Source organism: Callorhinchus milii, unplaced genomic scaffold, assembly GCF_018977255.1.
Source record: "Callorhinchus milii isolate IMCB2004 unplaced genomic scaffold, IMCB_Cmil_1.0 Scaffold7, whole genome shotgun sequence".
Lineage (NCBI taxonomy): Eukaryota > Metazoa > Chordata > Chondrichthyes > Chimaeriformes > Callorhinchidae > Callorhinchus > Callorhinchus milii.
The window spans coordinates 4,194,127-4,266,215 of record NW_024704748.1 but is presented as its reverse complement, the minus strand read 5'-3'; the positions used below and the strand labels follow the sequence as shown (position 1 = coordinate 4,266,215).

Below are 72,089 nucleotides of genomic sequence, written 5' to 3'. Positions count from 1 at the left end.
ATCAGGAGCAGGAACTCTGGCAGCCTTCTCCCCTCCCTATACTCAACCCATAAGACCAGTTGTAGCACCCCCTTAGTGCAGTCATCTCCAATCAGTCAACTCAGAAAGACCAGGGATTGAACCTGGAATCTTCCCATCTATATGGCTCAGCTACTCACGGGACAAACCACGCTGAGCCAGCGAGGCGGGAGCTTTGCAAATGCATTTTTAACTGGAATTTATGTTTTCGGAATGATCGAAGGATGGTATTTTTTGTAAGCAGCAAAAAAAAAAGAAAGATTTAAATATTTCTCTATCATCTTGAAACATTTTCTCCACATCCATCCTTCACCGTTCAGTAGAGATTAGTGATCCCAAGTGATAGAGCTATGACTAATATTTTGTTCAGCTGGCAATTGAAGCTAATACCTGTGTTTTCATACTGAATTCCAAGATGTGTTTAAGTTTGTTCATGAGCTAAGTAAAGAGAAGCCACTACATGAATTTTCAAGAACAAGAATAAACCACTAGAATCGGGCATTGGGGTCCGTGATCAGAATCCCAATTAGCAATGTGAATGGTTGTTTGATTCTGAATACTGTACGTCGATAAATGGAATGAAGTAGTTGGGATCTAGAATTAGGGTACAGAAAAGCATCTCTGAAAGGAAGCAACACCACATCAAATCACTAGAAATAAACAGCTAGATCAACTTTAGTTTCATTTTTTTTTACACACACTCACTCACTCACACACCTTTTCTTTTAATTATAGAACTAGTTATCCAAGCTTTATACTTTTGATAACTTTGCAAAGGAAAGTACCTTTTCTCTGCAGAATTTATGCAGCCGACATGCATTGCTTTACAAATTTGAGTTAAACTTGTTGCACCTTGCTAACGGCGCTACATATAAGAGCAGCAACCTGTTGTCCTGTGGAATATATAAATGAAGCTTAATGAGTTGCTTTTAGATGTGTTGCTAATCGATGTAAAATCCACACAAATAAAACAGTATTTTATGATGTGGACGGTGTCCCTTTTTTTAGATATCTGTAATTTGTACCTTACGATGGACTGTTATTTTCCAATAACTTTGCTCTAAGTTCGAAGCCCTAATTATGTGATGTAATGTCCTTTTAAATTATATTCTAACAAAAGAAAATCTTCCATTACTTTTCTATATTTTTGAAATACCGTAAGGCACCTAAACTGCTGGAGCATTTGGAAATCTGGAAACTGCATATGGAAGAATGTAAAAGAAATGGCACTCTGTATAGCAGCTTACTTGCTCTATGAAAGATTAAATGCATATATAAACTCAAAAAAGTTTTTTGTATTTTATTTGCTTCATTTTACATTTGTGTGAAAGACCATTCTTTCCAGGCCTTTCAGTGGTCGACGAGTATTTACTGTTTGCTCGGGATGGGGATTAAAATGCACTGGACTATGGAATGGAGCCTTGACTCTTCACTTAGGCTTCTAAGTTATCCAAGCCTTAGCACAAAATGGCACAGGCAAGAAGTACTCAAGCCCTGACCATTATTCCTGAGAATTAATAATAGTAATTATTATAATAATAATCCTTGCATTTGATATAGCGTCTCATTCAAGTCATTGAGAAGTCTCATAAAGTGTTTCACGGAATACATTGCAAAGTGAATTGACTGTATTTTGTGGGCGAAACGTGGCAGCCAATTGCACAGAGGAGTGTCCCACTTACTGTCGTGGATCAAGTGATCCAATTTTAAATTTTTTTTAGGGATTATTACCCCTGGAAAGCGATCCGCTAATGGACTAAGCGCCGGATTCCTTCTTACTCCTAGGTAAACAGAGGCGCGTGTGTGTGTGTGTGTATGTGCGTGGAGCAAGGAAACTTACCTAAGGTTTCGCTCCGCCTGGGAATCGAACCTTGCGAAGCGAGTGCTCTAACGAGGCCATAACGGGCTGGAAGCATTGCTTTCCTGTGCTTCAGAACCTGATTGCAATGTTCCCTGGTTTTCTGACCTCTAGGTGGCACCACAGGAAATCATAGCAATTACAGCCGAGAAAGAGGCCATTCAGCCTATCAACCAGGATGCGTTTCCGTTGAGCTCAGTGAAGAGCCAACTCTAGAAGACGTGGCTGGCCCCCCCCACTGGCCCAACAAGGAACTGCTGATTTCAGATGGCTGTCAGCTGCCTTTCATGTAGCAATGAATTCTCCTTCGTAAAGCATGACTTGTTATCTTGGTGTACAGTGTTAACCACAGTGCCTTACAACATCCTCGCAAAGTGAAAAGCACTATATAAGTGCAATGTGTTGTTTTAAGTGCATAGTACTGTCTGGGGGAGTCATCCAACCATTGCCCTTCCAGTCAAGTACCACAATCTGATGTCTTTCAACTTGACTCGGTCGGTAGCACTCTTGCCTCTGGGTCAGGAGGTTGTGGGTTCGAAGCCCACACTGCAACTTGAGCTCACAATCCAGACTGACACTTCAGTGTTGTATTGAGTGTGCGTTACATTATCTGAGCCCTTCAGATACGGCTTCAGTCCCTCCCCCCACCCCCCACCCCCAGATTATGCCAGGGTGTCCCACGCCTGAACGCTCTATCCTGCGTGAGGGATGCTATATAAATGCAAATTGTTATCAATGTCTTCTGCAGTAAAGCGTGTGGGTGTTAGATGAAGACACAATATGGCTTGTATGTGATGCTTTCCACAGTGATACCATTTCTGATGGCTGAACAGTGCTGGAGCTGGAGGGTCAAACCGTAACACAGCAATGGTTCAACACCTCAAGTGAAAGGGAGGTAACTGGCCAAGAGAGAAAAGTGCACATCGGTTACACCACATTTTTATACTCTGACATTTAGTAGGAAAATGCAGCAGATATGTATGTTCCAACAGCAAATTTTACCAGTCTTTAGTGGATGTGGTTACAAGCTGTAATTAGATCTGACAGATAATTATTCTAAATGCCATCTAACATTGCAAGTTGTTAGACGATTGGCAGATCACTTTCTGGGGGTTAATATTCCCCATCAAAAATAATGCATAATTTGGTCACTCAATCCACGACTGTTTGTGGGACGCTGCTGTGTGCAATTGGCTGCCAAGTTGTGGCCACAAAATACGCAGTCAATTCATTTTAAAGTACATTCTGTGAAGTGCTTTGAGACGCCTCGAAGACGTGATAAGGCGCCATATCGAATGCAAGGATTATTATAAGTTAACCTGCAACAATTAGTGAACGGCTGTCCAAATCCTAACAACGGCGCTACAGCTACAAAAAAAACACGTTTCACCAAATACAGTGTAGGTTTTCACACTTTTGATCGTGCTCTATCTTGTGCTTATCACTTACAGTGTACAAGGTCCGATGTCTTTTTTAAACACACGCATCAATTGGGTGCGGTTGGCGATGTGGAGAAGAGGCAAATTGTACCGAGCCCTTAGCAACAGTGGAGCTGGGCCCAAAGTGATAGGGCACCGGTGAGCACTCTGACGTGAATATGGTCAGTATTATAGGCACGTGATGTTGCTTCTCTGCTGGAATCAGCGTATGCAAAAGCTGTGGACAATGCAGATGCTGTTTATTGAGCGTCTCGCACAGTGAAGCCATCAGCCAGCCCTCCAAACAGGTTTATCTGTTGCAGAGCAGATAAGCAAGAAATGCCCAAAAAATGTGTCAGAGGCTGGACAAACAAGGTGGACTATTTATGTTTTACATTGGCGGGGTGTGCGACGTGCAGTGCGTGATCCAGAACACAATTCCAGGCATTATATGTAAGGATAAAGAGCAGTGATCGAATGCAATTCGTCAGGTGTTCCAAAAGGAATGTCAGTCAAACTTCCTAATGGCCCAATGCCACAATGTGCAATCAGCTACCCACCAGCAATCGATGCTGAGACTCGGAGGTGACCTGCTTTGGAATGAGATATATACCTATATACTGGCAGTAACTTCTATAAAAATCTTGAGGGTCAGTGATACGCCTAGATATCTTATGGCCATTTACCCAAAATGCGGTGGCTGGCTCGATGAGGAAAGTTCTGTGATTCCTGGTGAAAAGGGAAAGTGGGCGAGCTGAGCAACACATCACAGCTCATCTTCCTATCCTTTTCAAGGCTTCCAGAGGATGGGCAGTGCCCCTCTGCTTCAGAACGGCCTGAGTGAAGTCCTGTAGTGCATTGGTTAGAGCGCTCGCCTTGCAAGAACAAGGACCCGGGTTCAATTCAAGCGGGGCGAAACCTTAGGCAAGTTTCCTCACTCTCCTCTGTTTACCTATTAGGAAGTCGGAACCCAGTTGTTAGTCGATTGGCCGATCGTAATAATCCCTTCAAAAATATGACAATTATTATAATTTTGTCACTCAACCCGCGACTGGGACATTGCTGTGTGCAATTGGATGCTGTAATTCGCCGATAGTCGATTCAATTTACAGTGTATTCTGTGACGAGCTTTGAGACGTCTTGACAACATGATCAGGCGCTAAATCAAATGCAAGGACTATTATAGAATTGATCCTGATGAATTCCTCCCTCCCTCCAGAAATTGTTCTTGTTCAGCCAGTCAGCCAGGTGCGTGATACACAGAAATGCTCCTGCAACACTGTATTGGAGTGTCAGTGCGGACTTTTAAGCTCAAAGTCCCGATGTGGGGCTTGAACCCAGAGCTTTCTGACTCAGAAACGAGAGTCCTACCACATCAGCCAGAAAACCATGTGAACAGGTTTCCTCAAACAGCTTCTACAGATGCTATCTTTTGAGGACTATGTAGCTGGACTGTATAACACCGAATCTATTCCCATAGTGTCATCTGTCATTCAGCAGCCTGTTGTATGTAGTGCTGCATATAATGAAGTGAAATACTTTTGTCAAAATTTGCCTCTGGGCCAATAACCTGAATGTTTCCATTCAGGGTGCAATGTTGCAGGTCTAGAAATGTACCCGCACACCACAACAACAACAACAACAAGATTCCATTTATAGAGCGCCTTTCACGTCAGGAGGACGTCCCAAGGCGCTGCACAGTTGGGTCATGACCCGAGCAGGGGGGAAATGGTCAGGGGGAGGGGAGGGAAGGGAGGGAGAGAGGAGGGGGGAAATGGTCAGGGTGAGGGGAGGGAAGGGAGGGAGCGAGGAGGAGGAAGAGAGTCGAGAGGGGAGCTGAAGGCACGGTCAAAGAGAAAACACAACTGAGTTACACCAAAAAGCACCCAGGGATAGACAGGGTGTCAGGTTTCACAGTCTCAAAAGAGGCCTTGGCTTTTGCAGGGATTTTCCATGGCTGTTAAGCTGCCTCTGCTCAAATGACCTTAAGTTAATCATCTATTCCAGGCCTGTGTAAGACAGTTAGCAAACACACAAGGAGAGCACCTTTAATGTGTGCGTAGGGGGGGGGAAAGAGTGTAAAGGACCAGATGGCACCATTCAATAGACTGTCTGGATGCCTGTGTGGTACGTCTACTTTGGCCTTGCTGCCGACTGCACACATTGTGCTCGAAGAGAAAGGCCTGTGTCAAAAGGGTGCTTGTGAGGTCCTGCTGACAGCCAAATGCAGGTGAGAGGGGATTCAGGCTCAGCAGAGCAGTCTGGGTCACACAAGTGGGTTACTGGATATCTCATTTAGTTTAAATCTACAAGACAGTAATTTTCACCAGTATTGCTCTCATGCTGTGTGTGTGTGTGTGTACGGCGGAGGTTGGGGCTTCAGCAATGTATATGATCTGCATTACATTTCATCTCCACGTCTGCACTTCCCCACCATCTGCAGTCATTGTTTCTTTCCCAGCCAACCCAAGCATGCTTGGCTGAACCGCTCGGCTTCCACGCAGTGTAATAATGCCCCTCCAAAGAGCCTGTGCTTCTCTTGCCAAGTGTTTCAAATGTACCAAATCAATAATACTAAGCCTTGCATTTGATATAGCGCCTTATCAAGTCATTGAGACATCTCAAAGGGCTTCACAATGCACCAGTCAGTTTCAAATTATCCCCCGCTCCAGTACTTGGCACTCTGTATCCAGCCAATTAACCAGTGATTTATTTTCGTGTGATCTAATTTGGAAAGAGTAAAGCCAGGATGCACCAACTCCCAAATCCTTATAATAATACTTGTTTCTGACGCAGTGCCTTAACACTTCATCACACCCTCTCAAAGTGACTCACAGGATTTGCTGTGAAGTGTAGAGACTGTATTTTTATGGGTAATTGTGGCAGCTAATTTGCACACAGCAATGTCCTACAAACAGCCATGGAATGAGTGACCAATTTTATTTGGGCGGGTTGTTGCTCAAGACACCAGGAGAGAGAAACTCCCTCCTCTTTTCATGTGTCGCAGGATCTTTAATGTCTACTTGAACAAGCAGACGGGACTTCGGTTTAACGTCTCATCCGAAAGATGAGAACTCAGACAATGCCGAGCTCCCCCCGTGTCAGACAGACTATGAGCTCAAAGTCCCAATTTGTGGTTTAGCGTCAGCGGCGAGAGTGCTACCAACTGCGCCAGTCTAAGAGAACAAGGCTTGCGTTAGCTCAGTTGCTAAAGGCCAGTGCAGCAATGCACCAGACAAACTCACAAGTCCCAAATTTAATCCCTTATCTGGGCTAGTGTCAACCAGGGAGGAGTTGAGGTAATGTAGTTGTCCTCATCGCCACGGCCTGGTATTGCAAACATGGATTGTTTCTTTATCTCGATTACAATCGATTGACCTCTACTGGAAAATGTGCATATGTGTTGGGCAAGGTACGTACCTGCACCTTTATTTCATCCAGACAGTAAAGGCTCCTCTGACTGTTTTTCAATATCAATTTATAACCCTGATTTCTTACAATTGCAAGAACTATATTTTTCTGTGCTGGGTGGGGCGACGTTACTGCATATTATCCACAATGTTCTATCAATCAGACATGCTTAACCTATGTTTCAGTTGCCCATAATATATTTTTGCTTTGCATTGTACGCAAAAATATCTTGTGACTAACGCTGTGGGCAATTTGTGCAAATGGAAAGTTTCAGGAAGTTCATTCACTGCCCCCCCCCCCAACCCCCCCACCACCACAAACACGCACACACAAAAACACACACACATCCACGCACAGGGCTTCTGTGATTTCAAATAGCAAATATTAACTTCTAAAATGAAACGAGATATAAATACGAATATTGTGCGACAATGTATCTTCCCACAGTGCCCTTCACAAAGCGCTTTACAAATGGAGGCGAATTAATAATGAGGTGAATGTTGTTATGAAAGAAACGTTTAGTCTACAAAATACACAGTCACTTCACTTTACAAGTGAAGCGCATTGAGGCATCTCAACGACATGATAAGGCACTGTATCAAATGCAAGGAATATTATTTTTGACTAATGCCGTGAGCGAATTGTGCAAATCACTTGAAAGTTTCAGGAACTTCATTCACTGCCCCCACTTCCCCAACACACACACACACACACACAAATGCACACGCGCACAAACATCCACACATAGGAAAGTGCTAAAATCCAAGGAAGTACAGGGCTGCCTGACCTGCTGAGGGTTCCCAGCGACTTCTGTTTTTGTTGCAAGGATTATTATTAGCACTTGCGTCGGTCACATCCTGCAAAAGGCAATGAGATGAGTAGACGATTAATTTGAATATTTGTAATGGTGATCTACGATTATTTCCCCCCCCCCCCCCCCCCCCGCCCCTCCCGCCCCACCTTTGGTTTTTCTCTCCCCTTCTCAGAGCAGACTCGCCCTGTGGTCCAGCGTTTCCTCCAGAGGGAGAGACTGCACGTTCAGTTCCAAAACATGAGAATTTGCAAGTGTGGGTGAGTGGCCATTCGGCCCATCGTGTCTGTGCCAGCTCTTTGAAATCAATCACATTCCCGCCCACGCTCTCCTCATAGCCCTGCACCCTTTCCTCCCCAAGGGAAACTTGTCCTTATCACCAAGTTGAGACGTCTCAAAACGCTTCACAGAATATATTGTAAAGTGTATTGACTGTGTACTTTGCGGGCGGACCTTGATGGAAATTCTGTGTGTGTGTCAGCTGACCCCCAAAAAGCTGTTCGACTCCCTCCCAACATCTCACCCAACAACAATTAAGTTTATTTATCGCCTTTCAGTTGGGAGTTACTTCCCAAAGCGCCGGACATCAGGTTTGTGTTCTTCACGTGTGAAGCTCGACATTGACTGCTGCCAGGGGTAGAGCTGAGGTTAACCACATTGTTCTTTTGATCAGATGATCTTAAACTTTCAAACGCCTGCAGTGCGTAACGTACTTTCGTTTTACTGCGTATGCAAAAAAAAACTTGCAACTACAACACTGCGAGCGATTTGTGCAAAGCACTTCAGGGGATTAATCCTCTCTCCACACGCAAACACGTCAATATCCACACTCCATTCATGTCAGCTTCACAAGATGTAAACTACTTTCCCTATAGTAAGTGAGACCCTGGAGTCACTGTTACTGATAGAGATGAATGGAGGTCTAGTCGGGGGGCAGCTCAGATGCTGCTATTGATCCAGTTGTTACTTGTCACGTAGCCCTCAATGTGACGAGACGTGATCTCAACGCTGATTTAAGGTTCAAAGGAGCATTCGATAACCTAGAAATACAGTCACTGCACACACCGGGGATCACTTGCGTTAAGCCATTAGTCAACACATATTTATTGATTATTTTTTTCCTCTTCCCCACCTCATTAGGTCTCCCTCACGCCACAAGTCGTTTCCCAAGACCAGTCTTTAGCAGTTAGATTGGTCTCAGGCGTTGCGTCCCTTTGCGACAGACTGCATATTGTAGGTGAACGCAACAGACAATTTGCATATAGCAATGTCCCACAAACAGCCATGGGCCAAAGTTTATCTGAGGGAATGTTGGCCGGGACACAAGGAGAAACTCAATTTTCTTTTTGAATCGTGTCATCTTTAAAGTCCACCTAAACTTGGACTCCTCCAGCAATGTAATGTCTTCCTGTGTCCTGAGCAACAATCCCCAGACAAAACTGGTCATTCACTTCCTGGCTTTATAATAATAATTGCATTTGATACAACGCCTTATCTGGAATGTATTGCCTGAAAGGGTGGTGGAAGCCGATTCGATAACAACTTTTAAAAGAGAAGTAGATAATTATTTGGGGAGGACAAGTTTGCAGAGCTATGAGGGAGAGCGCGGAGGAGTGGGATTGAATTGGATAGCTCTTTTCAAAGAGCCGGCACCTACACGATGGCTTCCTTCTGTGCTGTATAATTCTATGATCTTATTGCGTCGTTGAGACGTCTAAAGACGCTTCACAGAATATACTGTTTCTCCCACAAAATATACAGTCAATTCACTTTACAGTATATTCTGTGAAGCGCTTTGAGACTGGTTGAAGACATGAGAAGGCGCCGTACCAAATGCCAGGATTATTACACTGTAAAGTGGATTGACTGTATATTTTGATTGTTCTTAGCAGGTTGGGTTTTGGGCAAAGAAACAAGACAGTCACATGTTAAGGCCCAGGGCTCTTTAATCTTTGAAATCTGTTGAAACGTGATGGCCAGGCTCCTGCGTTATTGCACTGATATTAATTCCTCTCTCAACAGAGAGAATGTAGGTTTGGGTTACCTTACAGCACACACAGCAACAAATCCAATTGTGAAACATGATCTATGTTTCTGTAGTTCTGGGGATTACTCCCGCATTTCAGGGTGTGTTTTTTCAGGTCCGCTGGACAGTTTAGCCTTGCCACGATTCCTAAGTATGTGTTGACGGGTCATTTTTCAGACCCACAACCCCATAAAATACTGATTTGACACATGCTCTAAAATGCAATAGGCAAGTGATATATAGTTAGGCAAACATGTATTGCATTGTACTGTGCACCAAATGTGTATTATATTTCTCTCTCTCCCTTCCCCCTGTACTGTACCCATAAACACTCATTTTATCTGCACTTTTTTTAAAAAGCAAATCAAATTAGAGGCTTATTTTTCTGCTTTTGTTTTGTGTTTGTCTCGTACAAGACGTCACGCTTGCATTAAAAGAATGTCACGGTGACAGGGACAAACAATAACCTTTGTGCATTTACCACTGCTTTAAAGATCATGCCCTGGTCTGTTTAATAAGCAAACGCAATGCCTTCATAATCATCATTTGATTAGCTTGCGACTGCTATTTATCACAATGCTTTCTGTTCCTGTCACACAGTATGTTTGGTTCCAGATACATATTTAATAATAATGATCCGTGCATTTAATATTGCGCCTTTCCCATCGGGAGGACATTTCAAATACACAGTCACTGCACTTCACAATAAAACCCTGTGAAGCGCTTTGGGATGTCCTCCCGACATGAAAGGCGCTGTACCAAATGTAAAGATTATAAACGTACTAAATCACTGCAGCCTTATTTAAAAATAAGCACATACGCACTGATTTTGTTGCTAATTTGTCATAGTAATTGCTCAATGCTACCTACCATCTTTTTAATGTATTAAATGGATATAACTTCTTGGCTACATACTTTATGGTTAATAAACACCATTACATACTGAAAGAATTTGGTGTTTAGATCTCGGCTAATATTTAATTGAGAATGAAGGTCATTGCATATTTTTAGCACTGCCCTTTTTCTGGGATGTGTTGTTCCCCTTCCCTCCTAACAAACCTGAATTCCACTCCTCTTTCATGCCAGCCATTAAGTACCCTCCAGATTGCTTGCTGTGGAGCTGGAGTTGCATGGTGTGCAGGCTCCAATGTGCAGGGCCAGACAAGGAGGTTCTCTCGCTGCTTAGCAGCTCAGATGAGGACCAAATAAAACCCTCGATGTGGCCGGTGTTTAAATACAGGAGCATAAGGCGCCAGGAGAACTTAACTCTGATCCCCGTAAGAGGGTGTGTGTGTGAAGAGGTTGCAGATTATAAATCTATGGCCTCCTGCAGCTGGGGAGATCGCGTGCCAATCAATCAATAGAGCGTTAGTAGGTGTATCCTTGTCGTGGGATAAAGAGTAGGATTTGGCTTCAAGCCACTCCAGAGAGTGAGTTCTTCACACTTTTCATTGCCACTGGGAGACAGCTTGGACAGCATCTTTGTGCTATCATTCACCGGGAAGGAGAGGGATGATTGCGATGGATTTCTCCAGCCTATACTTAAACACCTGTTTGATGTTCAAATGAGAGGGTGATGGGGTGGGTTTGCTAGATATAATCAAATGGATCAAAGGACTTCTATCACCCACAACTTCACATGTGATCTTAATGATTTGTGTAAAGAGGAGTTCAATAATAATTCAATAATAATAATTATTCACAGAGTACGTGGCAAAATGGATTGACTGTGTAGCTTGTGCACGAAATGCGGCAGCCAATTTCGCACAGCAGTGTCTCACAAACAGTATTGGATTGAGTCACCAAATTATTTTTTGAAGGGATTATTTACTCCTGGAAAGTGATCCGCCAATTGTCTAACAACCGGGATCCAACTTACTGCTGGTAAACAGAGGCATGTAAATGCAAGTCGGTTGTTGCTGACACTTTTCAGGCTTATGAATTAGTCGCCTCTGAGCTCACGAGTGAGATGGTTATGTTGCAGCGTAGTCATTTGCAATACAGTAACAAATCACGATCAGCAATGAACTGAAATAAAATGAAGCAAGCGATAGGACTTGGGTTTGATTCCCGAGCAGCGCAAAAGGTTGGGTAAGTTTCCTTATTCTACACACAAAAAACTACAACAAATTACATTTCTATAGTGCCTTTCGAGTCAGGCAGACATCCCAAAGCGCTGATTACCTAGTAGTAAGTAGAAACCTGGTTGTTAGTCGATAGGCGGATCGCTTTTCCAGGGTTAATAATCCCTTCAGGACAAAATGAAATTGGGCAAAATATGAAAAATTAAGTTTAAACCCAATAAACTGGCTGTGTAGTTTCGAATTTTGATTTGTTGCTAATGGAATTTCGAAGAAGGCAGATAAAATATTCAGGTGCAACGTGAAAGTTGCTTCACATTATGATATGGGAGGAATCAAAGAATTTGGTGTTTAGATCAGTCAGACTATGATGAAATTGATACAGTGACGCATGTTTAAATAAGTTGCTTGTCGATCTTTGAATGTGGGGTTCAGCGCCTCTCTCAAACAGGCTCTTTTTAGCATTTAGTCAGTTGGTGCTCTCGTTGGATGTACTCTGTGAATTATAATAATAATAATAATAATAATAATAATCCTTGCATTTGATATCGCGCATTTCACGTCTTTGAGACGTCTCAAAGCGCTTCGCAGAATAGACCGTAAAGTGAATCAACTGTAATATTTTGCGGGCAAGACGGAGGGAAGGTGACGGAGGGAGGAATCTTAACAGATATCCAGCCGCAAGTAGGAACCCAGTTTGCCGATCGGCAGATAGCCTTCCGGGGGGTTACTAAACCCCTGTGGAGTCCTGTAGCTCAGTGGTTAGAGCACTCGCTTTGCAAGCGAGAGACCTGAGTTCAATTCCAGGCAGAGGGCGAAACCTTGGGCAAGTTTCCTTACTCCACACAGAGCCTAATAATAATCCCTCCAAAACCAAAAACAATAATAAATTGGTCATTTTCAATCTACGACTGTTTGTGGGACATTGCTGTGCGCAATTGGCTGCCGCGTTCGCCCACAAATACACAGTCAATTCACTTTACAGTGTGTTCTGTGAAGCGCTTTGGGACGTCCTCCCGACGTGAAAAGCGCTATATCAAATGCAAGGATTATTATTATTATTATTATTATAAACCCCTCCAATTAAAACAAAATAACAATGTGGTCGCTTCAATCCCACGACGGTTTGCGGGCCGCTGCGGCGTGCAATTCGGCTGCACAAAATATACGGTCAATTCCCTTGACAGCCTATTTCTGCGAAGCGCTCTGAGACGTCCAGAAGACCTGATCAGGTGTTGTTGGATGAAATGGGAGGATTTATTGTTTCCAGTCTGTCATTAATGTTACATGTCACGTACAGTGCGTGGTTACGTTCGTACGTGCCCCCTCCGGACAACTCAGCCCCGCCCCCCCCCCCGCTCCTCCACGTGCTTTTCACATGGCATTAAAAAAAAAGCCAGCCCCCGCCCCCTCCTCATCCGATTGGACAGCGGGTTCGACTCCGCCTCCCCCTCGCTCCCCCCCCCCTCCGCCAACCAAACACAAGCCACCTGGCTCCGCTGACGTCACGTGTTGCTGGGGTTTCGGGGGGTGCGGGCGGTGGGGGAACGGGAAGAAAGAGCATCATGGACGTTGTCGTCGGATTGAACGTCACCTGACTCCACGCTCCAGACCCGAACCTCACCGCCTCGCCCACCTCCCCCACAAACGAACTACATCTCCCACCGTGCTCTGCGGCTGGTGGGCGTGTCCGCACTGGCCGCCTGGGCGCCGTCCCCTCGATATATCTCGAGGTAAACAAACTGAGGAGGGAGGGAAAGGGGGGGGGAAAAAAAAAGCGAACGAGAAGAGGAGAGGGTGAGGACAGTTAGGTCGGGACTGGACTGCACTTGGACGCTCGGCACCAGCAACCGCTCCTCTCGCTTCATATATTTTTATATATATGTGTGTGTGTATATATAAAAAAAAACCAAAATATATTTTTTAAAAAAACCGTTTTTTTAAAAAAAAAATCGTTATTCCTCTTTAACGTTCAAAAAAAAAGCCATCCGCATATAAACAAACAGCACGGCCTAACAACAACAACAACAACCGCCGCCGCCGCCGCCGCCCGAAATCATCATCGTCGTCATCATAATATTAATAATAATCATGAACGGAGTACAATTAATCAACATCCAGACGCTGCTGGAAGCGGCCGAGTACCTGGAACGGAGAGAGCGAGGTAAACCGCCAGCCACGGCGAGAACGGCGCCCGGGGGGCGGGGGGGGGGATTCAAACCGGGGCCGGGGTTCGAAACGGTCCCAACTGCCACTCCGAACCGCCGCGAGCCCGGCGGCCGTTTTGAAGTGGCAGTCGGTCAGGCGTTGTGTGAGTGAGTGAGTTGAGTGAGTGAGTTGAGTGATTTGAGGTGAAAACTGCGACCGACCGACCGACCGTCCGTCCGGACTGACTTGACTTGACTTGACTGACTGCCACCGCCGGCAAAAAAAAACAAAACAAAAACAAACCCAACAGCCTCAGAAGTCCTGATAGCAGTAGTGGTAGTAATAATAATAATAATACCTCTCCTAATAATATTAATAATAATAAAGAGGAATATCGTCACGCGCCCGAGAAGAAGGGGGAGAATTTCAACAACAACAACGACGACGACGACGACGACAAAAAAAAAAGGCGCCTCTTGTGTTTTGTTGTTGTTCCCCTTTGCAGAAGCCGAGCACGGCTATGCCTCGGCGCTGCCCTGCGACGTGGAGGCGGTGAGGAAGAAGATGAAAACGAAGAAGAATTCGAGCAATAGGTGAAGTAAAACGGGTTAACATCGGGAGGGAGTGAGGGGCGGGGGAGGGGGGGGTGGGGAGGCTTAAATAATAATAATATTATTAATATTAATAATGATCAATAATAAGCCCATGTTGAGGTCGCTGACTGACTGACTGACTGACTAACTGTACCCGCCATTTTTTTTAATCTACTGTAATTGTTCAAAAGCCGACGCTTTTCGGTCCGTTTCCCCCCTCTCTCTCTCTCTCTCTCTCCCTCTCTGTTTCAGAAATAAGGGCAAATAAAATGCTTCTTTTTTTTGTAGCCGTCAGGTTTTTCTCCCCGAGGCTGAGTACCGCCCCTCCCCCTCGCCCCTGCCTTGTTGTTGTTGTTGTTGTTGGAGGGAAAACAGCGAGAGAGAGCGGGGGTGGGGGGTGGTGTGGGAGGTTATTTGGTTGTTATTTAGTGGGAAAGGCTTTCTAGCGCCCTCTGCGATCAGCTGATTGTCAGATTTACCTTCTCTCTTTACGTATGTATTTATTTTTTTATTATTTTTTTTTAAAAAAAAACACGTGAAACTTAAGACTCGGGAGGAGACTTGACCGGATTTCGTCCACAAAACCCTGTCCGTTCCCTCGTTGTACATGCTCTTTGCAGTATATTCTGTGAAGCGCTTTGAGACGTGTATATTGTAACGCCTCAAAGACGTCTCAAAGCCGTGAAAAGTCGCTACATCAAATGTAAGGAATATTATCGTTATATAAAATCTCCCATCTGTGTCTATACAAGTCAGATGTCAGCACCCACTCGCTTGACTCGTTTACCTGCAGTTCTTCTTTGCACGCTTTTATTTTAGACCAACGATTTCTTTGAAAGCAAAATGTATTTCTAAAAAATCCTCTTTTGCAAGCGTGTTGGGACTGATAAGTGTGAAGGGATCATGTGCGAATACTGTACCAAGCAATTGTTGTAATGCTATAAAGGGCTTTGTTGTATTTAATTTTTTTAAGTTCAGCTTGGGGTGATGTTATCTTCTGGTCTGTTAAGATCTTTGCAAATTCCTTGTTTTATAATGAACTTTAATTTTAAACCCAAACATTAAAACAATTGGAAGCCTGTGGTTAATGATTAGCCTATGGTATGTAGAATTTGGAAATGTTTTGACTGCATACTCAAGATGAAATGTACGGTTCAGAATAAAAATAATCTAGACTTGTTAATGAAAGGTTTTAGTGTCTAATTATATCATAAAATTGTTGCTTTCGAATGCATGTCAAGGTATGCATCTCAGAACAGGTTTTGGCATGTTGGACTCGCTCTCTCTGCACCCTCCCCGCCCCCCTCCAGGACTAGTAAAATTTACCAGTTTTGCTTTCAAGAAAGTGGCCCCTGATTATGCAAATACATTTTTTTCAAACTAAGTCTTAGTGTCACTAGTTAAAGAGTCAGTGACACTCAGATAAATAACTTTGCAGTCAGCTGCTAAAGTTTGGGTACTTTGCCAGCCAATGAGCGACACTACTAAGGCCTGATTATAGCAAGGCAGTAAAGTGGAGCCAGGATTTCTGTTATTACCGATAGAGCATATACCTCTTCATGTTGGTTAATGTAATTAATGCTTGTAAAACTTCAAGATCTATACACTTAATCTAACATATTCCTGTCATGATGTCTAGGAAGCGTTTTAAACTTGCTCTAGCACTTCTGCATCACATTTTAAATAAGAATCCTTGCGGTTGTTATTTTTCCAGACAATACATTTGTTTGTTGTCAGGCAATGCACATAATTGCTGTCAAGATGATAGATTCGAGAATAAAAATAAGATGTAGTGATTTTGTTATTACACATCAGTCTTCTGTAGAGCAGGCACAGCTTTGTACATTTCAAAACTAGAATATTACCAGCAAGAAGATGCTAAGTCCAGTTGCTTCATTTTCTGTGTGTTGTGGGCTGGCTCAGTACCATGTGGCTGAGCGGTACAGGCCATGAAGGTGTCTATGCTGAGTTTGCTCATCTCAGCTCGGGATTGTGGCAGAGCATTCTAATTGGTCTCCTCATCCCTAGGCTAAGGATGTGAAAAATGAGCCATGGTTACTATCTATTGACTCCTTCTGGAAAAATGTGTGGGGATGTTGATGTCTGGTGATAGAGCAGCTCAACTGAAACAGGACACCCCTTGCTGCAATCAAAACGTTTCTAACACTCACTGCCTAGACTTGTATATGGAAAATGTCCACCTGTGTAAGGTGCAGAATGTTGCCAGTGTTTGAAGTACCAGTCACTGTTATCATAAGCAGAGCAGAAAATGTGTTTTTAAAAAAAATATATCCACCGGTTCTATTAAATTCACTCACGTATCCAAATTCAGTAGTTTTTTAAAACTTTTTTAATTTACAGCAAAAGACACTATACAGATTGCATGATGAGTACATGTGCATCATACGTTCACATTGGGTAGAATATTTGTATGAGTTTGTAACTGTAGGAAAGAAGCCGTTCACTAAATAACTGATTTTTTTAAAAAATCCCCAATTATTTAAATTCAATTCAGAGAATTTGTAGTTCTTATGGAAGAGGTAGATTTTCAAGACACCATGCAAAGTAACTCATCAATTTCTGTTTTATAGGTCTACACACAATGAATTAGAAAAGAACCGGTAAGTAGCTTATAGGATTGCCAACTCACTTATGATAAATATAGCTGGGTATATTGCTGAAGATTTTATTTATAAAATGTGGAATGACATGTAACTATTTTATCATGATAAAAGCAAAATATCTTCAGAACATAGTGGCCAAGTTCTTATTTATGGATTCAGCTTGAAAAAGATTTTTTTAACGACAGAGTTACTCAAAATGAAAGTAGAAGTTTGACCTACTTTCCAGATAATCTGTATGCAGAGAACTAGTTGCCTTTTTTTCCACCAACATGCTGAACTCTGATTGGGTTCACATGATGGTGTTGTTGCTAATGTATCAGGTTACTGAAGCACTGTTGGTGAGTTCTTATGAAGAGGGTAAAACAAATTGAATGGCCTCATCATTCCAGAAGCAGAACTGTTTACTCTTCAGAAACAATCCATCACACGTAATGGCCTGCCTTTTCAATGGACTGGTCTAAGTAGAAAGGTACAGAACATTATAGCATTTTGTGGGCCTTACATGACTCACTGAGTCATGTTTTCTTCAGAGCAATTTTGNAAAAAATATTGAAATCAGCATAGTCCAAAATAAATGTTTCTTTTTTTCACAAACTTTTATGTTTATTGCACCCAAAGTGTCAGTTGTGGAAAAAATGTCAAATGCAATGTCATTACAGAATACTCCAGGTCAGGTATAGAACAGCTCGATGCAAACTAAAGTTCCATCACTTTGTAACAGTGTTTCTTAATGCCAACCTCAGGGCTCCCTTACCTGCACTAGTATAACATTTCCATTGCTTATGCCTTATACGGGCTTTTGAAGTTTTAGGAATTATTTTAGTTGATGCCAAATGCACATTTGATTGGGTTGAGACTATGAGACTACACAAAGGAACTTTCAGGTAACAGAGAGAAGACTTTGACCTATCAGTTTTGCTGTATTTGAACCCAGATCATAAATGTGGAACAGTACTGTCTTACTGTCACACAATGCTCCAGGTTGGATGATTTAATGAGAAATCCCTCACTGTTCAAATTATATTCTAATTATCATATAGACCGTAATCACCATTGCAAGTGACACTTTTCATATTCTTTACGATTGTCTTAGTTGTTTACACTCCATTTTGCTGCAGTGAAGATACGATAAGGACTGATGGCGGGGGAGAAAACCGGTTGGATAAATTGCAAGACACGCTGGGAAGCAGGGACTGCAGAACATAAACCATTGAATTACACAGGCCGCAGATCAGGGCTGTCAGCTCAGTTGTAAGCGGTTTATGTCCTATAATTCATAGCTGAACTGGTATATGTTTTTGTCTATTGTGTGTCATTAAAATTGGTTATTATTTTTGTGAAGGTGTTTGTTGTGCAGAGGAGGAGTAGGTTGGTGGTTTGACACAGTTGGCATTAAAGTCTTATAAATGTCCCATGTTGATACTGTAGTTCTGTGTGTATTTAATCCCATTTTTCACCTAGTTCAGTCTAACCCATATATTCTGAGTGTGAATATTCTCCTTTAAGGTTAGTATTTGGGATCAGAGATGGAACATCTAGTATCATTTCTACAATTTTGCCTCCTGAAATAAGTTAACTTATTAAGGAGGCAATAAGTTGTTATTTCAGCTAATGATGTTACAATTTGGGAGGCTATATTTCATGGCGTTTGTAAATGATGTGCCTCTGTTAGAACTCTAATCCAATTTGTTGTGGAAGGGAACAGTTGCCTTTACAATCTGCAGTAGGAGCGCACCACGGTATTTAGAGTAGCTTTGAATACAATGTTAAAACCATGGTATCCTATCTGCCTGTTCAGGTGGATGTTAAAAGTGCATTTGACTATATTCTTCCTTCATCCAAATTCATTCCCCATTTAACTGGTCAATCATTTCAATGCTGTTTGTGGGATGTTGCTGGTGTAAATCAGTTGCCACATTTGCTTACATGTTAACACTCATGGCATTTCAAAGTAATTCACTGATATTTTGAAATGTTTTCAGAATCAGAGGCTATATCAAATGCAAAGGTTATTTTTCAATTCGATTACTAAATCATAAATCATCTGAATTGGTAGTATGGGTCATATAGTTACATTTTGCCAAGTGTAAAGCCTGAGAGAGTAGGATAACAACAACAAATTACATTTGTACGCTTTTCACATCAGGAGGACGTCCCAAAATGCTGGACAGTCAGGGATCCACACCCGACTTGGTGGTTGGGATCAGGAGGGGTGGAAGGCAGAGAGGAAGGGGTGGGAGGATGACCAAAGGCACACGGTCAAAGAACAGGATCTTGAGACAGGTCTTGAAGGAGGCAAGAGAGGGGGTAAGGTGGAGGGACTGTGGGATAGAGTTTCAGAGGGTGGGGGCAGAGAGGCTGAAGGCCCGCTCGCCAATGGTGGGGTGGGCAAGTCGGGGACGTGAAGCAGGCCGGAGCCCGCTAAGTGGAGGGAGCAGACAAGTTGGTAGGGGGTTAGGAGGTCACAGAGGTAGGGAGGAGAAACGCTGTGGAGGGCATTGAGAGTGAGGACCTGAATCTTGAACTGTATCCTCTGAGTGATGAGGAGCTAGTGGAGCTGGGCGAGGATAGGGTGAGAGAGGACATGGGCTGAAGCGTTCTGGATGATCTCCAGCCCGTGGAGGGAGAAGTTGGGGAGGTCGACAAGGGAGTTTGCGTAGTCGAGCCTGGATGTAATGAATGCATAGATGAGGGTCTCGGCGGTCTTTGGTGAGAGACTGGCGGAGGCGGACAATGTTGTGGAGGTGGGAAAGGAGGAGCGGGTCATGGCATGGATGTGGGAGGTGAAGGACAGTTGAGTCGAACAGGACACCAAGGTTCTCTATTGGCATCCATGAAGGGAGATGCTGTCAGCACCCAAGGTATGGAGGCGCTGACGGGAGGCAAACAGGAAGGCTTTGGTCCTGTTGACATTCAAATGAAGAAAGTTTGCTCTCATCTAGGATTTGATGTCTAACAGACAGTCCGTGAGGACAGCAGTGGTCCTGGAGTCGAGGGTGGAGGTGGAGATGTAGAGTTGGGTGTCATCCGCATACATGTGGAAGTTGACCCTATGTCTACAAATGATATCACCAAGAGGGAGCATGTAAATGTTGAAAATGAGGGGACCAAGGACAGAGCCCTGAGGGACGCCACACGTGCCGGGTGCAGGGACTGGCGGAGAAGCCGTTAGTGGAGACAAAGTGGAGACGGTGGGAGAGGTAGGATTGGAACCAGGTATGGGCATGTCCGTGAAGGTTGAGCTGAGTGGAGAGGAGGTGGAGAAGGATAGAATGGTTGACAGTGTCGAAAGCAGCAGAGGGGTCGAGGAGGACAAGGAGGCAGAGCAGATGGTCAGAATGTCGTTAGTGACTTTGACCAGGGCTGTTTCTATGCTGTGGCAGCACGGAAACCCGATTGGAAGCGTTCATAGAGGAAATGGGGGGAGGAAAGAGTGAAGATGGGAAGCAACAACTTGGTCCAGGGCCTTGGAGAGGAAAGTGAGGTTGGAGATGGGGCGATAGTTGGAGAGTAGTGATGGGTCCAGGGAAGTTTTTTTAAGGAAGTGAGTGATGTCAGATAGGGGGGTGGGAACAATGCCAGTGGAGGTTAATGATGTTGATTAAAAGAGGGGCCAGAAGGTGGAGCTGCGAGTTAAGAAGAGGGGAGGGAATGGGGTCGAGGAAGCAGATGGTGGGTATCATTTTTGAAATGATGGAAGCAAGAGAAGAGGGGGAGATAGAGCCGAAGGTGTGCAGGGAGGAGGTGGGGAGGGTGTAACGGTAGATGGGGGGAAAGCTAGTAGAGCGAATGATTTTGGACTCAGGAAGTCCAACATCTCGCATAATAGTGCCTTCGTTGCCTTGTCCTACCCCACCTCTGACCTTCTGCAATCACTCTCCCTTTACTCTGCTAATTCAGCTATTTTGCACCCTGCTCTCAGTAACACTTGCCAAATCCCTCTGAGAAACTGCTTTTAGTCACCATCCTCCTTCCCCCCCCACCACTTCCATTCCATGTCTGTAAAATGCTTTTAAACTTCATGCTACATTAAAGGTGCAAACTAAGTGCATGTTGTTGTAACTGCTCAGCGTGTCACTTATGAAGCCTGCTTGTTAGGATTGAGGATATGCCCAATGCACTACTATCTGTGTATGCCAGGCTTCTCTTTTCTCACCAGCTTCCAGACCCAGGGAGAACCAACTCACCTTCCTCACAGGGAAGAGATGTTTAGATCTGATTCATTACCTCCATGGCCCATATTAATTATATACTAATAATCCTTGCATTTGATATAGTGCCTTATCACGTTGTCGAGATGTCTCAGAGCGCTTCACAGACTATATTATAAAGTGGATTGACTATTTTGTGGGCGAAATGCAACAGCCAGTTGCGCACAGCAGTGTCCCACAAACAGTCGTGGATTGAGTGACTACATTAGTTTGTTTTGTTCAGGAAGCCTCTGCGACAATTGTAAAATCATAGATTCCCAGTTTACGAGGCAAACAGCATCAGTTAAATATCTTAATTGCTGCTGATTGTTATACCACTTGTAGAAAGAAAATTACAACTCCTGCATTAAAGAGATGAAATATTCATACCACTGAAATTCCAATTATCCTCTTTAAAAATAGTTGCATTGAATGCAATGCTGTTCATGATGGTAGGAAAATTGGCCCAAACATTTTATTTAGAATGGCCATTTTTTATGCAATATTTTCTGCTACTTAATGCAGCATCAAATTAATCTTTCCCTCACCTTGTGCTAAATTTCCTGTAAATGAAAGTTTCTCTAAATCTAAAATGGAAGTGTAGAATCGGAAGTGAAGTTGATTGGAATAAATTGATGCATTCAGCTAGACTGACACGGCCAGTCAGCTTTAAAATCATGATCTTGGGAAAACCTTGTTTGGAACTGAATGCAGTGTTTTAAAAGTTATCATTTTTAAAATGTAAATTTAAAATCATGTGTTTTTATTTTTTTAAAAAAATCAGGTACTGTTAAGATGTTAAAGTTCTGATGATTCTAGTTAATTAGCTAATTTTAGGTGGACATTCACTGGCTGCTTTATTGTCTGAGGCTTCTGGAGTCCGTCGTGTTGAGGGTTTAGTTGGCACTGCACATGGTGTTCTCAGGGCACAGAGACTTCTTTGTATTTGATCACTGCTGATCACAGTGGGGCTGAGTGCTGAGGGGCTCAGTGACTTCTGTACAATGTGACCTACCTGGTATTCTGCACAGTGGGTATTCTGACTTAGCTTAGCTTGAATGTTATAGTGGAACAATTGAAGGGTAATTGTACCAGTGGGGTGGTTTAATGTACCTTCCAGCGAGTTGTTTGTTACAGAGTGCTACGAGCAGAGAGACCTGGAATTTCACAGACCCTAAATTCCTTTTGCTGTTAAGTGTAGCAACTTTGATAGTACAATCTGACAATAGGAAAACACCGCTGTGGGCACACTTCATTGAAGTCACTGCATGTTGTGGCAAGAGGATTTTCTCACGCAGTGTGGCAAGCGAGCATTGAAAGCGAAAGCAGGAGTGAACTTAACATGGGGTGAATATTTGTGAAGCACTATTAGTTCAGCAAGCTAGGCTGTTGTGTAAGACCATTTTTGCTGTCCCAAAACAGTATTTTGGATTGTATCCAACATTATGATGCAAAATTGTTTCTGTTAAATATGTACAGCGTCAAATTGGAGATTCACTGTACTGGCAGAAGTCAACCATAATAGTTTATTGGAATGTTATATCATTATTTGGAAGAGTAGGAATTACATTGTTACTTTGTTTTATACTTTATAGTTCACTGGATAATTTGCTTCTTGACCTGTTAAGCAAAATTGACTTATTGTCAGCCCATTTATCAGTTAATGTATTTATACCATATACTATTCTAGAATAAGTTTATTACCAACATCCTTTTAAGGGAAGAATGTTTGCCCATGCTGTAGCACTTAAAAATTAAATGCTTAGTCTGATTGTTCAAGCTTGAGGTTTAACTGATATGGCCTAGAGAGCCATTGGTTCTCTTAACACAATCTTTTCAATCAACTACTTTCACTAATGGCAATTTAAAATGCATTTGCCCTAAACAGAATAGGTTAGTCTGATCAACAGCGTAATAGAATTAATGTACTTGGGATGCCTGTAACATTCCTATCAAATTTCTTAGTTCAATCCTATATGATACGACAATAATATTAGACATTGTTCAGTGATGCAGCCTGTTCTACTAATAGATATTCCAAAGGGATACACGTCACCTGTGATATCTATATGTTTACATGGTTCTGTTTTGTCCATTGAAATATAAATCAGACTGGTGGATAATAAAGAGTGGGTGAGAGTGATATTTTTTCCTGGGATGACCTTAAAGTTCTAAAAATAGTACTATGAGTCTGCAAACATGTATTTGCCTCTTACATTGACCTGACGCCGATTTATTAAAAGGAATAGTGACCTATTTTCAGAATTCTTGAATGAATGACTGCAAACAACTTCTACACGTCTCAGGTCGAGGTAGAATTCTGCTGTGTCAGCTTATATTTTCCATTATTGTGGTTCCTCCTCCCCACCCCAACCCCAGATCTTCGGTTTTGCTTTGTTTGTTCCCCGGTGAGCAAGCTGTGTTGTCACTTCCCTTGATTTATTTTTTTAAAAAGACTTAACAATATTCAAGAAAGCCAATTAAAATAATTTGCTGCCATGTCCTTCTCCCTAATGATAGCATGTATGTTCTGCAAAGAATACAGGTGATTTGAAAGTAGGTTTGACTATTTTGTAATTTTCTTTTCTATGAAGTATTCCGGTTCCTCCATTCACATTTTATCTCCTTCCCATAGACCATTCTCATGCAAGAAGACAAGCAAGTGAATGCTAAAGGCTGAGTTGAAACTATGGTATCTTGTTTAAGATTATGTGTAAAACAGTGCCTTAGAGTGACGTACCAGGTGTCTGCTTCTACCTGGCTGAGATCAAGAACTCGTGTATGTGGAGGATATCAGAGAGATAAACACACTTCTCATCACCACGTGGCACAGAATTCTGATGTTAACAGCATATTACTAGAGTGGACCACCCCAGCAACATAATTTTAAAACTTAATTTTAACAAGAATGTGGAGTCAAAAGATAACAGCACTTGTAACCTGTTATACTGCCTAGATCTTTATTTTGAGACTCTTGGATACTGTTGTGCAATATTACGTCTCAACAATGTGATAATTATCCAGAAGATAGTATTCAAAATCCTTGTTCTCGCCTTCAAGGCCCTCCACATCCTTGTCCCTACCTCTGGGACCTGCTAACCCCATATCAACCTGTCCTCTCCATCCGCTCAGCAGCAGGGCCTGCTCTACGTCCCCTACCCAGCCCACCTCACCGTCGGCGGTCAGGCCTTCAGCCTCTCTGCCCCCACCCTTTGAAACTCCATTCCCACATTCCCTTCGCCTCGCTCCCTCCCTGGCTTCATTCAAGGCATGTCTCAACACCCTCCTCTTCGACCGCGCCTTCGGCCACCCTCTCGGCCCTCCACCCTCCCTGATCCCAATTCCCCCGACATAGGTCTAAATCCCTGACTCTCCAGCACATTGGGATGTTCTCCCAATGTGACTGACGCTATACAAATGTAATTTTGTATTGTATAACGCGCCATATCAAATGCAATGATTAGATTATTATCATCATCCAGAACGCTGTACTCTTAAATGTAGTAAGGTATTGAATTTGCACAGTCCTGTAATGAAGAATGGCATTTGTGCCTAAATATGCAGTAGGATAGACATTTTCATTTATATAAATAATGGGATTCCACCGTGGAATATGTTAATACAGTTAGCACATGTCCCTCCTGGAGCCCCACATGTTACAGCTTTGTCAAACTGTTTTCTCCTTACCTGACAAGCTTGTGCAATTGCTGTGCCACATCAGCGTCAGGTCAGGCAGAAGAGTATGGATGTGTTTTGCAAATTACATTATTTTCAAAATGAAGTTGGCCTGGAGACTATCCTGAACTGGTTTGAGGCTTCATTCGTACAATAATTATTAAGAGTAATTAATTTCAAAGAACTCGATGTGTAGAAATTAGCAGGACTTCTTAGTTACTGTTAAATGATTAGTTTATTATTAAGTAGATTTAGCTCTATAATAGCAGGTTTACCTTATTCTAAAATATCTAAATTTGACTTAAACATAGTTAAGTAATGCTTATTAAGGGTGGGCTTTCCAGTTTAAACTTGCTATTTTTAATCCAGCTTTTCTGACTATAAACCAAATAGCTTGTGAGGAAATGTTTGGAACTGAGCACAAGCAAAGTCTTCTTGTATTGTGTTTGTGTTGTACTGGGGATTTACTCTAGGGTTATAAGATGTGAATTTGCACAAATGGATTCATTGGCTCTGCCTTGTTAGTGCTGGTGTCATTGATTCAGCTCTACCTGTGAAATGTCCTCCTCAGTATGCGCACTGTATAGGGGAGAGTTTGTGCTCATGTGCAACTGCATTTTGTTTGTTCCTTATGTGACGGGGAATGCTAAGCAACTTTGGTAGGCAGTACAGGTGTTGTGAGAGAGCAAAAATCAGGCAAGCATTTTGACTGAATGCTTTGAATTAGTCCCAGCATGAAACTGCATAACATCTATTCCAGAAATGGGTTTACTTAAAGCCTCAACAAATTTGATACTTGCTATTTTCTAGGATTTTGGAATTGGGTCTAAAAGTGTCACAATGAATGTTGGATTCTATGAATCTTAAAATGTTATTGTACATTAATTTTTTGGGGGGTGAAGGGGTCAGATATAAAGATCTTTATGAGTGCCTGACTATTTTCCAAATCTGAATTTGTTCTGGATCAAATTAGAATGAATTGAAGTAACTGAAGATACAGTTTAGTTGACGTGCTTTGATATGTCAAACACAAGGACAACTAGAGCTCATAGTCACTGAGGGGGAATTTATAAGAAAGGGAGAGAAATTTTGTTTAGATAAAAAACCACAGTGAAAACAATTAACTTCTTTCCTGCACGTCAATCATCTTAGAAGTGTATTTGCTATGGACAATTTAATGTTAAAGATGGGATGATAATGCTAGGATTTTTATTAATAATAATTATCACACAGAAAGAAGCCTTGAGTTTCCATAGGAATAATAATTATTATTATTGCTATGGAAATTCAAGGCTTCTTTATGTGGTTTCATGAACAACAGTGCATGCGCTTAGAAGTGTTGTGTAATCTATTTATACAGTTGCACAATAGAGGCAGACAGTTCCCCTGATACTATAAAGGTGTAACTGGATGTGGTGTGTTTTTTAACTTTGTAGTGTGTGTTTATATGTAAAATGCTGGCAGTGAATGCACTGTAACATCCTATTTGATCTTGTATCCTGCTGAAGGCATGGAATGTCGCTCACTGCATCACTGTTAACACAGTAACCTTGTGTAGAAAGACTTGTGTTTGCGTGACAATGTAGTTATTACTGCTGTTGAGTCCGTTCCCAGTAAACAATTCTGTTAGATGTAATCACCAAAGAACAGTATTTCCTGTGCAAAACCACCTCATTGGCAACAGGTTTTTTTTTCTCTCCCAGTTTTCTCACTCACCCTCTTCTGTATGGATTTCAAACCTGAAACCTTTGTATGAAACCCAGAGAGATACCATATTTTTATAAATAATCATATTTTGATTACATATATACTCATTACATTCTCTTGCTTTAGTTATTCTTTCCCCCCTTCCCTCAAATATCCATACTGGCCTTGGTTACCAGCATTGATTGACGTGGCCTATCTATAGCTACAATATTTCACCCACAAAATATACAGTCAATTCACTCTGTGAAGTGCTTCGAGACATCTTGAAGACGTGATAAGGCGCTATGTCAAATGCAAGGATTATTATTACTATCGGTACTAATTGCATTCCTGGATCAGCTCATGACTTGACTCAATTGAAAAGATGTCTTTATATTTAGCCTACTCATTATCATACAGGACACTGAGTAGATAGATGGGGATTGTTTTTTCCAGTAAACTCAATTGGGTGCATTCCTTGATTTGCCCAATGGTAATCATGATTTGAACAGAGGAACATTGGATCTTTTCCTCGCAAGAAGTTCTTGTTGTGTACCTCTTGATTGATTAGCCTCCCTGACAGTTTCCAGTAACGCGTATGCTCTGAAATGATTGGCAATACTAGAAGTGGAACTCACACACTTTTGCTTTGCAATTGAACACTCAGTGGAGAATGTTCAGTACCTTATAATTAGACTTCGCGGGGGCCTTGCAGCTGAGAAGAAATAAGATGAGATTGAAACAAATGATTAGCTTTTTGTTAAAGAGTCCTTTTTTTTGAATGAAAATGAATTGGTAAAAAAATAACTTATTTATTAAAAATATCCTGACAAGAAAGGCAAGCCCAGAAGCGCATGATTAATTCAAACCATTTCTCCTAATTCAACAGTAAGTAATTATTACCTGATATTGATTCTCGCTGCACTGAGTAACGTTACACCTTTGAAATTACAAATTTCAGCTGCAATTGGCTTCAGCATCCTGGTATGGGAGATGATTATCGGTGAGGTCTTTCTATCCTGGAATTATTTTTTGTAGGTTGCCCACAAAAGAAACAGACCAGCTGTGATGGCTGCCCAGGCTCGAATGTGAAGGATTGCCACGTAGGCAAGAGGGTTGAAACTATAGTTCGATATAAACCATCAGCTTCAGAAGAGAGAGGTCATGGGAAGAAAGTCAAGAGTAAAAATGGCACTAAATTGCTTTTATACAGAGGTTTACATTTGTATTTGATGTTGATCTTCCCACTCATGTAGCGTTAGCTATGCCAGTTACTGAGAAAATTTAGCTCAGCACCTCAGAAGTGTTCTGTCATTTCCAGGATGTGGTTCTTGTGGTGAAAAATACAAGAAATCGAACCTATATCGCTTCCTTTTTTAACTCTTAAAGTGGGTATTTCAGTAGATCAGAAGAAAATGGGGTGAAAAATATGCTATCAACAATACGCACATTTGTCTCCCAGAGGCCCTTAAAACCAGTAAAATGAATTCTCTGTGACGGTGTCTCTTGCCACTCATGCAGTGTGATGTATTTGATTTAATAGTAAGGTTGCGATGTACAAATAGTTTCTCTATTTCCTTACAAAATGATTCTTTCACAAGAAGACGTATTTGTAGATGAAACCAAGACACGCTCAACATTAAATTATGCTATGATAGATATTCTGCAGTGTTGTTTCTTGGGTTCCTAAGTAAACATGCTTTGTCTTGACTGTATTTTGGTTGTTAAATATGGACTGTTTTTAATCCATGATTTAAGAACAAAAGTCTTTCCAAACCATAAACTTGCTCTTTGAAATTTCTATCATTTAACATAATGTCTTATTTCAAAACACCATAAAGCACTTAACAGTGAGTTACTTTGAAGTGCAATGACTGTTGTTATTAGAGCGAGATGTAGCAGCAAAGCCCCACCAAATGTAATGAGATGAATTACTAACTTAACCTTTTTTGAGAATTTTGATGTGGTACTTGTGGTGGAAAACATAAAAGAAACCGAAGCTATATCATTTCGACTGAACTTTTAAAGTGGATATTTCAATAGACCGGAACAACTTGAGATGAAAAATGTGCTATCAACACATGGAATAATAGTATCATAATAATCCTTGCATTTGATGTAGCATTTTTCACATCAGGAGGATGTCTCAAAGCTATTCGCAGGATGTACTGTAAAGTGTATTGAATGTATTTTGTATGCAAGTTGTTTTCTCCAAGGCCCTTAAGATCAGCAAAATGAGCTGTGGGTGATGCCACGCCTCAGTAAGTGGTTAGTGGGTCACCTTGAAGATCCTCGTGTTGATCTTCATATCCTGTCATGATCTTGCTCATCCTTGCCTTTGCATCTTCTGGAGTTTATGTACTCTTCCAATTTGCCACAGTGTGAAACTGCAATCCACAATGTTCTGATACAGAGGTAATGGGACTTATAATAACAATCCTTGCATTTGATATAGCGTTTTTCACGTCTTCTGGACGTCTCAAAGCGTTTCACAGACTGTAAAGTGAATTGACTATATTGGTGGGCAAAATGCGGCAGCCAATTGCGCACAGCAGTGTCCCACAAACAGTTGTGGATTGAAGTGACTAATTTATTATTGTGNTTTTTTTCTTGAGGCATTATTATCAGGCATGTTGAGTAAGGAAACTTGCCCGAGGTTTCGCTCTGCCGGGAATCAAACTCAGGCTCTCGCTTGCAAAGCGAGTACTCTAACCACTGAGCTACAGGACCCACGCCTTTTAAGCATTAGTTTGGCCTACTTGCAGTTTGTGAACTGATGGGGAAAAGGGAGAAAATAAGATACCCCCTAAATAAGCATTATATTTACAACTCTTGTTTTCTAAGACATGCATTGATAGCTTACTTTCCTTTAAAATAGTTGTTTTTGCAACCTTTTGTTTCCCGTTGACCTTGTACAGTCTCCTTCCTCTTTGCTTACAGAGGACAGACACCCTCAAGTGGATGCGTTGCATTTCAGCTAACCGTGCAAATTCATTAACTGTTGAAAAAATACTGAGTAGTAGGTTTGCAATGTTTTGAAGTTCTTTTGAAAATCTGCAAGACCAGAAACTCTTGTGCTCCTCCAAGTGGCCAGCCTTATTAGAGCCAGGGACCAGTTTATTTGACAGTTTTTTTTTGGTTGAGTATAATGCATAATGTGGGGAGACCCAAGGAAGAGAAGGGTACTTAGTAGGGTGTGTTGTTATTCTAAAGAATGATGAAAGTCATTCAGAACATTTAGTTTAGTCTACAACTGAACACTCTTAAAAAACAATTATTGTAAAATTTAAAAGCTTTACGTAAATAAGTGTTGATTAGCGCATTTAGAGTAGGTTCTAATTCAGAATTGATCTATGTTGTGATAGATTTCTGTAGGATTGGCTGTGGTATGCCTGCGTGTGTGTAAAATTATCATCTTCACATTCACATCAGGACAGTTGACCAAACTAAATTGTCTAGTTCTTGTGTTGCTAATAACCTCAACCACCATTTTGTGACCGACATTTTTATTTTAGATCTTTTGTTGGACATTCTAAGCCTTTCCCAGCCAAGAAACGGTGCTCAAGCAAAACCCAACTGAAAGTTGTCGTTTTGCTTTTGGGACTGTCCTTGACAGACAAAGGTTCCAAATTTAGTTTGCAAAATGTAAATCACAATTAGGACCGGAAACCAGGTTTTCAAAGGCTGCCTTTTAAACCTATTGAGTGATTCTTTCTATTTTCCTAATATTAGCCACATAATATTGTACATTCCAAGTTCACAAAATAATCGTAGTTCTCTGCTGAATTGTGTATTCTGAAAGTTTCTGAGAAATTGTAATCAAATGGTTAATTGCAAATGTAATACTTGTAAGAGGAGGTGGGGGTCATTAGTACAACATGATCCCGTGGCCTGCAAGCTACCCTCGTCTTGACTTTAAAAGCAGATTATAGTCTGATCCTTGCTCGTAAAAACATGTTGGAACACATGTTTCTGAATCCAATCACCCTGCTGTGTATTAAACAGGCATCACTGAGTGGATGATAGGGAAGTAGTAACATGTTGCCAGGTTTCCTGTTTTGTGACCCTGAGAATGATCTTATATTTTTGATTCTGTATTTCTGTATTAAGTGGATTTGGCAGTGAGGTAGGATATGACTAAAGTAATTTAAATCGTGAAAAGAAAGGAGGCAGATTTGGCATTGAGTTCTCTGTGTCAGACCTAAATAATGGCTAATCTGGGTGGATTATATAATTTTGTTCTTGTTTTTCTAATAATCAAATGGAAGAACTGTATTACCAATAAAGCCTAAATATGAAAAGTTTAATGGAAAAATTTCCCAGCACAATCCTAATTGATGTTTACCTTGAAGCTTTGCTTTGTTGGAACAACAACACTGAAATTGTGGTTGGTTGAAGAAGATATAGGTTGGATGTAAGACAAAAGACCATATTTTAGCTGCAGGCCCCATTGTAACAAATGTAGCCTCAAGGCCAAGAGGCTTTATTACTGGCCCAAACTGTAGTGTTAACACAAAACTTCCAAGAAATTTAATTGGAAGTAATTAATGATTAATAATTTAATTTGTATTGCAGTTGTACTTTAAGCACATTGTCACGAAATGACCTTTTTAAACTCAGCACAAGTTACGAATGAGCCCCAGAAGAATTGATCAATACATATAGTCACAATGCTTCAGCAGAACACTTTTTCAAGTCGATCTGCAGTACCCATTGCACAAGGGAACTAAAGTCTTAACTTTTTTTGAATTTAGGTTAGTTTTGATTAAAATATAGTAAAAGTACAAGTTTTGCATCATATATTTACAAGGATGCTGCTGAGTGCAGATTTAAGATGGGTGTACAGCTGACATTACTGCACAAACTCGTAGGTATTGGTATATGGTTGTGGTGGAATTCAATCTGGTTTTAATGAAGGCCAGCTTTGATGCCTTTCTTCAGTACGCCTTATGCAGTTTCTTTCAATGATCAGCGTAATATTTTAAAAGTGAGACCTCATTTAACACTATTCCTGTGTCCCCTTTTTCTTCATCTGATCCGTATTTAACATCTCAGCGGCATGTGAATTATTATGGACAGAAACGCAAGTCTAGTGTACAAGTTCTATTCTGCTTTATTCTAACTTCACTAAATTGGAAACAACAACAACCTGCATTTATACAGGGCGCTTCTTGCGGGGCTGCATCTCAGAGCACTTCAGTACAGGGAAGATGTAAGAAGATTTAAATAGAAACCACAAATACAAAATGACATCTGCCTTTCACATCGGGAGGATGTCCCAATTCGCTGTGTGCTCAGCAATATGCTGAGCTGGCTGATCTTGACCTAGTCATCAGGTATAGTACTGCAATCACACTGGTTTCTTCAGTCAAACAAAGTTTGATGTCTTGTAAAGTTATTAGGCTCCCTAAATGCACACCACCTAAGTTCATGATTTTATTACTTTTCACCCACGTTTGAAGCACGGCACTTCATAGATGTTCTGAGTGTATTAAACTTTAATAACGTGTATTCCACGAAAGACGGGTCTTTTGAATTGTATTTCTGATTTGCTTCAAAGTTATTTATAATTATTAGATAGCTTTTTTAACGTACGTTTAAGACAACAACTTGCATTCATATAGCTCCTTTCACAATCAGCAGCATCGCAAAGTGCTGAAAAGCTGTTTAGAAGACATTTTAATTCTTTGGACTTAAAATTTCAATTAGTACAAGGCCAAAAAAAATAGCTAGTGGGCCATACATGTTTGAGAGTAAATCCCAAGGCTGACTTAATCAACAAGTTGTGATGGTATCACAAACCACGAAAGTGAAGTTAAGAACATAAGAATTTCCTAGGTGAAAGAAGACCAAGATCCATCTAGTTCGCTTTCCACCTTCCTGGCAGTCGCTTGACATGTCATGTTCCAAACTGCACAGTTATTTTTATGTGGGTTAGGCTTTTATTCAGTATTTAGTCTGTTTTTCTCATTGTAATGATTGCTATTAAGCATAACAAAGTACTCCATAGTTATCATGTTTGGTGATGTGCCCACAGGGATTGAGAGTTTGTGAAATCATCACTAGGTTCATTGAGAAAGTTCTTATTGTGAAATACTCTGCTGTCAATTTCATGATGTTTAGTATTCCATAAAATCATTCAATTATTCACAAAATATTCAAATCACATTGGACAGCCACTATATTTTTTGTATGTATGTTTATTTCAGGTCTAATGTTTTTTGGCTAGAATAGGGAATATGATCTCTTTCTGTGTTTTGTGTTCTAGACGAGCACACCTTCGTCTCTGCTTGGAACGATTGAAAGAACTTATACCACTGGAATCAGAGAGTACCAGGCATACTACACTTGGTTTACTCAACAAGGCCAAAGCACATATTAAGGTAAGTCAATAAGTACATTGTATTTCCCCATGACAGGTACTGATACATTTTGAGAACTTACAAATTTTAATGTTGCAATGGTACGTTAATTCCCTAGAAGAGCAAGTAATTGAGGTAAAATCACTGGGGATCATTATTTGAATAATAAATCATTATTCAACGTGGCAGCCAATTGTGCACAGCAGTGTCCCACAAGTAGTCATAGATTGAGTGACCAAATTATTATTAGTGTTTTTTTGAAGGGATTATTATCCCCGGAAAAGCGATCAACAACAACGGGATTCCTACTTACTGCTAGGCAAACAGAGGTGTGTGGAGTAACGAAACTTGCCCTTCGTTTTGCCCTGCCTGTGAGGGCAAAATACTTGCAAGGCGAGTATTCTATCCACTAAGCTACAGGATTCCACCCATCAAAATTCAGCACCCTGTGACATTAACTGTGGGGTCCTGGAACTTGGTGGTTATATTTGCCTTATAATGCTGCTGGTAGGAACAGCTCTGCTCTCAACTTCAGCACCACAAGATAAACTGGAGATCCTGGAGGCCTCAAGAATCTCCATGTCTACACTGGCATCAGTTGTTGTGTGTTGTACTGAACCAGTTTGTTGAAAGACCAGCACACATAAACAGAGCAGCACTGTGCTATTTGCATTTCTTCACCACACTCCGGGGTCAGTGGCTAAATAACGGCCAAATGAAAAGACAATAACCAGGCTTTCCGATATGGCCAGCACATCAATGGGTTTGTTGATGTTTTCCTCCCATTTCAGAAACTTGAAGAGCTGGACAGAAAGTCACTCTACCAGATAGACCATCTGAAGCGCGAACATCGCTTTCTAAAAAGAAGGCTGGAACAGCTAGAGGATTCACCAGAGAATGAACGAATACGAACAGACAGCGTAGACTCCACTGTCTTCTCGGATCGTTCTGATTCAGAACGAGGTAAGATCTCATTATCTAACTTCCACCAGCAATATTTGCGGAATTGAGGTGATGTGGTACATTGACAGTTTTCATGATAAACCCATGATAATCCTGCCTCATCATCATGATCAGCATAATCTATGGTGTGATGAGATTAATATAAAGGAGATAAAGATCATAAATGTTTTAGTAGGTCTAGGAAGGATACATTCCCTGAAACAATGCCAGGATTATCGGTACATTTGCTCCTCCCTACCCCTGCGACCTACTAAACCCTTCCCAACCTTCTGCTCTACTATCGGCAGTCGGGCCTTCAGCCTTTCTGCCCCACCCTTGAAACTCCAACCTGGAGCCAGGCTGCCTTGCCCGCTCCCTTGCCTCCTTCAAGGCCCATCTCAAGACTTTCCTCTTCAACCATGCCTTTGGTTATCTTCCCAACCCCCTTGCCCTCTATCCTCTTGATTCTAACCCCCAGCCCAGGTGCAAAGCCTTCACTGTCCAGCGCCTTGGGACATCCTTCCCAACATGAAAGGTGCTACATAAATGCAATTTGTTGCTGCTATTATTGTTGTTGCATTTGATTGTCAGGCACATAACTGCACCCAATAATCACTGTAGAAAGGAATTAATCATGAGTCTGAAAAAATTCTTATTTCACCTATAATCATTAATTATTTGCTCTTAGCAACCATTCTTTCCTCTTCCCCCTCCCTTCCCCCCGCCCCACCAAAAAACCCATATGGTTTTAGTGATGTAACCTGGTGATGCAAACATATCAGACCAGAAACAAAGAGCTAAAAGGATTGTCAGTTATCTGGGTATAAATAAAGATATCAGTGCCAGTGTGCCTTTTGTTTTCTGGTGAGGTACTAACAATTCTTGCATTTGCTTGTTTTCAGAAGAGATTGAGGTGGATGTTGAGAGCACTGAGTTCTCCCATGGAGACGTGGACAATATTAGCACTGCCAGCATCAGTGACCTTGATGACCACAGCAGCCTCCAAAGTGTTGGCAGTGATGAAGGTTACTCTAGCTCCAGTGTAAAGCTGTCCTCATCAATATAGATCAGGGCAATCCAGAAGCTATCTACAGATCAGATATGTCTGAGGGATCACATTATGACAAGCTACTTTAGCTTTGGACTCTTGAGAAAAGAAATAGGTTAAGGACATGTGCTTGTACTACAAATCTCATGCACAAGGCACCAATCCCATACTGAGATAAATCAGCTTTACTTTGAGGAACACAGCACAAAGTACATAATATTGTGGGTACACATTGTGACCAATATTCGGTTGGTCTTTATGTATCTGCAGATAATCCCTCAGTGTCAATTCAATTGTAAAATACAAGCCTTTTTATTTTTTAAAAAAACTTTTTTTTTGCACTTTTTAAGCTGGAGAATGGATTGCACCTTGTTGTGTAGCCCAGAGATCTGATGTGATTAAGCAATGCCTGTCGGAAGCTCACAACTACTCTTTCTAATCTTGCACTTGGAGGTCTTGCTTGTTTTCTTGTATAAAACCGCAGAGATTTTCCCTTTGTGGAGATCTCACCAACAAGATTGTCTAAAAGTCTGTTTACTTTCATAATTTAACTAGCCCAAATCGAGATTGAAGAACATTTTAGTAAATCAGTAACTTATGGCCAATTGTTATTTGCTGTGCAAGAATCAAAAAGTCTCTCAGTCCCTTTGATTCTCCACATGTTATGAAGCTAAATCTCAGGGACGGTCTCTTTTCTCCTTTTGAGTTGTTAAAAAAAATTGTTGTTTGTTTTAATGTTGTGCCTTCTAAGTTGTGCATTGTGTTGTTGTGAAATTAAGTTTCTGTTATCGGTGCCCCTGTCTGTATTCAGTGCAAGTTAAATAGTTTGATCGTTAACTTTGATTTTCTTTTCCTTCCACACCATGGTTCTGTATTAAACTAGCCTGATTATTAGCAAGGGTGATCCCAAAGCCCACTCCTCACCAGCATTGTCTTGAAGCCCTGAACCAGGGAAGCTATTGATTTAGTTTGTCAGGGCCAGAAACTTAAAGGGTAATACCTAGATAATTATTTGGGGACGACAAGTTTGCAGAGCTATGAGGAGAGAGCGAAGGAGTGGAATTGATGCGGATAACTCTTTCAAAAGAGCCAGCACAGACACGATGGGCCAAATGGCCTCCTTCTGTGCTGTGTAATTCTATGATACTTGTTTCAACTGTGCATATTGCAGCTTTAGAGAAAGTTTGAGACCAAGGAAAAGTATTAATGATGATGTGGTCATACCCACAACTACAGCAACATTAACAAACGGTGGATATAGTATATATATATATATATATATATATTTTAAACTGAAGCTTAAGAGGCCACTAGAGACCATTGGGAGACGTCTGTCCTTGTTTGAACTGTACCTTTTCTCCAGCTTAGCTATAGTTTTACCCAGATATATCCAGCTTTTGCTATTTTCAAGGAAAGTTTTTAGTACACTTTTATTAAAGCACTCAAAGCTCTTTAGCTCTTTTATTTCCAATGTGCGATGACCTGACCCTGAGGTTAGTGAATTTCTTGATGAGAATATTCATTTTAAAACTTACTGCTTTACCCGAAAGCCCAGTCCGAGTCTAAAACCTTTGGGAATTGATATTTGTTCCACAAAATAAAGGTTTTATATTTCATTTGTAACAAACTCTTTTAAGCCTTTGATTTCTATTTTAATCAAACAACTACGATCGAGGCTCTTCGATTTCATATCTTAATTGTTGACTTCCAATTAATTGGGCTTGGAACCCATTTCTTCTCTTGGGAGTCACATCGAAAATAGGAAGTGTATCTCTCACCTGTTTGGGATGCATTCTAAAATCATCTCCAAGTCTAAATTGGAACAGCTTGGATTTTTCAGGATTTGTCTTCTGTGGATCATTTCAGAGATCTGATGAATTCAGATATAAATTTGAACTTTGAACCAATATGGATGCTCATCTCGAATACATCTCTTTGCCATGTTAAGGAAAGATTATTATGAAATTATGACAGTGCAGTTTTCACTGTACCTGTATACATTTTTATAAACGCTGTGTTGCTGAAATACATTTGTTGATTTGCACTAAAGGCAAGACATTTACCTACTGTGTGTGTGTGTTTTCCATGGATTTCTCAACTGAAGCCATGAAAAAAAGCCAAAAAAGCTGAACATTTTAATGATCCTCTGACAGATAATAATTTGTTCTCTTTTCAGTTAAGTGAAAACATTTAATTTTAAGACAGACAATAACTGAATTCTGGTGCTATGTAGTTAGTTAATTGGAAACACTATAATTGCAAAATTTGGGACAGGCTGTTTAAATTGTGTCCTCGTTGTTTTTACCAGCCCTTCTTTGGTCTAATTACCTGTTAATGAGCTCATGTGGCCAATACACAGAGCTGGTAGCTTTGTAACACACTGTAACACGCTCACATTTTTAAAATTCTTTCCGTCTTTGCTACTTTTCTAAGTGAGCGATACCTGAATGTAAAACAAAAGGCAGCTTTTCAAGAACTCAGCTACAGAACCCTGTGACTGTCTGATGGGTACATTCTGATAGACCAAGACATTTCTTGTGTATTCCCTTTCAGGTCACACTTTGTCACCTTTATTCTGCAGATATGAGGAGAATCTGATCACAATGATGACCAAAATCCCATTTCTTAATAGGTTCCATGGTTCTTACTTTCTCTTTGCCAAGGTCATTGAAATCAACCGCATTAGCAACAGTTCCCTGGGCAAGCCGGTTATCATCCAAGCTTTTTACAATGAGGTTGAATGATAATCCTCTTAACGTATCGGATGTTTGCCAGGGCTGGCAGATCCAGGGTCTTGCTAATGAGGTTTGACGACAGTATTTTTCCAGTTAGTAATGTGACTGAACAGGTTTGAAAGTGGAACATTCAATTATGGTAGAGTGGATCCTTATACTTTATCCAACTGCAGCAGCTACCTGTTTTGACAATATGCAAACTCAGTATCTGGATAGAGTGGTTTACCTGCTGTAGGTAGGCACTATGTATCTTCAGTTTAGGTGCGACAATGAATCATGGGCGACATTTAACTCTTTTAAGTGTTGGAATTTGGAACATGTTGCGGAAGAAAAGGGAATATAAAGGTCTTGGACAGTCGTAGATTAACACAAAGGCTCAAAACAACTATTTTCACAACGGTACCCAATGGCAAAACATTTCTTTAAATTGGAACAAGATCACTGTGATTATTGCAGAGAATAAATAAATACTCAGGCTATAACAGTATAAATTGCAGTATGCGGGAAAGTGATTTACCTACACAAAATTTACCAGCAGTAACAGCAAGTAATTGATTAGAAATTAGGAATATTATTACTTGTGAGCCTCAGTTGTGGTTTCAGTTGAAGTATATCTGTACAATTACTTCAATTGATCAGCCTGTGGGAGCAAAAAAGGCAGAGTGGTAAACTATCGTTTGTCAGCAGTACTAACCTGTGAATTTGATGCCCATGTGATATGCGAACTTGGGTTATACCAATTGGATCATATTAATCATATGCTTTGCGAATCTTAATTCTATATTTTTTCTGCTTGAGTGAGTGCTTTCGGGGAAGATTGTTTTTTCTAGTTGAACAGATGGCCCTGCCCACAGTCTGTGCAGTTTAATACTGTACAAGTTTTCTACCAGAATTCTCCTAACCACAGGCCTGGACACAACTTGCGCAATTATGCAATGAAGTTGTTCTGTAGTCAGTGAGCCCTCAAACGTTCTGATTTATTCGTTGAGAATAAATTTGTCTTTGCCATCTGTAATTGATGCTATATTTATATCTCTACTCAATTAACCCACCATGAATAGTTTTGAGTTTGACCATGCAGAAATTATATTATATTAACCGCACTCTTTGGTAAAGTTTCTTTCTCTCGCTCTCATCACAAGTTGCAGCTTCAAATTTTGTTATTATATAAACTGATGCGAGCAGGAATGTATTGACCACAGAAAGCCCTGCTCTGTTGCTGACAGCATCGTATTAACATCAGTATATTGCTTCAGGTATTTTTCCTGTTTACCAAGCAGGAACTCGGTTGTTAGTTGATTGACAGATCGCTTTCCGGGGTTAAAAGAAAAATAAGAATCAATTTGGTCATTCACTCCACGACTGTTTGTGGGACACTGCTATGCGCAAATGGCTGCTGTGTTTCGCCCACAAAATACAGTCAATTCACTTTACTTTATATCCTGTGAAGCGCTTTGAGACATGTCGAAGATGTCATAAGGTGCTGTATCAAATGCAAGGATTATTTTTTATTATGTCTGATGTACAATGATCTATCTTCAGCTTGAATTTCCTGGTTTATAGTTGCCCCTGATTCAATGTGTCTTGTAACTAGAACCAGCAAATAATACTTAGTATTTCTTCATTGTGCTGTTTAGCACACTTAACTTGCCAGTGCTGCCATCTAGAGTATGTATTCTGCCAACAATCCTTACAATCTATTAAATAGAAATACAGGCGTGACTTAAATTTATTTTCAATGTTAGGAATTCATGTAGTTAAGAGTATGAAACTACGAATAATGGTTAATGTGCACCCTTGTAATTTTTTAATAGTTTGTAAGCCTGATGAATATTGTGGGAGTTATTTTGCAACAGTTTTCTTTCAAACATACTAAAACCAATTGACATTTGACTTTGGATTTGATTAATTTGGGTATTCCAGCTCTTGACTGAATAGTGCATTGCCTCTTGTTCCAATCAACTAAAACTTTAGAGCTTTTCCCCTTCCAGATTATAAAAAATAGGACTTGTTCATCTTGGTAAAGTGGCCTAAACCTCCATCTATGCATAAAATGCACAGCAAATTAAATGGGTTTTAAATACTATAAATGTGAATTCCACCTCGGGAGGAAAAAAAATGATTTATCAACATCGTACATGTACACAATGAAATTGCTTTTACCTTTTTTTAAATTCTCATATTCCTTCTGATTGTACCTCTCAGGTTAATGGTATTATCCTAGCTAAATTACTGTGCCTAACTACCCTGACCTGCCAATTTACTACTATACTTCTATAAAAACAATTCTTGCTTTTGTTTAACATCTTTTTTAATGGCATTTATGATTAAGATGGCTAACAGACTACACATGGCTTTTATCTCTGTAATGAGGGTATTTGAATGTTGTAGTTTATATACACCATGGCAATTGAGCTAAAACTTTAACCTATTACTTATTCAAATAGTAGTATCTACATTTTTGAAGCTTTCCCCTTTTCACATTTAATAAATTGGCCATAAGACGTAGGAGCAGGAGTAGGCCATTCGGTCCCTTGAGCCTGCCTCGCCATTTAATAAGATCATGGCTGATCTTTTAACCTAATTCCATTTATCCGCCCTATCCCCATATCCCTTAATCCCTCTATCCTTTAGAAATCTCAACTTCAGTCTTGAATTTGTTCAAGGACTGAGCATCCACAGCCTTCTGGGGTAGAGAATTCCACAAATTCACTACCCTCTGAGTGAAGAAATGTTTCCTCAACTCAGTTCGAAAAGGCTGACCCTTAATCTTGAGACTATGACCCCTAGTTATAGATTCTCTAACCAGGGGAAACAGTTTCACGGCATCGACTCTGTCACGACCCTTAAGAATCTTATTGGTTTCTATAAGATCACCTCTAATTCTTCTATATTCTAGAGAATATAGGCCTAGTTTACTCAACCTATCCTCATAGGTCAGTCCCCTCATCCCAGGAACCAACCTAATGAATCTACGCTGCATCCCCTCTAAGGCGAGTATATCCTTTTTTAAATAAGGAGACCAAAACTGCACACAACATTCTAGGTGCGGTCTCACCACCAAGGCCTTATACAACTGCAGCAAGACTTCCCTACTCTTGTACTCTAACCCTTTTGCAAGGGCCATGTCACGTGTAACAGCCTAGCAATATTTGGCCATAAACTGGTGCTGATCAAGTCCCTTCCAGGCTGTCAGAAAATGGAAAGGGATGGTGCTTGAGTTTACCCATTAACATGAACGGCTGTGTTCACATAGGCATCTACAGCATCTTAAACATCACTTGAAATGAACAGCATCATTTACTACATTGTTCACTGTGATAGTACAAACTGAATGGCACTGTTCCTGCAGTGCAGGTGCTATTTATAATTTACATATTGGATTATTTAATTTGATCACTCAGCCTAAATCACACAGTACATGTTATAAAAATAAGACTTGTAGCAAGTCTAGGTAAAATGCAGTACAAGGGAATGCAGTGTGGGGGAGAGAAAAAAAAACTTTATAAAGGGGATAGGCTCGTCTGTTCAGTGTGAATACCTAATGTGTTTGTGTGTAAAGATTGAGATGGTGCTGGTTCAAACAAGTAACACATTTGTTCCCTATGCTACTCCCATATTTTTCAAAGTTGCTTTATCTTTGTGTTTGTAGATAATCTCTTATTTTACCTCTTGTATAAAACAAAATAAAATATCATTTTGTGAAATTCTGAGTTTCATAATGTGCCCTTTACTTCGTTACTCCCCCAAATCTATATCATTTGGCTATCATAAAGGTTGCTGCATTCATTATACTAGAAAATAAGAAATTATTTCCACTCAATATTGGAGAAAATTGTAGTCATCTTTAAAATGAGAATTTGTAAACCTGTCAAACCAGTTGTAGGGTTTTAACACGTACTTAAATGGGTACCAAACTCAAATTTGGATATTATGTGCATTTGAAATTCAAGAAAAGGGAATTTTAGACTGATCTATGGAAATTGGGGCAGTGGAAGTATAAGTTCACACCACATTCAGTCAAAGCTGAAGAGAATTTCACATATGAATGCCATTTTCCGAAGCAGTAAAAAGCTTCATTTCTCCGTTACTTACAGCAATGGAACCAAAGGAAATTGGAGAGGGAAAATATCAGCTCTCTGGTTTCTACCAATGTTGCTCTAAAGCCAGTGAGAGCCAGAATTCTTCAGGATACACTTCATTACCTCTTAGTTCAGAAAACAAAACACACATCCCGCATTCCATGGAATTCATTGTATTCCACCAATTATTTCCTACACTATATTCTGTGAAGCGCGTTGAGACATCTCAATGCCTTAAGGCGCTATATCAAATACAAGGATTATTATTATTTTTAAACAAAACAGCTAGACAAATGATTTCATTTTATTTTTAATTTGTTAAAACTGCCCAATTATACATACAAAAACAGAAGAAAAAAAACACCACGTTCATTTTGTAAAAATTACACTTTTCCTCAAATAGGAAGCTCATGTTATCAAATCCTCCTTCACCTTTCCTCAGTAATGGGACACTAACTATACACATTAATTACCTCTCTCGCTTATGAATATCACCCACACAGACACACACATACACACAGATACAGCTGACTTCCATTGTGCTAATGCACCAAGTGAATCTGCCCAAAACTGCACTAATGACAACAAAAGAAAATGACAAAGGAAATGCAAGTCGTGGAAATACATTATACAGATGTTAGTTACTGGGGCATAAGGTGCCTGACGTTGTATTTGGATGTGTCTTGGTACTGAGTCATTGGTCTGTCTGCTATTCCACACGTGCCAACTCCAACCTTGCCAGTCACACTCTCCGGTGAAGCAAAAATGCTCTTCTTTACCTTGAAGAGAAAAATGAAATAAGACCAGAAATCAGACTCCAAATAGGATGATAAATCCATTAGCAATATTAACACATTGTGTGGGTCACTTTCATTGTGCATTCTGTACCTCGTCTTCGCTGCTGCAGCCAAGAACTTAATTAGAACTGCTGATACTCGGATGGAAACAGGACAAAGGCAACAAAGGTACTGAATGCCAGAACAGGGCATCATCACTCTGATCCTCTACTAAATTTCCATTCAGTCCGAGCTCCACTCCAGCTTCCAGTGCTCATCAAGCAACGTTATTGTCTGCCAGGTGAGAAAGTCACTTGTTCTGTCTAAATTCACAGCAGCAGCTGACAGACACAGCAGCAAGAGATCATTCTTGTTCCGACACCATTCTGTCAGCAAGAAGCGACTTGAAATACTAACATATTGTAAACACAGATGAACGACAGAAAAACCACAGATCAACTGCAAAGTCAAAGGAAAGTATGGGGAGGAAAGAAAGAACGTCCCCAAAACCACCAGTGCAGGCCCGGCCTGGCAAAAATGGTCAAAGGCATTTCTTTTAGCAAAAGGGAATCTTCAAAACTACAACAGGCCAACCCGCAGCTGGATAAACTCATTTCAGTGCATTATACAGACCTGTCCTTTTTTGTTCTTGGAATAGGCTCTGTTGTTAAACTGCTGCCATTTGACTTTCTGTTCCTCTCGCTCCTGTTCAAGCTCCTTCATTCTCTGAGCCTTTTTTAGCGCTTTCTTCTTCTTGTACTCTCTCTGCTGGGCAACCATTTCCTTTCTGCCAAGAGGCACAGGTAAGTAAAGAGCCGTAAGTAAACTGTGACTTGGTACATTTGGTAGATGATAATAATGGCCCATTTTGTACAGCTGACATAGAGGAACAAAGGGTATATCAGGAGTGAACATGAAAGTGGGATTAGATTAGTTGCTCACATGGGGAAGGGGGAATAGTGCAAACCGATGGGCCAAATAACCTTGTGCTGTCACCAACCCATAATCATAGGACTAGAATTTTGTTTCATATTCATCAAGTTTTTTAAAAAAAAGCATTAGTAGAAAGTTATCGCACTCACTTTGATTTGGGTTTGTCGCTACCCAGCTCCTCAGAATCATTTCCATCTTCCACAGGTTTCAGGTTGACCAAAGGGACAACGTCTGCGTTCCCGTATCCAGCAAAGGTGATGGCTCCAGTACCGTTCTCCTGGTCAATCTCTTCGATCTCCGCTTCGTACAATCTGCAAGGTAGTTAGGGCTGTAAGCATGTGAGTAGAGGTTTGACACTCAGTCCCTAATAATAGTAGTAATAATAATAATCATCCTTGCATTTGGTATAGCGTCTTATCACGTCAAAGCGTATCACAGGATATACTGTAAAGTGGATTGACTGTGCATCTTGTGGGCGAAACACAGCAGCCAATTGGGCAGAGCAGTGTCCCACTAACAACCGTGGAGTGAGTGGCCAATTTTATTTGGGGGGAATTGTTGGCCAGGACACCGGGAGAAACGGCTTTCTCTTTTCGCATAGTGCTGTGGGATCTTTAACGTCCACCTGAACAGGCAGACGCGACCTCGTTTTCACTTCTCATCCGATGGACGGCACCCCTGACCATGCACTGTATTGGTGCATCAGCTTAGACTGTGTGATTCCAAGTCCTGATGTGAGGCTGGAACCCACAACCTTCTGACTCAAGAGGTGAGAGCGCTACCACTGAGTCAGGTTAACACCTCATATTAACTTCTACAGCATAAATGGAAAATAAAACCAATTTCATCCACAAGTTGTACAAATAATGGGTGGGGGGAGGGGATAGTGTCATCACCAAACTTCATAAGATTGTTTTAATTTAGTCTGCAATTATAAAATAATGCTCATATCATCGTTCCGGTTTCTAAACTGTTATTTACTATGAACTAATCTTCCATCCACTAGCTCAATAAAATTTATTGTACTTGCAGACAGGTGGGAGTGGAGGTAAGATTTGCCTGACAGAACCATAAATAGAATGAATATAGACACAACATTAGTTACTATGATCTAGAAGGACTGTTGTTCTGTAGTCAAGGTGAAGTCCGTTTAACTTGCACTTGTGAAATTGAAATGGCAAAATGAAAGGTTTAGCTGGATTTTCTGGATCCATAGAGAAACTAGTTACTGGTCATAAGTTCTTCACTAGTACAAACTGATCTGTGTACAACCCACTTCCAAATCAGTGTACAGGATTTATTAATAACAATCCTTGCATTTGATATAGCGCCTTATCACGTTGTTGAGACGTCTCAAAGCGCTTCACAGAATATTCTGTAAAGTGAATTGACTATATTTGGAGGGCGAAACGCGACAGCCAAATTACACACAGCAGAGTAATCAGGGAAGAGTATTGTGACTCGAGTAATTCTAAAAGAATGGACGATAAAAAGCAAACCCTCACATTTAACAGCACCCACCACAGGCAGTTTGTGAAAACACCTGCAGAAGCAGCTTTAGTCACATCTGAGTTAACATCCTTGGGTTACTAGTAAGTGTATTGGTCTTGTCTTAGATTGAGCGCAACAAATCCCAAGATAAATATCAAGGGTCAAACATGTGAATGACATTTGCTGTAATCTACGTGACTAGCACCTGCAGTATGCAGTAAGCTTGGATTTCAGTGACCCTCTCCTGGTGAAAAGACAATGGTTTTGAACCTTTGACTCCAGTCCTACTAAGTTAAAACAGTGGAAAATCTCAGTAATGAATCTTAAAGGATTTCTTACCATTTGTTACTGTCTTATGTGATGTATTGTTAGAATGGTTCTACACTTACTGTCCATCCTCACTCCAAATGGCCATGCACTTGTCTCCGATCTTCCATGTATGGCTGGGCAGGGAGTTTGACGATCTGTCTGCATTGGCTGTAGCAACAGAGGGCTGGTTAGACAGCAAGTCCTTAGTCAATTCGATCACCTCCTGCAAGGGAAGCAATTAAAGAGGGTGCTTAGTTTTACCAGGAAATTTTACAACGACTTGTATTTATATAATAATAATCCTTGCATTTGATATAGCGCCTTATCACGTCTTCGAGACGTCTCAAAGCGCTTCACAGAATATACTGTAAAGTGAATTGACTGTACATTGTGTGGGCGAAATGCGAGGCAGTGTCTCGGAGCACTTTCAGGTATTATACCATCACATCTCACTCGTTTGTGACTGAAACCAAAAGCTATTTTTGCCAATATTTGATTCAAATTAAAAGGCATCGTCTTTGAAATCCGGAAAGGAATAAAGTTGTAAGATTCACCAATTGCAATCCCTTAATCTCGGAATACTGCCCGGGAAAAGAATTGAAACCGGAATCCCACAGAGAATCTTCAACACGGTACAAGTAGACAAATATCTTCCAATTCTGAAGCGATCGACAATGATTGTACATGAAACCTAGCAATTCCTCTCCGTCACCAACCACAATCTTAATCATTGTAACTTGTTGGTCGAAAGGATTCTTTTATCATACCTTGCTTCTTGACTATCAAAAATCTTTTCCTTTTTACAAAAACTACCTTCAACTACACGTTAGTCACTCCCGATAACACCACACCCCCTCCATGCTCAGGCTCCCATGTCATCTCTGTGAAGCTATAGGGGTATTTTCGTATGTGGTGCTTTAGAAATACAAAGCTGTTGTTTTTATAGGGCCTTCAAAGAGAAATATAATTTCACTGCTACTGTAGCTTCAAATAGCCAATGGAGGCCAACTGACTGAACTTTTCACAGGGATGTCACATGTTCATACAAAGAACCAGCATCAAACTGTAAATAAATTGCAATGCCCAAATAGCTTGCACATTAATACAAATTAACACAACAGAATACAGAGCCTTCAGAGAGGCCTCATACTAAACATCTAACACTTGTTATAATAATAATCCTAGCATTTAATGTAGTGCCTTATCACATCTTTTAAACATCTCAAAGTGCTTCAAAGAATATAATAATAGCCCTTGCATTTGATATAGCGCTTTTCACATCTTCGAGACATCTCAAAGCGCTTCACATGATAGACTGTAAAGTGAACTGACTGTTCACACGGCAGCCAATTGTGCACATCAGTGTCCCACAAACAGTTGTGCATTGATTGACTAATTTTTTTTAAAAAAGGGATTATTATTCCCGGAAAAGCGATCCGTGGATCGATTAACAACTGGATTCCTACCTACTGCTAGGTAAACAGAGGCATATGGAGTATGGAAACTTGCCCAGTGTTTCACCCGCCCCGGGAATAAAACCTAGGTCCTCTCGCTTGCGAGGTGAGTGTGCTAACCACTAAGGTACAGGACTATGTGTTCCCCCTCCCCAATTTTGACCTATTTTGCCAGTATACGTGCTAGAGACAGTATTAATATTCAAATCACCATACAGTCACCATATACAGCCAGAAATGTACTTCCCACAGGATTCCCTGATTCCATGCTAGAATAGAAACACAAGTACCGACGACACGCGCTCTGTTGAAATTCTGGCCGAGGAGCAAGTCAGAAGGGCAAGGGAGGGACTACGCAGAGATGATTAATAATCTTTACACTTGATATCTATCTAACTCCTACGCTCCCAGCTACAGCTGTGGTGTACCTAAGAAATTCACTTAGCACAAACTGCAGTTTGAGAATCCAACACCACAAATTAAGAGTGCAACCTCCGTTTATCCACGCTTTTTTGAAGAAGGAAACAAATCCCATTAACTATTGTAACCAAATGTCCCGGCAACCCCAAACAGTCAACTGAAGCGGGTGACCCCAAACGCTTTCAGAAAAACAGCTCAAATTTTAAAGACAGCAAATTTACGCTCTAGAAACAGGAGGAGGCCATTCAGCCCGTTGAGCCTGTTCCGCTATTCTATAAGATCTGTAAAGGCTGATCTGTACCTCAACTCCAATTACAACCACAACTTGCAATTTTAGCATGTGCTGCAAATCCAAATCCTTGACAATCCAGCGCCTTGAGACGTCCTCCCGACGTGAAAGGCGCTGTGTAAATATAATTTATCAAGTCGCAGTTTACTATGTTTTTTGCGCAGCACCATTTAGGGAAGCGCTATCCATTTCAGAAAACTTGTTTAATCTGGTTCAGTGCGTTAATCAGCTGCTTTAATAAAACTAACTTGTGTAGAATACTCATGTAAAATCCACGTAGGACCTGTGCTCTATGACAAGAATTGATGTCGTTTGAATTTGCTCTCACCCTTTTGCGGTAACATTAGGCCATAATAAAACTGAAAACATAATTTCTCTTCTTGAAAGTGTTTTCGGGAACTAAATAGGCACTGATCGAACCAGGAAGTGCTGGCTGGCTCTTAAAAGATGTGGAACTTCATTTTGAAAACGATTTTTAAACAGAATAGTTACAGCGAGAGAATATTCTAGATTTATTTCAATGGAAGTAACATCTCTCTTGCCCGTGTCCAATAAGCAGACATACTTTTACGTTCTAGACATCACTCAGGAAGCAAAATAAAACTGTGCTAACTTTGAACGGATGGAAGCAATAAACAAGACAGCGTCAGCTCTGGCTGCAGAGTACCTAAGAATTTAATTCAACACAAACTGAGAATACAGGAGCACAACTTAAGAGTGCAACCAACGTCCATGCTTGAACACGAAAACAAATCGCACTAACTATTCTAACCAACTGTCCTGTCCATTTAAATCCATGTGCACCCATGACAAGGATGGATACTTACTCAGAACAAGATGCAGAGTCCATTTCCACCTGCAAATCAAACATGGCGTGTATCAACTGTGAAAAAAAGATGTAAAATATAGAAGTACCGCAGTCTGATTTCTTGCGAATGCCATGTCACCATGGTAGCTCGGGGTTACGATGTATTATGTCAGCGAAAGAACTGACAGACAATCTATCCAACTGTTATACTGTAATATTTGCAATGACCACTCATTTTTTCCTGGGAACTGGGGGAGTGGGGTGGGGGGGGAAGAGGGCTGGGGGATTGGGGGGGGGGGGGGGGCAAGTGTCCAAGATATAGGGAGATTACACGGTTAACACCTTTAAGCAGACAATAAACGGAACATCACAATCTGGCACATGGTGAATCTAACAGAAAACACAAAATGAAAACTTCCGAGGGTTTGCTAACCAGGGCCCCAGTTAGATCCATTATTAACTCAATTCACTGAGATGCCAGGTTAGAACATAAAGTTACACACGTGATTCGTTCCTCACAAAACCTGGTCGCTGATAAAGATCGTGGCTCTTGTGGGAGGCGTCAACCGACTTATTCATAGAGTGAAAGGCAAATCAAGTAAGGTCATTTTGTGTAATTAATAATAATAATAATCCTTGCATGTGATATAGGCCTTATCACGTCTTCGAGATGTGATAAGGCGCTATATCAGCGTCCCACAAACAGTCGTGGATTGAGTGACCAAATTATTATGTTATTTCTTTCTTTATTTATTTTGAAGGGATTATTACCCCGGAAAAATGATCTGCCAATCGACGAACAGCCGGGTTCCTACTTACTGCTGGGTAAACAGAGGTGTGTGGAGTAAGGAAACTTGCCTAAAGTTTCGCTCTGCCCGGGAATCGACCCAGATCCTCTTGTTTGCGAGGCGAGTGTTCTAACCACTATGCTACAGGACTCCACAATTTTACTATTTTATAAAATAAGTACACCAATATCTATTGATAAATCCCCAGGAAGAAGTAATGTTCAAAAATCATACCTGCCAGGTGGATCCCTTCATCTTACCCACAATTGCTCTTGATAGAAACTAGTTAATGTTAATTTTACAGTGCTCTTCTGAAGAGCATCATATCCATTTGTTGTGCAGATACAATAGAGTATAACACAGGGTTCACCAACCCACAAAAGAGTATATTCATTCTGAACCACTGACGTTTTATAATAATAAAATATGTATTTGATAAGAGCACCTTATATCATCAAGACATCTCAAAACATGCTGCAGGATTTATTGTTGTGTGCAGTGACTGTGTATTTTGGTGTGGAACACGGCAGCCAACTTGCATGTAGCAAGGTTCCACAAACAGCCAAGAAGTGAATGACAAATTTTATCAGGGGTAATGTTGCCAGGACAGAGAGATCCCCCCTTCCTCTTTTGAAACCCACCCACCACCCCCCCCCCGCCCGCCTCGCTCCCTCCCCTCCTTCAAGGCGCATCTCAAAACCCCCCTCTTCCACTGCGCCTTCGGCCACGCTCCTACCCTCCCCGATCCCGAACCCCAGCTCGGGTCCAAATTCCTGACGTTCCCCCCAACGTGAAAGGCGCTATAGGAGTGTAATGTTGTACTGTATATTATGGAATCACTAAGATCCACCTGAACAGACCGATGGGACGTCAGTTTATCGTCTCCACCCGAAGGACGGCATCTATGACAATGCAGCTCCCCCCAGAGTGATCAGGCCTTCTCTGTTTTCACTGAGGAACTGCCATCGAATCTCTTGCTGCGTTGCACAGGGGTTTAATGCGTGTGTATCAATGAGTTACTTGGAGAGGAAAAAAAATCCATGTAGGTACTGTACAGGCAAGTACAGAAATTCAAGAGTCACTTCCTTCATTAACACAATACTACGTACAGCTTTTTGTCAAACCAATTAGCTTGCAAAGGTGTGAGTACATAGTTCAATGTCAACACGGTTTTCCCCGATCTTACTGCCAGATTAAAGTGTCACATGCAGAGCGGCCAAAATTAATTATGTGCTATAATGTATAACTGGGAATTGACAGCACAGGGTGGTGGTGGAGGTGGGGAGATCAGGAAAACTCCGAGTTTCAAAATCTCAAGACTGTACCTTGTTGCAATAACCCTTCAAACACTACAGACTAGTTCACTGTCCAAGTTCCTGAGGATAACAATAGATATACTTGTAAGAATATAAATATCCTGCTTTGATCACGTTTCACCACAGTGAGGAACTAACTCCCACCCTCCCCCACCTCGGCGCCTGGCTCCGCTCTGAGAAGCTACCCCATGTGAAGGGCGCTATGTAAATGGAAGTAGTTGTTGTGTTTAGATAACCTGGCCCTGGGAAGTGGAAGATAAAACAAAATAGAGCCAAGTACAAAGTTCAAAAGATCATTTTGTACCAATTAAAAGATAGGCCAAGGCAACTTGCTATGGAGAAAAAACCAACACATATGAGAATGAATAAATAAATAGGAAGTAAAGCGAAGAGATAAGATAAGTACACAATAAGGGTAAAGTGTATTTTTATTTTTAAATACGGTTTAGGTTTGTGTTAAAATGATAGTAATAAAAGCTGTTTAGATTTTCCAGCCTGCTTTTCAGCATTTGGGCATGTGCTGAAACCAAACAGGTCAGGAGACAGGAGTGTGTCCCTATTTTATTCCAGTGATACAACAAAAATCAGTGAACAGATTTTATGAGCATTTAAATATCTTTACATTCCAGTATGCTTAGTTAGAGATAAAATATCAGGAACTTACAAATCACTAATTGTCACTCTATTAGTTCAAGTTGATATACAAGAAACTTCGGAAAGTTTTATGAAAGTTAATTTCTGTTAAAAGTTCAGCACGTTGCTGTATATTTGGGATTTAAGAGCTAAATAAGGAACTTTTGTGGAGTTTCCTTTACAAAATGATGCTAATTATACAGTGCTGGTTTGGTAGGTACATATAGTACAATACAGTACAGTAGAGCACTCGCTTTGCAAGCGAGAGGACCTGGGTTTGATTCCTGAGCAGGGCAAATGTTGGGTAAATTTCCTTACTCCACGCGCCTCTGTTTACCGAGCAGTAAGTAGTAACCCATTTGCTAGTCGATTGGCGAATCATTTTTCTGGGGGTAATGATTCCCTTCAATAAATAAATAAATAAATAAATAATTTGATCACTCAATCCACGACTGTTTGTGGGACACTGCTGTGCGCAAGTGGCTGCCACGTTTTGCCCACAAAATATAAACTAAATTCACTTTACAGTACATTTTGTGAAGCGCTTTGGGACATCTCAATGTTGTGATAAGGCGCTACATCAAATGCAAGAATTATTATTCATATAAAGAATTTCACTATTAAATATAGATCTTAGTTTCAATGGGAATAGATGTCAGAAATTAATACTTCTTTTAAAAAAAAAGAAATGATGATTAAACTAACTGATGGCCTGCTTGCCATTTGAAAACATTTAGAATGTCTAAAATGTCGATATCCAGTTTGAGAAGACACTGAAAGTGCTGTCGGCAGCACATGGACGTTTGCACCGAACAATGGACCAAAAATTGTGAGCGAGTCGACACAAAACAGACTGGATTTGGAATAGTCCTGACAGACAAAGCAAATATAGAAGACGGGCAGCGAATAGAAGGTTTTCCAGAAGCACGTAAAAGTACGATTTTCCAGAAGCACTTCTGCGGCTTAGGTCAAAAACAGAATCCAAATGTTTGAGCAGTTTCATTTTGTTTCTACTGGGACATAAAGCTCGACGTGTCAGGTGACAGTCACACTGTTGTTACCAGCCCCATCTCGCCATCACGTTCAATGTTTTTAATAATTCTGCTTTAACTACTTTAACTTCATTTGTTTTTCAAAGAAAACTTCAGTTTCACTAAAAAGCTTGCATTTATAGGTAGCACGTAGTGTATGTTATGAACTGGGTTTTTTTTTTAGTTGAAAATATATAACAAATGAGATACCAACCTGTAAATCTTTCTGTAATTTCAGGAGATCTCCATTGTCTGCATCAGTAGATAAAGCAGCTTCTACTTGCTGTAGCTGAGCCTTGTAGCTGGCCAGCTGCTTCACCAGCTCATCCGACATCTACAGACATGACCGTTTAGTTAGTCCAGCCAAGAACTCCTCATATGCAATGAAAATCACATTCTGGGCGTAAAAATATTGGCTCTTTTAAAATATAAACGCCGTTCTTTAAAAACAGCCTCACGTGTTGTAAATTAAGCTCTCCGAGACTTTGCCACATGAGGGCGCGATTTATACAGTTGTTCTTGTGCAAATGGACATGGAATCTAGACCTTTATTACTTTTTTTCCCTGAAAGTGACCCTGGAAAACAGATCCAGAGTTAAGATGTGCAGCACTACACCTAACCCATAATTGGTGGGTGCGACGCTCACACAAAAAAAGTGAAGTATATAATTTCTTTTTCTAAGAAACTGCCTGTTAAGTGCAGGACAAATAGGCTATTTTAACACTGACAGTTTTTTTCTGCTCCAGGTTGTGGATGTGCGCGAGTGGATGTGGATGTGCATAGGTGTGTGTGGGGGGGGGTATGTGTATGATGGTGTGTGTGTGGGGGTTTGTGTGGGAGTGTGTGTGTGGGGAGGGTGTGTATGTGTGTGGGGGGGTGGGTATGTGAGGGTGTGTTTGGGGGTGTGTGTATATAATAATAATAATCCTTGCATTTGATATAGCGTTTTTTCACGTCTTCCAGACGTCTCAAAGCGCTTCACAGAATAGACTGTAAAGTGAATTGACTGAACATTTTGTGGACGAATATGTGTGTGATGGTGTGTATGTGGGGGGTGGGAGTGTATGTGGGGGGTATGTGAAAGTGTGTGTGTATATATATTTGTGTGATAGTGTGTGTGGGAGTGTGTATGTATGTGTAGGAGGGAGCGTGTGATGGTGTTTGTGTGTGGGGGTGGGGTGATGATGATGGTGGGGGGGGGGAGTGTGTGTGTGAGATGGTGTGTGTATGTGTGTGATGGTGTGTGTGTGGGGGGGTATTGTGTGTGTGATGGTGAGTGTATGTGTGGGCGGGTGTGTGTGTGGGGGTGTGGGGGTGTGTGATGGTGTGTGGGGGGAGTGTGTGGGGGGGGAGTGTGTGTGGGGGGGTTCGGGGTGGGGGGGGGAGTGTGTGTGTGTGTGGGGGGGGGTCGGGCTGGGGGGGGGTCGGTGTGGGGGGAGTGTGTGTGGGGGGGGGTTCGGGGTGGGGGGGGGGAGTGTGTGTGTGTGTGTGGGGGGGGGGTCGGGCTGGGGGGGGGGGGGGTCGGTGTTGGGGGAGTGTGTGTGTGCGCTGGGGGAGTGTGTGTGTGGGGGGGGGGAGGGGTGGGGGGGGTGGGGGTCGGGAGGGGAGGGGGTCGGGGTGTGGGGGGGGGGCGGGGGTGGGGGAGTGTGTGTGTGTGAGGGGGGGAGTGTGTGTGTGTGGGGGGGGGTTGGGGTGTGGGGGGGGGGTCGGGGTGGGGGGGAGTGTGTGTGTGGGGGGAGTGTGTGTGTGTGGGGGGAGTGTGTGTGTGGGGGGGGAGTGTGGTGTGTGGGGGGGGTCGGGGTGTGGGGGGGGGTCGGGGTGTGGGGGGAGTGTGTGTGTGTGGGGGGGGGGTCGGGGTGTGGGGGGGTCGGGGTGTGGGGGGGGTCGGGGTGGGGGTGGTCGGGGTGGGGGGAGTGTGTGTGTGTGGGGGGAGTGTGTGTGTGGGGGGGTCGGGGTGTGGGGGGGGGGTCGGGGTGTGGGGGGGTCGGGGTGTGGGGGGGGGTCGGGGGGTGTGGGGGGGGTCGGGGTGGGGGGGGGTCGGGGAGTGTGTGTGTGGGGGGGGTCGGGGTGTGGGGGAGTGTGTGTGTGGGGGGGTCGGGGTGTGTGTTTGTGTGGGGGGGTCGGGGTGTGTGTGTATGGGGGGGGTCGGGGTGTGTGTGGGGGAGTGTGTGTGTGGGGGGGGTCGGGGTGTGGGGGGGGGGGGGTCGGGGTGTGGGGGGGTCGGGGTGTGGGGGGGGTCGGGGTGTGGGGGGGGTCGGGGTGTGGGGGGGGTCGGGGTGTGGGGGGGTCGGGGTGTGGGGGGGTCGGGGTGTGGGGGGGTCGGGGTGTGGGGGGTCGGGGTGTGGGGGTGTGTGTGTGTGGGGGGGTCGGGGTGTGGGGGGGTCGGGGTGTGGGGGGGGTGTGGGTGTGTGTGTGGGGGTGTGTGTGTGAGGGGGGGGTCGGGGTGTGGGGGGGAGTGGAGCTGTTTGACTGTGAGGCGAGTGTCGGGGCCTCGGGGCCTAAGGCCGCGCTGGAGCCCTTCTCGGAGGCCGCTCCGCTGCCGCTTACCTCTGATTCCGGGCCCGGCGTCGGGTGATGTGTTTGCTGTGGTGTGTGGGCGGGAGGGGGTCGGGGGGGGGTCGGGGGGGAAAACCGCCGCTTTCTTGTCTGAATAGCGCTGTGAAAAAAAAAGTAAATAAAATAAACTCAGAGCCGCTCGCGCTCCGCCGCCGCCACTCACACTCCCTCACTCTCGCGAGATCTCAGCCCACCCCCCACCGGGGGGCGGGGCGGGGGAGGGAGGGGCGGGGCCGGCGCCTGTCCATCAATCGCACCGCTGTCAATCACACACAGTCTGTGCCCTCGATCACTCACTCACTCAATCAATCAATCAATCAACCACTCAGTCAATCAACCACTCACTCAATCAATCAATCAACCAACCACTCACTCACTCACTCACTCAATCAATCAACCAACCACTCACTCACTCACTCACTCAATCAATCAACCAACCACTCACTCACTCACTCACTCAATCAATCAATCAATCACTCACTCACTCACTCACTCACTCACTCACTCACTCAATCAATCAATCAATCAACCACTCACTCACTCACTCACTCACTCACTCAATCAACCACTCACTCACTCAATCAATCACTCAATCACTCAATCACTCAATCACTCACTCACTCACTCACTCACTCAATCAATCAATCAATGAACCACTCACTCAACCACTCACTCACTCACTCAATAATAATACTGATCCTTGCATTTGACGCAGCGCCTTATCGCGAAGAGCTTCACGGGACACACTGCAAAGCGGAGTGACTCCCCGTGCTTCTCGTGGGCAAAACGCGGCGGGCACAGACGTCACTCGCGCTGCCTGTTAATCACACCGTGTATCAATAATAATAATGATAATAATACCACGCATTAGTTTTAATCAACCACACGGCTGTTTATCAGTCAATCAATCAATAATAAAAAAAAACAACTTTATTTATAAAGTTGCATTTATACAGCACTCTTCACGGGGGTAACATCTCGGAGCTCTTAAATATATCAAAAAAAATTATTTGTTCATTCAATCCACGAATGTTTGTGGGACGCTCACTGCGGTGCGCAAATGGCTGCCGCGTTTCGCCCACAAATATACGGTCAATTCACTTTGCAGTATATCCTGTGAAGCGCTTTGAGACGGTCTCGAAGACGTGACGAGGCCCGACATCAAATGCCAGGATTGTGTTATTTATGCCTTAGATTTAGTAGTTTGATAACCGTGTGTGAACTTCATCAGTTTTGCCACTGGGAGACGATGTTGTTCTCAAAACCAAAGCTACCGCTACCGCGTGGAGAACGCAGCACAGCCCAGAGGTCACACAGCACAGAGCTTGGCCAAGGACGGCAGGAGTCAGTCTGCAAGGGAATGGAAGGTTTTACCTGAAGCTGCAATCAATGCACTTCTTTGTGTCTGTAGGTGAATCTCGGGCCTCCAAATAAATCCCCTGTAATTGCTTTGACACTTTGGTAACGGTGTTTGTAAGTGTAAGTGTTTGTAAGAAAGAAGGGATCGTCAACACCACCACCCATGACAAATTACTTTTGCACAGCACTTTTCACATCGGGTGGACGTCCCAATGTGCTGGACGGTCAGGGATTTCCAAATATTTCCGCAGAAACAGGTCGAGTGGCCTGTTTTTATCCTGTGCATCCTTTATAAATCTTTGATAAAGCGCATGTGGTAATCTGGCTCAGTTGCTGGGTCAGAAGGTTGTGGGGTTGACCTCCATATCGCCCACAAAATACACAGTCACTTCACTTTACAATATATATTCTGTGACGCGCTTTGAGCTGCCTCACCAACGTGATAAGGTGCTATATCAAATGCAAGGATTATTATTATTATTATTTATTGTTATATCAAGTCCTAGTTTGCTCTTATTTAACCAAAACATTGTTTTGCAGGATTCCTGATTATAGTTTGTAGTAGAACTGGGGGCAGGTGGATCAGAGAATGAGCAGCAGGAAGAACTGGAGAGAACATCTGTTTCCCGGATTTTCCCCCGAGGATTCTAAGCGCATTGCAGTCTGAATGCCTTCTTATTCGGCAATTTGGCTTTCACACTTTTAGAGAGTTTCTCTTATGTTGACTTGGGGAGGGTGGTGTTGGGATAGGGCCTCAGCCCATTATGGCTCAGTACCTAAATCCCCAATGAGGAAGTAGTATTGAACCATATTGATCATAACAGTGCTGGGTTTCTATCCTTGGCTGATTTTCCTCACCTTAACCCAAGTCACTGAGGTTTATCAATCACTCAGTACCAAGTGGGGAATAAAATTTGGACCCGACTGGTATATGGTCTGACCTCCTCACTAAATCATCACTAGGGGCAGGGAGTCATCTCACTCAGCACCTGTTAATCCTGCAAGCCAAAGCCCTAACAGGTAGGGTGGGTCCTAGCTGGACAAGCAACTGGACAGCGATATCAGGAGCTTGCCAGACAGCGATATCAGGAGTCCTGTAGCTCAATGTTTAGAGCACTGGCCTTGCAAGCGAGACACCTGGGTTCAATTCCAGGTAGGGCGAAACCTTGGGCAAGTTTTCTAACTCCACACGCCTAATAAATCCCTCCAAAACAAAACAATAATAAATTGGTCATTTTCAATCCATGACTGTTTGTGGGACGCTGCTGTGCGCAATTGGCTGCCACATTTTGCCCACAAATATGCAGTCAATTCACTTTACAGTCTATTCTGTGAAGCGCTTTGAGACGTTGAGAAGACGTGAAAAGCGCTATATCAAATGCAAGGATTGTTATTATTATTATTATCATCAATAGCAAACCATGTGGTTTTAGCTGGTTAGACTCCAGCAGTTACCCCAACGCACACTTTGGGGTCCCCAATCCTTGGTTCTTGCCAACCTGCACCTAATACTTTCTGGAATTAGGTAAGCAGGATGCCACCCTCCAGGGAGAGAGCCCGCATTCCATTGCAGCAATCTACCTGTGGGATTTCCATGTGTTGGTGGGATCCATGGAAATCTCATCTTGGTTTGGATACTCTTAAACACAGTAATGGGTTTCTGCAAGTGTCAGACACACGGCTGACCACAAAAAAATGACTGTAGCTACTTAGATGCAGTGCCAAAGAACAACCAAGCAACCTTAGCCCACTAAACGAGTCAAAGCACCTTCAGAAGAGGAAAGATAGGTGAGGGGATCGGGGAGATTGTCAGGTGGGAAAGGGAAGTGGCTCCTTTAAATCCTTTTCTTACAACAAGACTTTGAGCAGCACAATCCTTCACCGGGTTTGTGCAATGTAGATCCCAATATAGATCCGTTAAAGTATTTATCTTGTCACCAGCGCAGAAGAAACATCAGTTCAGATAATGACATTTCTCAGGATTATTTGAGAAGCTGTTGCACTAAATGATGAACAGGCTATGACATTAACAGATCACTGTTCAGGCTTTGGGGAGGCAGATCTGAAACCATTGATGAACTTTACTCGGTCCGTCCATCACAGAGCTATGAATCCGTATTATAAAAACCTTGCATTTGATACAGCGCCTTTCATGTCGGGAGGATGAAGCTTTCATGTCGGGAGCTGAAAGACCAACAGCCGTGGGCAAGGTGGGGCACGTGGAGCAGGCTGGAGCCCGTTGAGTGGAGGGAGCGGACTGGTCGATAGGGAATCAGCGAGTCGCATTGAAGAATATCAGGTTGGATTTAGCAGTAAATTACACCCCCCCCACACACACACCCCCTTACCACAGCTGGCTGACTTTATCAGGAATGTTGTTGCAGACTGGATGATGACGCACTAGCTAAACCCTCCTGTGCTTCTGTTTTATAAAAAAAAGACTGCAAATAACCCCGGGAGAAATACTCTTATTAGCCATTAATTAATATGCAGATTAGGAGCGACAACTGAAATGGGTTATTTTTGGATTAGGGCTTCTCAAGCTCTTCGTGTTTCGCTTTTTAACATCATAACAGATGGACTTCTGCGATTATTTTTAACCTTCTCCGGTTGGGCTAATTAGCAACGTAGTTTGCGGGTCTGATTTGTGATTTATTCAGTCGTTTTGATGGCAACGTTACACAGTGACTGTAAATGGGTCATTCTGGTGGAAGCGAAGCCAGGTTACCCGCCTTGACATCAAGCGTGTGATTTAATTATTTTTTTGTGTGCGTGATACAAATTCGCTTTTGACCTATTGTTGGTTGGCTGGATGCCTGGTCCTGTTGGCAGTACTTTTGGCCCTGGGTAAGATCACAAGATCACAAGACTGTATTTTTTTTAATGAAGAAAGCCCTTTGGCTCATCCAATCTCATCCCTCCACAACACCCACCCACCCATCCATCCATCCATGCCACAGTCACAATGTGAGGTATTGTGAAATGAGATTGTAGCAAGAGATGGGCGAGAAGTGAGTGGGATAAAGGTTAAAACAAGAATTAAAGTTAAAAAGTTGTGAAGAAGATTAGAAAAAAAAACACACTACTGAGCCAGAGGTGAACCGGAGTTCACAAGATGGGTTCCAGGTGCTGAGGGACAGATATTTTTCTTGTAGTTCATTATGATTGAAAGTTTCTTGGTTGGTATTAGCATTGGGCAAATGGCAGTGTGTTCGACAAACGTAAAGGAGTAAATTTAAGAGAATTAAAGTGTTGTGTTCCGTCGAATTGCTCTGACTGGGCTCGTATCTTAGATCAAATTGGGAAGTGAAGCCTGGTTAACAGGAGCTGATTCCCTTTCTCCAGTGACTGGCCTCCCCTTCCAGGGTGCACCTGGCAACAACATCAAGCTGCTTTTAAAATGGATTCTTGTAGCCTAGTGATTAATGCGTTAGCAAGTGAGAAGATCCAAGTTCGATTCCCGGGCAATGTGAAACCTTAGGCAAGTTTCCTTACTCCCCACGTTTATCTAGCAGTAAGTAGGAACACAGTTGTTATTCAATTGGCGAATTATTTTTCTGGGGATAATAATCCTGCCAAAATAATATATATTTTAATTTGGCCACTCAATCCACAACTGTTTGTGGGACACTGCTGTGCATAATTGGCTGCTTTGTTTCACCTGCAAAATACAGTTAATTTGCGACGTCTCAACAAAGTGATAAGGTGCTATACGAAATGAAAGGAATATTATTATTATTATAAATGAGACCCACCCATTTCCCTGGTCTCTACCACCCGTCCTGACAACCCTGTTCCAGTCTTGATTGCCCTCTGTGTAACGAAAAGCTTCTTGGTGCCTGTCCTGAAATTGCCCCCTTTACAACTCCGCACATGTGTCCTCTTGTTCTACTGGATTTCAGTCCCACAAGACTCAGAGCAGTGGCCTAACTACAGTGGTGCAGTCATGCCAGGGCCTATGAGGTTATGGGGGCCCAACCGATTGACTGCGCAATATTGTGGGGGGGGGGGGGGGCAGAAACGTACCTCCGCCCCCTCCTAGGGTTAACAGGAACTGAGCGGAGGACTCCCTGTCCCTAGTGACTGGTCTTGAACTGCTGATGAGCCAGGCTGGGCTGTTCGTCATCAGCAGCGCCCCGGGAGTACTGCCTGGCTCAGGGAACCGGACTGGAGACCGCCACAGAGGGATGGCTCGATTCCCACATTCTGCTGCCTTACACGTCACCTCGGATGATGTGGATGATGATGATGATGATAATAATAATATCAAAATGCTAGAAAAACATGAAAACCACAGAAAAATACATTTTCCATCATTGAAGAAGCAACGAAGGAGAGGGAAAGGTACGCAAACCTTTTGGATTTCAGAATCGGGAAGGCAGGGGCTTGGGGTGGGGTGGCTGCTGTTCTTACACCAGGGTTACCCTGAGTTCCGAAACGGACTCAAAGTGCTGCCAACTGAGCCGGGCTGAGTGTCAGTGCCTCAGTGGTCTGACGAACGGAGAGCTCTGTTTCCGGAGAAAATAAAAGTGAGCGAAATGGCATCTCAAATGGCTTATCAGAGGTTCCTGCATCACTAGGATCTGCTGATCAATTCTCTCTGACTCATCCCATTAGCTTGTTTCAGGGAAGCCCTGATGACTGTAGGCATTCTCTTTGTACTCTCGGATGGAAAAGCAATTAATGTGACTGCGTAACATCCCCCCCACCACCTCCACCACCCCCATTCTCTCCCCACCCCCACCCCGATTCCATCGCAGAGCTGCTGATATAAATATTTTAGAGGAGTGTGTGACTCATCTAATTCGTATTACAAGAGTTCAATGAATGCGAGATGGTCTGCAGCAACAAACTGAAAGCAACGTTTCAAGAAGATGGACATGGGCTTTCATAACAATAACAATAATCTTCCCTGCTTGATGTGGCTCTTTGTCCCATCTTCGAGACGTCTCAAAGCGCTTCACAGGATTTGCCGTACAATGCAGTGACTGGCTCCGGCCTCCTGCTTCTCCCTCGTGCCCTCCGTTCCACCATCGGTAGTTGCGCTTTCAGACACTTCGACTCAAACCTCTCCCACTAACCCTCCGCCTTGTCCCCTCCTTCCCCATCTTCAACTCGCGCCTGAAGACCTTCCTCTTCGACTGGTCACCTCGCCCTTTGCCTTGGACCAGCTACTCCGTTCGCCCACAAAATACAAAGTCCCACCACTGTACAGTACATTTTGCGACGCGCTTTGAGACATCTCAACGACGTGATAAGGCGCTGTATCAAAGGCAAGGATTATTATTATAAATTTACCCCAAATAAGAAAATATCACAGCTCGTACGTGGGGGCTTGAACCCACAATGTTCTGAATCCGAGGAGAGAGTGTAACCAACTGAACCAGATAAAACAATGTTACAGCCTCGGACCAGATGGTATCTCAGGTCTTGTAGCTTCTGTAGAAGCAGCTGATAGTAACCACTGTTTGTATTGGCTCCACGGAGAACCGTTGCAGATAACATAACATATAGGAGCAGGAGTAGGCCATTCGGCCCTTCGAGCTGCCCGGCCATTCAATCATGGCTGATCTTCTAATCTAACTCCAGCTAATAACCTAACCCTGCCTTATCCCTTAATCCCTTTTGCAATAAGAAATATATCTATCTCAGTCTTGAAATATGTTCAAGGACTGAGCGTCAACAGCCCTTTGGGGTAGTGAGTTCCATACATTCACCGCCCTTTGAGTGAAGAAGTTCTTCCTCAACTCAGTGCGAAAGGGTTGGCCCCTGGTTTTAGTTTCTCCAACCAGGGAAACAATCTCCCACTATCTACTCTATCGTGCCCTTTGATGATCTTATAGGTTTCTATAAGATCCTGTCTAATTCTTCTACATTCTAGAGAATATATAACATATAGATCAAGATTTTTTTATTGTAAAACCTGAAGTCAAAGAAGGGCAGAAGGAAAGCTTAATACTAGGAATGTTGAGGTGTTGTTCATCCCTTCAGTTATCTCCCCACGTATTAATCTTGGCCCATTGGTGACATTTGAAATGCCCTCCAGCGTCACGTTCTTGATTTGCGATGCCATCAAAACCACTCGCTCAGTTAGAAATGTTTCCTTTCAGCTTGCTCCCATCCTGTGTCTGTCTGTGGCTCAATCCGTAGCACTCTTGCTCTCTAGGCATCTGCTTGTCCCCTCCTCTCCACATCGCAGCTCCGCTTACTACAGCAACAGCAACTTGCCTTTATAAAGCGCCCTTCATGCGGGGTAGGGTCCTGGAGCGCTCGACAGTGGCGGAGTTTGACACTGAGCCAGGGGGAAAGGGAGGTGACCGTAAGTACGATCAGAAAGGTCTTTAGGCAGGATTTGAAGGTGGGGAGGGAGGGAGCAAGGTACTATGCCTCAAAGCCTTGAAACTCTCTCCCCAAACCCTCCGCCTTGCCCCTGCCTTCCCCTCTTTTAGATCACGAATGAAGAGCTTCCTCTTCGACCGCACGTACGGTCACCTCTTTCCTCCCCTCCCGGCTCGTAGTCAGACGTCGACATAACAATACAGTGAATTCCATTCATCGGAGGTAAGATACTATGAAACATATAAATTCATTCCATTTATAATTCAATACGTCCTCCCCTATTATTTCCCCTTCCCTTTTCCAGGGAATGAAAGTAGCGCGGGCTTTGCAGTAAATGTTAACACTTTGCTGAGCCAATAGGCTGGTTTAATAAATAGCTTCCCTCGGAAAAGCGTTCAGGTGAATGAATCATTGTTACGAAACACGCAGCGTGACTGACATCAACTTGTACAGACTCTCCCTTCTTTCCCGCATGTTTTATGAATGTTTTGTTGCTTAGTGGTTAGAGCACTCGTCTCGCAAGGTGAGAGGACCTGGGTTCAATACACAGGCAGAGCGATATGTTGGGCAAGTTTCCTTGCTCCACACTCCTCTGTTTATCTAGCAGTAAGTAAGAACCCAGTAGTTAGTCGACTGGCGTATGGGGGCGATAATCCCTTCAAAAAAAATAATAATTTGGTTGCTCAATCCACAACTGTTTGTGGGACACTGCTGTGTGCAGTTGGCTGCCACATTTCACCCACAAAATACAGTCACTACACTTTACAATATATTCTGCAAAGTGCTTGGAGATGTCTCGAAGATGTGATAAGGCGCTATATTAAATGCGAGGATTATTATTGGTGGTAGTATTCATATACCATTTTTGCATCATCAAACCTGATAACTGATACAGGGAGCACCATCTCCATTTCCACACTGACGCACAGCCAAATAAATGGGCTCCGCCACCAGCCGTGTTAGCAACCCCCGTCTGCCTCGCAGGGGAACGCAGGAGAAACCAAATCTCGTCGCCTTGGCTGATCTGAAAGGGTGGCTTAACCTTAACTTAGCCTCCAGTGCGTGAGCTCCTCTGGCACTCATCCCAATTCATCTCGGCAAACAGCAATTCATGTCGGGATTCAGGCCCGTTGCCGGGATGAGAGGGGATGGATTTTTTTTTTAACGTCAGCCTTCCTCTTTCCTTGGGTTCAGAGGTTTTGGGATCCAACCCCCCCACTGCCACGTACAAGAATGGCACAAACTTAGCTCCTGGCTCAGAGACTGCATGTCCAGAGATGCCTTAACACAATGGACTTTGGACTATATTTTGTTCATCACAAGAACAACAATTTGCATTTAAATAGCGCCCTACACGCAGTAGAAAGCTTAATGTCTATGTCTGCGTAATCTCTCTCATGTCCAGAGTCCTTTGTGTAAGCCAAACCGAGATCATAGAAACGGGGGGAGGCCATTCAGGCCTTCGAGCCTGTTCTGTCGTTCTATAAGATCATGGCTGATCTGTACCTCAACACCAAGGTCAATGCTACCTGCTCTCGGGTGCCTGATTAGGGTAAACAACCAAATAAATAAGGAAATAAATAAATGGATGAATAAATAATCCTTAGTTTGGTAGAGTGCCTTTCATGTCAGGAGGATGTCTCAAGGTGCTTCACAGGATTTATTATAAAGTGCAGTGACTGTCTGTTTTGCGAGCAAGTGCGGCAGCCAATTTACATCATTACAGAGAACCGTTGAAAAGTACGGCACAGTAGCAGGTCACTCACCTGTCACGTGCAGCCGTTTGCCCTTCCAAAAAAGCCGTCCATTCAAAGTCCAATTGCCCTGCTCTTATTAGTGAGTAGGGCATTCGCCTTGCAAGCGAGATGACCTGGGTTCAATTCCCGGGCAGGGCGAAACCTCAGGCAAGTTTCCTTACTCCACATGCCTCTGTTTACAGTAAGTAGTACAGAACCCGGTTGTTAGTTGATCGGCGGATTGCTTTCCGGGGGTAATAATCCCTTCAAAAAAAAATATATATACTAATTTGGTCACTCAATCTTTGTGGGACGCTGCTGTGCATAACTAGCTGCCGCATTTTACCCACAAAATACACAGTCAATTCACTTTACAATGTATTCTATGAAGCGCTTTGAGACGTCTCAGTGACGTGTTAAGGCACTATATCAAATGCAAGGATTATTATATACCCTTCCTCTGCCTGTAGTTGTTCGATTCTATTTGAAATGCCCCATAATAGCACCATTATAGTCACATTGCCTGATGGCTGTTTGTAGGGACCTTGCTGCATGCAAGCTGGTTGCTGCCTTTGCCTACCAATTACCCTCGGCAGTAATTACCTGCCAAGCACTTTTCAATGATGCAAGCGTGATGTCAAGTGCAAGGATTACTTTCCTTCCTTCATACACACACAGACCCACACAAAAAAAAACATGACTCCTCCACTATTGTGTTGCATTAATTTAATGAACCCAAAAGGGTCAAGACCCTACCAAAATTAATGGGATCACCTGAGGCAAGGGCCCAGATGAGTTGTCAGGTTCAATGATGAGCCAGGCTTGTAATCCTCATGACGTTGAGGGACCTAGCAGCCTGTTAGGCTGACAGATGGATGTAAGCCATGACTGGACGCATTAAAGCTGGGGGATGAAGGCCATTAGTCATCATAGCCCTGATGTGAACTTGTCATCGAGTTTCTCTCCTGCTTCCCCTGTGCTGACGTCAGGGATAAGCTTTGCGTTTGGAAGCATGGATTCTTTTAACAGCTGAAGGCTACTATCTTTCGCAAAACCCAACACCATGTTTAAGAGTATCGAAAACAGCTATAATAATAATAATCCTTGGATTGATATAGCGCTTTATCACGTCTCAAAGCGCTGTACAGAACGTATGTGCAGTAAAGTGAATTGACTGTATATTCGTGGGCGAAATGCGGCAGCCAATTGCGCTCAGCAGTGTCCCACAAACAGTTGTGGATTGAGTGACTAAATTATGATAATTTTTTTGAGGGATTATTATGCCCGGAAAAGCGATCTGCCAATCTTACTTACTGCTAGGTAAACAGGGGCGTGTGGAGTAAGGAAACTTGCCCAGGGTTTGCCCTGATGGGAATCCAACTCAGGTCTCTCATTTGCGAGGTCAGTGCTCTAACCATTGAGTTACAGGCCTCCTGCTGAGCGGAGGGAGCGGGTGGGTTGGTAAAGTTTTAGTGGGTCGCAGAGGTGGGGAGGAGTGAGACCGTGGAGGGCTTTAAAAGTGAGCTTGAGGATCTTGAACTCTATCTCCTGGGGGATGGGGAGCTAGTGGAGCCGGGTGAGGTCGGGGGTGATGGTGCGGGAGAGGACACGGGCTGCAGAGTTCTGCGTAAACTGCAACTTGTGGAGGGAAGAGCTGGGAAAGTCTGACGAGCAGGTAGTTAGCCTCGACAAGTCTGGACGTAATTAAAATCTGGATGAGGATCTGGGCAGCCTGAGAGGTAGTTGCGGAGACGAGCAATGTTGCGGAGGTGGGGGGAGTTTCTAAGAGTTCAGGCTCAGAATGAATCGGACTTACACATGGAAATTCTCTGATTACCTAACTCTGGAGGAGTATTAAGTGCGGGTTGGCGAGAGCCAAAGCTTGGTGGATGCCAGAGTGTGTGTTAGGGATATTGTGGAACCTCTGGGTGTTTTTAAAGAGCCTGAAGAGAAACTGACACTTAAAGGCTAAAAGGCTAACGTTAAATGCAGGCACAGGGGGAGCTATCATTAGCTGCAGCCTGAACCAGGGGCTTTCATAATTCGGAAACACATCCCCGCCGCCCACTATTAAAATTAAAGTTCCACCCCTATCCATTCCTGCTCCAGCGAGAACAGGGAGGGAGAGAGAGAGACAGAGAGCAAGAATCAGGGAAGGGCAGAGGAGGGGTGGTGGGAGGTGTTGTCAGTTTTTCAGTGGCCACTTGATCGGAAGACAGGAAAATACAGGCAATCAGGACACACCCAGTGTTTACTCACTCTTCAGCACACGGGAATGTACAAGAACCAGAAAGGGCCATGTGAAAATACTAATACTAATTCTTGCATTTGATACGGCGCTTTATCACATCGTAGCAAAGTCTCAAAGCGCTTCACAGGATATACTGTGAAGTGGTTTTGACTGTGCATTTTGTGAGCGAAATCCGGTAGCCAGTTGTGCACAGCAGTGTCCCACGAACAGCTGTGGAGTGAGTGACCCAATTTTTTTTTTGGGGGGGGATTGTCGGCCCAGACACCGGTAGAGAGAACACCCCTCCTCGGTTTAACGTCTCATCTGTAGGACGGCATCTCCAACAGTGCAACACACCCACACGCACTGCCTCGGAATATAATAATAATTCTTGCATTTCAGAGCGCACCTTAGCACGTCTTCGAGACGTCTCAAAGCGCTGCACAGAATATATTGTAAAGTGAATTGACTGTATATTTTGTCGGCGAATCCCGGCAGCCAATTGCGCTCAGCAGTGTCCCACAAACAGTTGTGGATTGAGCGACCAGATTATTATTATTATATTTTGACCTTTTTTTTGAAGGGATTATTACCCCTGGAAAATCGATCCGCCAATCGACTAACAACCGGGTTCCTGCTTACTGCTTGTGCTTGGAATGTCAGCAATGCGATTTCAAGCCGCTACGTGGGGATTGCACCCACAAACCTTCTGACTCAGAGGCGAGAATGCTCCCAGGATGACACACAAACCAGTCCCGATGTAAAAAGAGCGAGAGAGCAGATGTACTCCACTTTCTCTATTAACCTCTTCAATTGAATTATTAGTCAAATTGAGAAGCCCTGAAACTGTTAATTAGATTGGAATGTTAGTCACGGCCTGGACTGGAATCCACAACGACGGCATTTTTGGGATAAGTTCTGACTTGAGGAACCTCCAGGCTATAGTTATGACAAAGTAATAATAACCTTCGCCTTTGGTACAGCTCCTTATCAGGTTAAAATATCTCAAAGCGCTTCACAGGGTTTTCATCTGTGAAGTGTAGTAATGTGTAGTGACTGTGTTTTGTAACAATAATAATAAGAAGAATCCTTGCATTTGATATAGCACCTTATCAAGCCGTTGAGACGTCTCAAAGCGTTTCCCAGAATATATTGTAAAGTGGATGACTGTGTATTTTGTGGGCGAAACGCGGCAGCCAACTTCACACAGTAGCGTCCCGCAAACAGTTGCAGATTGAGTGACCAGATTTTGTTTTTGAGGGATTATTACCCCAAGAAAATGGTTCGCCAATCGACTAACAACCGGGTTCCTACTTACTGCCAGGTAAACAGAGGCGTGTGGAATAAGGAAACTGACCTAAGGTTTCGCCCTGCCTGGGAATCAAACCCAGATCCTCTCACTTACTTACAGTCCTTTAACCACTGAGCTAAAGCAGTGAAGTGAACGACCAATTTTCCATGGTGGGGGGTAGTTGTTGTTCAGCATCAACCTGGCTCAAAGTTGCTAACAATTTGCGTCCAGGTCAGAAGGTTGTGTGTTCAAACCTCGTGCCAGTGCTTGTGTTTCACAGCTTCCCACCTCGGCTGATGGCTTGGCGCACAACTGGGGGGGTAAGGTGGGGGGTTGGCGGGGTAAGAGCTGTAATGTTGTAGCTTCTGGCTTGCGAGGTTCTTAAGACCCAGTCTTACTTCATAAGCCGTTTCCCCACAACAACTTGCATTTATATAGCGCGCCAGAGCTCTTAAATTGAGACGTGTTTGATTTGAATCCTCAATCAGTCTCCTACCAGAATACTTGAGAAACGAAACCGGCTTCCAAATTAAGGGTGAATTTCTGAAAACAATTCCACAAGATCCTAGACTTTAAGGCAAAACGGTCTCGCAGACGGAAACCCGGCGGAATTTTAGGGCCTCTACAGGACTTCCTGTGATGGAGCAGCTCAGCCCGGCCCAGACTGAGAACGAGCGGTGGACACGAGAGAGGGAGGAAGGGAGTGGGGAAGAGACGAGAGAGTGAAGGTGAATAGAACGGGTCGATTTATCTCCCCGCCCCTCCACGCACGTACACAATGCAAATCTTTGTTCAACTTCCTGAACTCGAACCCATTCACAAGCAAAACACAACAGAAGAGCCTTTCAAGGTTATCTTATCAATTGGAACTAAACGGGCTGGGCTTGCTTTGCAGAGGCAGCCACTGAAATAGCAGTTCAGTTTGGGGGATGCTGACAATTTATGGTTTTGGTGGTCGCTTTCACTGAAGGTTAAGGAGACAGCTGACCTAATGATAAAGATCTGTCTGTAGGGAAATGATATCATGGGTAGAGTCACATTTGTACCCTGCTGTTGCATCTGATAAAAGAGAACTTTGTTTCTAAATTAAAGTCAGGCTCCCCACCTCCCACCCTTTTGCAAATGTCGTTCCGCAAGATCGAACATTCCAATAATTGCACACATCCAAGTGCATTTTTGTGTTAATTGCCGATCTCTCTCCCCTTCACAACGGTTTGATTCCCGGCAGGACGAAACCTTAGGCAAGTTTCCTTACTCCACACGCCTCTGTTTACCCAGCAATAAGGAGGAACCCGGTTGTTAATCGATTGGCAGATCGCTTTCCGGGGGTAATAATCCCCCCACCACCCCCCCCCCCTCCGCGCCATAATAATAATTTGGTCACTCAATCAATGATTGTTTGTGGGACACCGCTGTGCGCAATTGGCTGAAGTGTTTCGTCCACAAAATACAGTCACTCCACTTTACAATATATTCTGTGAAGCGCTTTGAGACGTCTCAACAACATGATAAGGTGGTGAATCAAATGCAAGGATTATTATTATTATTATTCACCGTCCTTCGGTCATTTAGGCTGTTACCAAAAGGAGCTCCCGAGGTTGAGTTGTCATCGAGGGAATTAATTTTGCACATTTTATCGATTTTTCCCTTTCTAGTAGGAGCTTTAGAGGCATGTAAAAGGCAAATACTCCGTTTGGTAGCAGATTGATTGAGGATTCTAATCAACTGGGTCTGAATGAAATGAGATTTGTCGCTTCCTTACATTTTGTAGGGCAAAGCGTGAGGTCAGATCCGGTCGACACAAGTTCCGGACACTAGGATGTTGTCATTTGACAAAATAGTTATTATGCTCATAATAATAATCCTTGCATTTGTTACAGCAATTCATCACGCAGTCGAGACGTCTCAAAGCGCTTCACAGGATTATACTGCAAGTCAATTGAGTATTTAATGGCCAATTTGTCCCACAAACAGCAATTGGAGTGAGTGCCAATTTTATTTGGGGGAAAAAAATCATTGATTGTGAAATATTTTTGACCAGCAGTGCCCCCACTCACAGACAGCGACCAATCTTATCTGGAGAACGTTTGCCCACGACACCAGGAGAAAGTCCCTTCACTTTTCGAGTGGTGCCATGAGATCTTTAACGTCCACCTGAACAGGCAAACAAGACCACACCTCATCTGAAGGTCACTGCTTCCCACAACGCGATGGTCTGCCCAGCACTGCATTGGAATGACGGCCTAGACTGCTCGCTAAGAGTCCCAGCGAAAGGATTGGGCTCGAACTCACTACCTCCTGACCCGGAGGCGAGAGTGCTACCAACTGAGCCAGGCTGCCACAAATGACAGAGGAACGGTGAAGAAAATCCCCCAAAAAAGAGTCGCTTATGCCACACAGCGAGCAGAATGGGATGATTAATATCTGTGGACTGTTGTCAGCTTCGCAGGTATTCTACCTATAACACGAGGAACAAAGTCACAATTGGGAGCCTTCATTTTAATCGCTAATTGCGTTATCGTCACAGAGCTAAGGACTCTTGAACAATGCTGTGATCGCCCCCATTGTTTTGGAAAAATAGTTAGTGAGATTCAATTGTAGGGGACAATGACAGAAACGACTGAATCTGCATTTGACGACAACTTATTGTTACTGCCTCGAACCTTGCTTTTCATTTCCACTGTTATGCCCCCACATTATAGAGCGATGGAAAAACAGGGTAATACTAGGTAATAGGTTAGCAGTCTGTCAGTCAGTCACATGTCAGACGGTGATGGCGTTGGTGGTGGTGTGGAGGAAGGAAGGAGGGGAGAGAGGGTGTGAAACATAAAACACATGATCAATGCTAAACACAGTACGTTTTCATTGTTGTTACTAACTCTGCCTCGAAATGCATTACTGCATGCGGTTGGGTGAAACTCCGCCAGCTGAAACAATTGGCCGCCCACAAGTCACTACACTTTACTGTATGTTCTGTGAAACGCTCTGAGATGCCTCAGTGACGTGATAGGGTTCTATATCAAATACACGGATTATTATTATTACTGTACCATTATGAAGTGTTGAGGTGTTTAGACGGGCAGATGCCAGCTTTGCCCAGATAAGCCGTAGGATGTGAACTGACCTGATGTTGTGCCATTTAACTTGATGTGATGCTGCACTGAATTGGTTACAAGGAGATCATATTTGAATGGATTTACAGTATAATAGACAAACGCCACATGCTGTACATATGACACGAGAACACCACATCCTGTATATCTCATACTAATTATGTGCTGGGCTTACAAGCACAAAGCCATGGTTTGTTTCATGATACTTTTAAAGGAATCAATCTATAGAACATCAAGTATTTTGTCAGGAATCTATCCCTTTCATTTACTACTCTTTGAGCTTACGGTCTAACCAGTATTGGGTTATCGAGAAATAAATTTTCTTAATTGAATATTTCTTGATTTACGGCAAAAATCAGCAAATGTTCAATCAAGAGAAACCGGGGAAAACACTATGGTTTTAAAACAGACTTGTTTTAAAACTTACTGTGATGTTACACTAAATTGGTTACAAGGAGATCATATTTGAATGGGTTTACAGTGTGAATTTGGTGGGCAAACACAGCAGCCAATTTGCACAAAGCAATATCCCACAAACAGCCATGAAATGAATGACCAATGTTGTTCGATCAATGACCAACACCGTAAGCACGCGAGTATCAATCTATGAGTCTCAAAGTCCTGATATATAGGTGTTTGAACCCGTAACCCAGGATCAAGAACACTACTGAATGAGCCAAGCTGACACTTCAGCAAGGAATACAACAGCAGCAAGAACTTGCATTTATACAACGCCCTTCAGGCCCTGTAGCATCTTGGAGGGCTTAACACCACCACTAATTAGGCCTCATTAGTACTAACCCACGAGTAGAATTATTTTTAAAAAAAGTTTCAAAATGTATATCCTGTGACGTCTCAACGAAGTGATAAGGCGCTGTCTCAAATGCAAAGATTATTATTATTTTAAAAGTATTCACTGAAACTTTCTCAGCCTTTTTCTCTTCTTTCCTATGGTTCCCTCTTGTTCTGTAATTGTAACAATTTTTTCTAACGCCGCTGACTACATGTTCCTGTTTCCTCTACCTATTTCCTTTTGGTTCACTTTGTTTGAAGCGTGTGTACTACCCAGAGGAAAGCCTGGGCTGTGGTGGTGGGGGGAGACCGGGGTGGGGTGGGGGCTGAAACCGGGGGAAGGGAGACTGTATTTAGGTGTGAGTTTTACGTAACACCGAAAAAGGCACTCCTTAAACAGCAGAACGTGGAAACTCTCGCTTGGGCAAGCCTGTCCACGTCTGACTTCCAGTAATCAGCGCACTGTGACTGTAGCTTTCTGATAAAATAGCCTGTTCAGTTTCATGTGTCAGAAAGAGGAAGTCCTTTTCTGTTGGCGTGCAGATAGAGATAGAGAACAGCGTGAGGATGAATTAGGTCTGTAATCTAATCAGGGGGGGAAATCAAATGATGCCCTAGATCATGAGAACAAGGAAACAATACTCTCTCATGAAAGTCATCTGAATCCAGTGATTAGATTTGTATCCGTACCTCGAAATCACTTCCTGTTAATTGTG

The 72,089-nt window shown here is 42.7% G+C and overlaps 2 protein-coding genes across 5 annotated transcripts; one reads left to right on the top strand and one right to left on the bottom strand.

Annotated features, from left to right (window-relative positions):
- Positions 1-13,562: 13,562 nt before the first annotated feature.
- Positions 13,563-37,906, top strand: mxi1 (max interactor 1, dimerization protein). 3 transcript variants are annotated; one of them, XM_007903617.2, is made up of 6 exons: positions 13,563-13,787; positions 14,277-14,364; positions 16,956-16,985; positions 32,808-32,922; positions 33,693-33,864; positions 34,746-37,906. In XM_007903617.2, the coding sequence occupies exons 1-6, from the start codon at positions 13,715-13,717 to the stop codon at positions 34,907-34,909; spliced, it is 642 nt and encodes a 213-aa protein (XP_007901808.1). In that variant the 5' UTR covers positions 13,563-13,714; the 3' UTR covers positions 34,910-37,906. The 3 variants fall into 3 exon arrangements, with proteins under 3 accessions (XP_007901808.1, XP_007901809.1, XP_042192692.1); XM_007903618.2 differs by lacking the exon at positions 13,563-13,787 and adding an exon at positions 18,107-18,239 and having other exon boundaries at positions 14,330-14,364; XM_042336758.1 differs by lacking the exon at positions 13,563-13,787 and adding an exon at positions 18,082-18,239 and having other exon boundaries at positions 14,332-14,364.
- Positions 37,907-42,010: 4,104 nt separating this feature from the next.
- On the bottom strand, positions 42,011-54,705 carry smndc1 (survival motor neuron domain containing 1). 2 transcript variants are annotated; one of them, XM_007903616.1, is made up of 6 exons: positions 54,677-54,705; positions 52,171-52,290; positions 45,298-45,440; positions 43,567-43,728; positions 43,118-43,271; positions 42,011-42,487 (listed from the first exon to the last, which is right to left on the bottom strand). In XM_007903616.1, the coding sequence occupies exons 2-6, from the start codon at positions 52,288-52,290 to the stop codon at positions 42,350-42,352; spliced, it is 717 nt and encodes a 238-aa protein (XP_007901807.1). In that variant the 5' UTR covers positions 54,677-54,705; the 3' UTR covers positions 42,011-42,349. The 2 variants fall into 2 exon arrangements, with proteins under 2 accessions (XP_007901807.1, XP_007901806.1); XM_007903615.2 differs by lacking the exon at positions 54,677-54,705 and adding an exon at positions 54,505-54,558.
- Between the last annotated feature and the right edge of the window lie 17,384 nt (positions 54,706-72,089).

What these genes read in the sequence shown, in the direction of transcription:
- mxi1 (XM_007903617.2), top strand. Translation starts at nt 13,715, where the DNA reads ATGAACGGAGTACAATTAATCAACATCCAGACGCTGCTGGAAGCGGCC. An exon ending in AAGAAGAATTCGAGCAATAG is followed by an intron (nt 14,365 to 16,955) that starts GTGAAGTAAAAC and finishes TCTGTTTTATAG; the next exon opens with GTCTACACACAATGAATTAG. An exon ending in AGGCCAAAGCACATATTAAG is followed by an intron (nt 32,923 to 33,692) that starts GTAAGTCAATAA and finishes CTCCCATTTCAG; the next exon opens with AAACTTGAAGAGCTGGACAG.
- smndc1 (XM_007903616.1), bottom strand. Translation starts at nt 52,290, where the DNA reads ATGTCGGATGAGCTGGTGAAGCAGCTGGCCAGCTACAAGGCTCAGCTA. An exon ending in AGCGACAAACCCAAATCAAA is followed by an intron (nt 43,272 to 43,566) that starts GTGAGTGCGATA and finishes GCCTCTTGGCAG; the next exon opens with AAAGGAAATGGTTGCCCAGC. An exon ending in CCAAGAACAAAAAAGGACAG is followed by an intron (nt 42,488 to 43,117) that starts GTCTGTATAATG and finishes TTTCTCTTCAAG; the next exon opens with GTAAAGAAGAGCATTTTTGC.